Source organism: Cynocephalus volans, chromosome 5, assembly GCF_027409185.1.
Source record: "Cynocephalus volans isolate mCynVol1 chromosome 5, mCynVol1.pri, whole genome shotgun sequence".
Taxonomy (NCBI): domain Eukaryota; kingdom Metazoa; phylum Chordata; class Mammalia; order Dermoptera; family Cynocephalidae; genus Cynocephalus; species Cynocephalus volans.
The window spans coordinates 133052933-133125021 of NC_084464.1; the positions used below are offsets into that span (position 1 = coordinate 133052933).

The 72089-nt window shown below is 39.6% G+C and overlaps 5 protein-coding genes and 1 pseudogene across 5 annotated transcripts; all 6 read left to right on the plus strand.

Moving 5' to 3' along the window:
* Positions 1–8264: 8264 nt before the first annotated feature.
* TAAR9 (trace amine associated receptor 9) lies at positions 8265–9311 on the plus strand. Its single transcript, XM_063097718.1, has one exon. The coding sequence runs from the start codon at positions 8265–8267 to the stop codon at positions 9309–9311; it is 1047 nt and encodes a 348-aa protein (XP_062953788.1).
* Positions 9312–17806: 8495 nt separating this feature from the next.
* On the plus strand, positions 17807–18835 carry LOC134378608 (trace amine-associated receptor 8-like). Its single transcript, XM_063097903.1, has one exon. The coding sequence runs from the start codon at positions 17807–17809 to the stop codon at positions 18833–18835; it is 1029 nt and encodes a 342-aa protein (XP_062953973.1).
* An 11573-nt stretch (positions 18836–30408) lies between these two features.
* LOC134378525 (trace amine-associated receptor 8-like) lies at positions 30409–31437 on the plus strand. The gene has a single exon (XM_063097719.1). It carries the CDS (start codon positions 30409–30411, stop codon positions 31435–31437), a length of 1029 nt encoding a protein of 342 aa, XP_062953789.1.
* Positions 31438–43010: 11573 nt separating this feature from the next.
* On the plus strand, positions 43011–44039 carry LOC134378526 (trace amine-associated receptor 8). The gene has a single exon (XM_063097720.1). The coding sequence runs from the start codon at positions 43011–43013 to the stop codon at positions 44037–44039; it is 1029 nt and encodes a 342-aa protein (XP_062953790.1).
* An 11597-nt stretch (positions 44040–55636) lies between these two features.
* Positions 55637–56665, plus strand: LOC134378514 (trace amine-associated receptor 8-like). The gene has a single exon (XM_063097701.1). The coding sequence runs from the start codon at positions 55637–55639 to the stop codon at positions 56663–56665; it is 1029 nt and encodes a 342-aa protein (XP_062953771.1).
* Positions 56666–61687: 5022 nt separating this feature from the next.
* Positions 61688–66130, plus strand: LOC134379159 (trace amine-associated receptor 7a-like; annotated as a pseudogene).
* The last annotated feature ends 5959 nt before the right edge of the window (positions 66131–72089 follow it).

Below are 72089 nucleotides of genomic sequence, written 5' to 3' on the forward strand. Positions count from 1 at the left end.
ACTGCAAGGAGACAATTTTGTGCTATCAAACCAGAGAAGGCTTAAGTAAGTATAAACCAGGAAATAAAAGTAAAAGTACATCTATGTAAAACTCACAGACTAGTGAAACCCTAAAATACAACAATGTGTGTGTATGGGGTATATGCAACAATGTGTGTGTTGCATATGCACACATCATTTATTTATTTATTTATTTAAATTTTTATTTATTATTATTTTTTTTAAATTTTATTTTGTCGATATACATTGTAGCTGATTATTGCTCCCCATCACCAAAACCTCCCTCCCTTCTCCCTCCCCCCTCCCCCCCAACAATGACCTTTCTGTTTGCTTGTTGTATCAACTTCAAATAATTGTGGTTGTTATATCTTCTTCCCCCCCCCCCTGGTTTGTGTGTGTGTGTGTGTGTGTATGTGTGTGTGTGAATTTATATATTAATTTTTAGCTCCCTCCAATAAGTGAGAACATGTGGTATTTCTCTTTCTGTGCCTGACTTGTTTCACTTAATATAATTCTCTCAAGGTCCATCCATGTTGTTGCAAATGGCAGTATTTCATTCGTTTTTATAGCTGAGTAGTATTCCATTGTGTAGATGTACCACATTTTCCGTATCCACTCATCTGATGATGGGCATTTGGGCTGGTTCCAACTCTTGGCTATTGTAAAGAGTGCTGCGATGAACATTGGGGAACAGGTATACCTTCGACTTGATGATTTCCATTCCTCTGGGTATATTCCCAACAGTGGGATGGCTGGGTCGTATGGTAGATCTATTTGCAATTGTTTAAGGAACCTCCATACCATTTTCCATAGAGGCTGCACCATTTTGCAGTCCCACCAACAATGTATGAGAGTTCCTTTTTCTCCGCAGCCTCGCCAGCATTTATCATTCATAGTCTTTTGGATTTTAGCCATCCTAAGTGGGGTTAGATGGTATCTCAATGTGGTTTTGATTTGCATTTCCCGGATGCTGAGTGATGTTGAGCATTTTTTCATATGTCTGTTGGCCATTTGTATATCTTCCTTAGAGAAATGCCTACTTAGCTCTTTTGCCCATTTTTTAATTGGGTTGCTTGTTTTCTTCTTGTAAAGTTGTTTGAGTTCCTTATATATTCTGGATATTAATCCTTTGTCAGATGTATATTTTGCAAATATTTTCTCCCACTCTGTTGGTTGTCTTTTAACTCTTTTAATTGTTTCTTTTGCTGTGCAGAAGCTTTTTAGTTTGATATAATCCCATTTGCTTAATTTTCCTTTGGTTGCCCGTGCTTTTGGGGTCATATTCATGAAGTCTGTGCCCAGTCCTATTTCCTGAAGTGTTTCTCCTATGTTTTCTTTAAGAAGTTTTATTGTCTCAGGGTGTATATTTAAATCCTTAATCCATTTTGAGTTGATTTTAGTATACGGTGAGAGGTATGGATCTAGTTTCTTTCTCCTGCATATCGATATCCAGTTATCCCAGCACCACTTGCTGAAGAGGTAGTCCCTTCCCCAGTGAATAGGCTTGGTGCCTTTGTCAAAGATCAGATGGCAGTAAGTGTGTGGGTTGATTTCTGGATTCTCTATTCTATTCCATTGGTCAGTGTGTCTGTTTTTATGCCAGTACCATACTGTTTTGGTTATTATAGCTTTGTAGTATAGCTTAAAGTCAGGTAGTGTTATGCCTCCAGCTTTATTTTTTTTGCTGAGCATTGCTTTGGCTATTCGTGGTCTTTTATTGTTCCATATAAATGTCTGAATAGTTTTTTCCATTTCTGAGAAAAATGTCTTTGGAATTTTGATGGGGATTGCATTGAATTTGTATATCACTTTGGGTAGTATGGACATTTTCACTATGTTGATTCTTCCAATCCAAGAGCATGGAATATCTTTCCATCTTCTTGTATCCTCTCTAATTTCTCTCAGCAGTGGTTTGTAGTTCTCATTATAGAGATTTTTCACCTCCTTGGTTAACTCTATTCCTAAGTATTTTATTTTTTTGGTGGCTATTGTAATTGGGCAGGCTTTCTTGATTTCTCCTTCTGCATGTTCACTATTGGAGAAAAGAAATGCTACTGATTTTTGTGTGTTGATTTTGTATCCTGCTACTGTGCTGAAATCGTTTATCAATTCCAACAGTTTTTTTGTAGAGGTTTTAGGCTGTTCGATATATAGGATCAAGTCATCTGCAAACAGGGACAGTTTGACTTCATCTTTTCCAATCTGGATGCCCTTTATTTCCTTCTCTTCTCTGATTGCTCTGGCTAGTACTTCCAACACTATGTTGAATAGGAGTGGTGAGAGTGGGCATCCTTGTCTAGTGCCTGTTCTTAAAGGAAAAGCTTTCAGCTTTTCCCCATTCAGGATGATATTGGCTGTGGGTTTGGCATGTATGGCTTTAATTATGTTGAGATACTTTCCCTCTATACCTAACTTATAGAGGGTCTTTGTCATGAATGAGTGCTGAACTTTATCAAATGCTTTTTCAGCATCTATAGAGATGATCATATGGTCCTTGTGTTTGAGTTTATTAATATGGTGTATCACATTTATTGATTTGTGTATGTTGAACCAACCTTGCATCCCTGGGATGAATCCCACTTGATCGTGATGAATAATTTTTCCTATGTGTTGCTCTATTCTGTTTGCTAGTATTTTAGTGAGGATTTTTGCATCTATATTCATCAAGGATATCGGCCTGTAGTTTTCTTTTTTGGTTATATCTTTACCTGGTTTTGGTATCAGGATGATGTTTGCTTCATAGAATGAGTTTGGGAGATTTGCGTCCGTTTCAATCTTTTGGAATAGTTTGTAAAGAATCGGTGTCAATTCCTCTTTGAATGTTTGGTAAAATTCTGCTGTGAATCCATCTGGTCCTGGGCTTTTCTTTGTTGGGAGCCTTCTGATAACAGCTTCAATCTCCTTTATTGTTATTGGTCTGTTCAAATTTTCTACGTCTTCACGGTTCAGTTTTGGGAGCTTGTGTGTGTCCAGAAATTTATCCATTTCCTCCAGATTTTCAAATTTGTTGGCGTATAGTTGTTTATAGTAGTCTCGAATGATTCCTTGTATTTCAGATGAATCAGTTGTAATATCGCCTTTTTCATTTCTAATTTTTGTTATTTGAGTCTTCTCTCTTCTTTTTTTTGTTAGCCATGCTAATGGTTTGTCAATTTTATTTATCTTTTCGAAAAACCAACTTTTTGATTCGTTGATCTTTTGAATTGTTTTTTGGTTTTCAATTTCATTCAGTTCTGCTCTGATCTTAATGATTTCTTTCCGTCTGCTAACTTTAGGATTGGATTGTTCTTGTTTTTCTAGTTCTTTAAGGTGAAGTGTTAGGTTGTTCACTTGCCATCTTTCCATTCTTCTGAAGTGAGCATTTAATGCAATAAATTTTCCCCTCAATACTGCTTTTGCAGTATCCCACAGGTTTTGGTATGATGTATCATTGTTTTCATTAGTTTCAATAAACTTTTTGATTTCCTGCTTGATTTCTTCTTGGACCCATATGTCATTAAGTAGAATGCTGTTTAATTTCCATGTGTTTGTATAGTTTCCAGAGTTTTGTTTGTTATTAATTTCTAGTTTTAATCCATTGTGGTCTGAGAAGATACATGGGATAATTCCAATTTTTTTGAATTTATTGAGACTTGATTTGTGACCTAATATGTGATCTATCCTGGAGAATGAGCCATGTGCTGCTGAGAAGAATGAATATTCTGAGGTTGTTGGGTGGAATGTTCTGTAGATATCTGCCAATTCCAATTGGTCTAGAGTCTTGTTTAGATCTTGTGTTTCTCTACTGATTCTTTGCCTAGATGATCTGTCTAATATTGACAGTGGAGTGTTCAGGTCCCCTGCTATTATGGTATTAGTGTCTATTTCCTTCTTTAGGTCTAATAGAGTTTGTTTTATAAATCTGGCTGCTCCAACATTGGGTGCGTACATATTTATGATTGTTATGTCTTCTTGATGGATCAGTCCTTTTATCATTAAGTAGTGTCCCTCATTGTCTCTTTTTATGGTTTTTAGTTTAAAGTCTATTTTGTCAGATATAAGAATAGCCACTCCAGCTCGTTTTTCTTTTCTGTTTGCATGGTAAATCTTTTTCCATCCTTTCACTCTTAGTCTGTGTGAATCTTTATGGGTGAGGTGTGTCTCTTGTAGGCAGCATATAGTTGGGTCCTGCTTTTTGATCCAGTCAGCCAGTCTGTGTCTTTTAATTGGGGAATTTAAGCCTTTAACATTAAGAGTTGTTATTGAAAGGTGTTGATTTATTCCTAGCATTTTATTGGTTGTTTGGTTGTCTTAGGTGTCTTTTGTTCCTTGCTTTCTGATTTACTGTTTGGTTTCTTTGTTTGTTGGTTCCTTAGGTTGTAGATAGTGTTTTTGTTAGCTTGTTTTCTCTTCATGAATGCCATTTTTATTGTACTAGCGGGTTTAGATTTTTCTTAGGTTTTTATGGCAGTGGTAGTTATTTTTCAGGAACCAAACCCAGTACTCCCTTGAGGATTTCTTGTAAGGGTGGTGGTGTGGTAGTGAACTCCCGCAATTTTTGTTTGTCTGAGAAATATACTATTTGCCCCTCATTTCGGAAGGATAGCCTTGCAGGGTAGAGTATTCTTGGCTGGCAATCTTTGTCTTTTAGTATTTTGAAAATATCATCTCATTCCTTTCTAGCTTTTAGGGTTTGTGATGAAAAGTCTGATGTTAGCCTGATAGGGGCTCCCTTATAGGTGATTTGACGCTTCTCTCTTGCAGCTTTTAAGATTCTCTCTTTGTCTCTGAGTTTTGCCAATTTGACTATGACATGTCTTGGAGAAGGCCTTTTTGGGTTGAATACGTTTGGAGATCGTTGAGCTTCCTGGATCTGAAGATCTGTGATTTTTCCTATACCTGGGAAGTTTTCTGCCACTATTTTGTTGAATATGTTTTCAATGGAATCTCCATTTTCCTCCCCTTCTGGAATACCCATGACTCGGATATTTGAGCGCTTGAGGTTGTCTGATATCTCTCTCAGATTTTCTTCCATGTCCTTGATTCTTTTTTCTTTCTTTTTGTCTGCTTGTGTTATTTCAAACAGCCCATCTTCAAGTTCAGAGGTTCTCTCTTCAACTTCGACAAGCCTGCTGGTTAAACTCTCCGTTGTGTTTTTTATTTCGCTGAATAACTTCTTCAGTTCAGCAAGTTCTGCTACATTTTTTTTCAGGACATTGATTTCCTTGTATATTTCCTCTTTCAGATCCTGTATACTTTTCCTCATTTCATCATGATGTCTAGCTGAGTTTTCTTGTATCTCATTCAGTTTCCTTAGAATTATCACTCGAAATTCCTTGTCAGTTATTTCAAGGGCTTCTTGTTCTATAGGATCTAGAGTATGAGATTTATTAACTTTTGGTGGTGTACTTTCTTGGTTTTTTGTATTTCTGGTGTCTTTTTTTTGGTGTTTATTCATTGTGGCAGGGGGTTTCACAGTCCACTGGTTTGAGACTAATGACTAACTAGGATGTTGTTGTGGTTGCCAATTTGGTATGGCTCCCATCGTGACTGCTCAGTTGGCCTCTAGTGTCTTGTGTGTGTGGTTGCCTCGGGTCTTGGGCTTCTCCGGGGATCCACCTTTCTGGTCAGCTTGGACTCTGCTGGGCTGGTGGATCACGTACCACAGGGTGTGTGATCTCTGTTGAGCTTTCACTTTCTGTACAGGACTTCTCCCCGTTCCGTGTGCTCTGGCCCAGGCTGTTAGATCGTGCAGTGGCGACCCCACCGGGTGTGTGGTTTCTGTCGAGTCTCCGCCTCCCTGGCCGCACGTCTCCCCCCTCTGTGCACACTGTGCTGGGCTGGGGTGTGTCTTCTGCCCCCTTCGTCTATCAGCTGGGCCTTCAAGACCCTGCTCAGCACCGCCTCGCCCAGGAAGTCTACCAGGTTTCTGCTAGGCACAGACGACCGGTCTCTCTGGGTGCCTTTGTAGCACTGTGTAGATCTTTCTCGGGTCTTGTTCACCTTTGTATCCCCCCGGTATAAACCGAGTCTAGTGCCCGCCTGCAGCCTGCTCTCCGGCAGGATCAAGCGGACCTGGGAACTCTCCTAACACACTATTCCCAACCAGAAATTCGTTAGGCTTTTTTCCAAACTGGTGGTCGCAGAGATGGTATCTGCCTCCCAGTAACAGGAAGTTTACCGGGGCCGGAGTCCAGGGTGTGGTGGAGTGACAGTCGGCCCGCCTGTACTTCCTAGCCCTCCCAACACTGGTCGGGACGCCCCACACCCCCAGCCCCGCCAGAGAACCGCGGAGGGAGTGGGAGAGGAGGCCGGCCCGCAGGGTCCGGAAAGCCCTGCGCCAGGCCAAGCAAATGGGCTCAGTGATGGCCGAGCAGGGCGGAGTTGCCCGCACCTGGGAAAATGGAGGCAGCACCGGGGCAGTGAGTGGTCTGGTGGTGCAGGCGGGAGCCGCGTGGGCATCCACCCCCCGAACAGAGCTGTGCCAGGGATCACTCATAGTGCTGTGCCAGGTCGGGCGCTCGCTCTGTCTCTGGTTTGTTGCCTTCCGTGTTCTCGGCGCTGCCGCCTCGGGGCTGTTCAGTCGCGGCGTCGCTCGGGCGCTCCCAGGAATCTTCTTTAATGCCGGCCTGAAACCTCGAATCCTGAATAGGGCAGCTGGCCGCCTTCAGCGCGGCCCCGGCCTCCGGGATCCTGGCTGCATCCACCGCAGCCCTGGCGCCGTGTTCCCTGTTTCAAGACTCGCTTTTGCAGCTAAGAATCAGTTCTTTTCCTGCTCCACACTTCAAAGCTGTTGCCTATAAATGAGGCAGCCTCTCCTGCCGGGGGCAAAGTGGCGTTGAGCCCCCACGACCGGCCAGCAGCAGCAGTCCTCCCTTAAGAGATGGCCAGAGGAAGGTCCACAAGCTTCCCGGCTGCCTGAGGCCCAGTGGCCACCTTTTCCACCTCAGCTACTCCGCGCCAGCCGCCGCAGCCGCCGCCATCTTGAAACTCCTCTCCACACATCATTTAAATTCACAAACACACACATATTCACAAACTAGCGAAGCCTATTACCTAGACAGTATAGACCTATAGATAAAAGATATACACATATATGTGTATGCATATAACTTTTTCTAGGATCTTGTACTTTCCACAGAGCCCAGACCTATGGCATGGGGTATATGGCAATAAAAATAGTCCAATCTCCAGCTCAAAGATTAAGATTCAGATGCAAGGTGGCACTTATTTGTGGTTAAATGAAATGAAAATTAATCACTGTTGTTAGGTGAACTCTGTAAACCTTGTTAAGACCATATGCCTTAGTATAAGAACAAGATCAAACACCTATAGAAACCATCTTGGTCTATATTTGAACCTTGGATAACACCATGAATCATCCTTCCAGGGGAGTGGCTAATTTAAAAGGACCACTTCAGTTCACCCCAGTTGTTACCAAATCCTCTATGAAAGGTTTAAAGCTATACTGCTTTTTTTAAGGATGTGAAGGTGATGTGCTAGGTGAGTTATTGCTTATTTTAATAGATTCTTACTGATTTTAGATATCTAAAGTGTCTGTTAGCCTGAAAAACACTTTCACACTGATTATGTCAGTATCAATTTGATAAGAATAGCTCTCCAAATCATCTCAAGCTGTCCAAACCATGAATAAATATTAAAAGAATAAAAAAAACCCACAAATTTGAAAATATAAATAATTGAGGAAATGTATTCCCAAAGTAAGTTTGAAACTATTATGAGTAAACTTTTCCTCAGTCTTCACACTCTATACTACAGGGATTTTGAGGTTATAATTGGAAGGAGATGTAATTTATTTCTTCCTTAAAAAAATGAACTATAGTTTGTTATTACTGCTGAAGCAGCTACTCAGGGGAGATTCAAGTAAGTAAATAAAACTCAGCCTTTGGTAGCCTATTTCTCAACTCAGGTGGTTACAGATGGGATTTTCAAAAGGTAAAGTAACACACAAAAAAGCATTTTTCTAAAGATTGGTAAATTACATTCTATAATATGTATCATCAGACTAAATGTATTGCCAGTTAATTATTTAGTAATATATTTTACTATATTATTAATGGCTTTCTGCAACATGTTCTCACTCTGAAGATATTAAAAACATGGAAATACTTTTTGGAAAGATTGAGGTTATAGTTCATATGAAAAAAAAATTAAAAGGTAGAAAAATCACCAAATCTTATTTTAACTGGAGATTTTTTTCCCTCCCAGAAGACTTTGAAATTGACATCTCCTTCTTGTTTTAAAATAATTCACACAAGAAGGCAATGGTGAACCATTCCTCTCAAACTGCAGCTGTGGAGCTCTGTTATGAGAACGTGAACGGATCTTGCATTAAAACCCCTTACTCGCCAGGTCCTCGAGCAATCCTGTATGCTGTCCTTGGTTTGGGGGCCGTCCTGGCAGTGTTTGGAAACTTACTGGTCATCATTGCTATCCTTCACTTCAAACAACTGCACACACCTACAAACTTTCTAATCGCATCCCTCGCCTGTGCAGACTTCTTGGTGGGAGTCACTGTGATGCCCTTCAGCACAGTGAGGTCTGTGGAGAGCTGCTGGTACTTCGGGGAGAGTTATTGTAAATTTCATACGTGTTTCGATACTTCCTTCTGTTTTGCTTCTTTATTTCATTTATGCTGCATTTCTGTTGATAGATATATTGCTGTTACTGATCCTCTGACCTATCCAACCAAGTTTACTAGATCGGTTTCAGGAATATGCATTGTTCTCTCTTGGTTGTTTTCTGTCACATACAGCTTTTCCATCTTTTACACTGGGGCCAATGAGGAAGGAATTGAGGAATTAGTGGTTGCTCTCACCTGTGTAGGAGGCTGTCAGGCTCCATTGAATCAAAAGTGGGTTCTACTTTGTTTTCTTCTGTTCTTTGTACCCACTGTTGCCATGGTGTTTATATATGGTAAGATATTTTTGGTGGCTAAGCATCAAGCTAGGAAGATAGAAAGCATAGCCAGCCAAGCTCAGGCCTCCTCAGAAAGTTACAAGGAAAGAGTAGCAAAAAGAGAAAGAAAGGCAGCAAAAACATTGGGCATTGCTATGGCAGCATTTCTTGTGTCTTGGCTACCATACATTATTGATGCAGTGATTGATGCTTATATGAATTTTATAACTCCTCCTTATGTTTATGAGATTTTAGTGTGGTGTGTTTATTATAATTCTGCAATGAACCCCTTGATATATGCTTTCTTTTACCCATGGTTTCGGAAGGCAATAAAACTTATTGTAAGTGGCAAAGTCTTACGGAGTGATTCGTCGACAACAAATTTATTTTCTGAAGAAGCAGATACAGATTAAAAAGATTACTGCAAGGACTTCAAAACTAACTTGGAATTAAAGTCAAGTGCAAAAATACACATTTGGATCTAGAGAGGCAAGTGAAATCACTTGCCAAGTAGGAGGACATTCCATTCAATAGTTGTTATAAAGCATTTGTCATCTTCACGTATTTTGGCATTTTTTTTTTTTGGAACTTAGTGGTAGATGAATACGATTTACTGATTCCTTCCCATTTAGTGTTCTTTCATGTTTTTCTGATTTTCTACCTTCTACTGTGAAATTCCTACTTGTTTCTTCAAATAATTGAAGCATTGTAGTTTCTCCCACACTCACAGTATTCAGTTGTATAAAATATACATGGGGGGTAGGGGTGGGGAGCGCCAGCTAAATCCTTTGGGGAGAAAAAAATCTTCTTTATATCTTGTTTGAGAAGTAAACACAAGATTATAAACTCTTGAAACTTTTTTGAATCTGAAAGAAATTTACAGAGTTGTGATTAGAACTTCCTAGTGATTGAAGATCATCTGGAAAACACTTGAGCTCTTGTATTTTCAGAACCCTGTCAGTTCATCCTCTGCATTTTAGAGACTGTGTTCACAAAGAACATGTTTAGTGATTATGTGGTTACACACTACATCTTACTTTGGGAGACAATTTATTATTGTGGGCATAGATTGAAGAATTTATTATTGTGAACAAAAAGATGGTTTCTGTACTTTTTTAGTAATTTGAAATAAAATAAAAATTTTATTTTAAAGGCCAATTCAAATGAACATTTTTTCACGTTTGAGACCTTACTTTGTAAGATCTCATTTGGCATCGGAAATATAAAACTGAGTGATCCAAATATAACCAAGGATTGTTTCAAAATAGCAAATATCCAAACTAGTATTATACACTCTAGGAATAGCTGTAGTTTTCTCATCTGATATACATTTCTCAGTCAACATGAATTTTAATTCACTTTAATTAAAAATATATGTTGAGGTTTTCAAAATATACTAAAAATTTGAAAAAGCTAATAATGGGGTGGTTCACCTTCTTAAGTCTTTGAATCACTGCCTTAAATCTTTGTTTAGGTAACTGATTTTCACAGACTGTTCTGTAACAGGCTTGTTTTATGAAATGAAAAGAAAAGGTAACTAAGTAAAGTACAACTTTATGTAACTGCAAATACAGAGACACATAAACATTACATGTTATATATTTTATAGATAAACCAGTTTGGAAATACTTTATACAAGATTAAGCTGTTTCATATTTGTGTGTTAATACCTTTCAAATAGAGCTGAGAGTATGTGGAATAAAAAAGGTTAAAGGTTAAAGAGGACAAAAGGAATATGCAGGTTTTTATAGCATTATACCTGTTAGTGGTTCAGACCATAATGTCAAGAACAGGTTTATTAACCACCTTTCAAATAATCGTAATTAAGGTCCCTTATTCTCATTCCTTAAGAAGCAGCTCAAAGCTTGTAAGTTGGTAATATCATCATAGAAATGTGTTCCTTCACTCAATTGCAAGAGCAAAATTTTACTGACACTCATGAAACATAAGGAAAACAATTTGTGGGACTTTAAAAATAAATACTACTCTTTTTACTTGTGTATAATCTTATCGGTAAGTGGAGACTACACTTCCAATCTACTCTTTCTTTATATTTCTGCTCTTTCTATAGACCTTCATAAAGGAAGTCTTTTGATCAAAAAGAACTTGTTTATTTTCCCCAAAACTAACTAGACTATTAATGCAGCACCACTCCTCTCTTTTACACCTCATTTATTTATACAAATAAACTATAAACTTCTCTGCCAGCTGCCTACCAAGTGGCTGCAGAGCCACGAATATATTTGGAACAAGGCATGCTGAGAAGGGAAGCAGGCTTCATTCTGCAAGACTGTCTGCAGAGTAAAATCTGCCCTTGGAACATATTGCTGAACTTGGTCTCTTAATGCTCATGAGCTTGGGTTTCCAAATTGTCTCCTTCAACCAAGTGGAAAGCTGAAGAACTACTGCAAAGAAGGAATTAATTCACTTATGCTCAGGTGATAGCTATGTAAACACTATGTCTCTCACATAGATGTACCATCATTAAAAATACATGTTTATTTTTATGAATAAAATACATATTTATTTAAAAGCATTGCTGAATTCATAATAGATTTTGTCCACATGTAGTTTTCTCAATTAGTTGATACGAAAAGGGCAACTACTATGTTATATGAAGCCCTGTGTATTTTTTCCTTTTTTAAAAAGAACATTGAAATGGAGTAATCAGACATAGAAAATTACAGAAAAATTGCTATAGTTTGCCTTAGTGTTGGTTGGGATTAGAGCAACTTTACAATTATTTAGTGGCAGGACTGTGAATAGTTCATCAATAATGAATTATAAAGACTAGAATAGACCATCATTAGCACCTAGGTCCTCTCAGGGAGCTATTAGAGTAACTGGGTATTACTATGACAGAGTTTCTTCACTTATTACTGATGTTGTAATTGACACTTAAATAGATTTCATGAACTCCTTATGGGGTTGCAACCTTTTAAGATGCTATGTTTATTTTTCTTCACCTGTGATGCCCTTGATTTATGTTTTCACTTTTCATTTATGACACATTGCAACCTACTTAAAAGTCAGTCTTTAAGAATGGCATTTCAGCATTGCATTTGTATTTGAAAAAAAGTAGAAACATACTAGTAATATTAATTTAAAAATCAAATTATATTGAACTGAGCATTAAAGGCAACATATATGTCCTTCAACACACAGGAAATTTATTCTGTTTACTATATTTTAAAACCAAGTCTGTTACAGCACATTAGCAATAAACTTTGGATATTTTCCACCTTTAGATAGATATATTCCTATACTTTATAAATCAAGTAATTTGATGTTCACTGACAATACTAAATTGCTATGTTGTTTCATTTGCTGGTAAATCTTTTTCCACATTACTTTAACACCTAGCATAGTGCCTTGCTCTTATTAAGTCCCTAAAGATATTTTTAAGCAAATGAATGATCAATTCTTCTTTATTTCTACCCATCAAATAATGGTTTATTAGTCTTTTATATTTGAAAAAAACTGCCACCTTCTTTATTTGGTTTTCTAAAATAGAAAATGTTTAATGATAATCAGTGTTTAGGAGAAGCTCAACTTTAGCCTGTTGACAGGGTTTATCTAACCCAATCACTAAAAGGTAATTTTATATCTAGTGAGAAAAAGTATTAGAACATGTAAACTTGCTTAATATTGAGTTTCCTTACCTGAAATGGGAATAAATGAGACCTCAGAAATTTACTGTAAGGATTGTTAGTGTGAAGTTTATTTTTGAAAACATGCCCCTTCTTTTATTTCCAAATGCTGTATACAATATAAATGTCCAGAATGGTGTTCTAGCATCAGGCTGCCTGGGGAATCCCATCTCCATCATCTGCAACCTTGGTTAAGTCACTTACACTTTGTATATTTTAGTTACTTACCTATAAAATAGAGATGACAATGAAACATTCACATTGAGATTTTAAGTGATAATGACCTTGATGTAAAACAAATCTGTATATTTTGGAGACCAAAGAGTCAATAAATAAACCACTACTACAGAAATATTGTTTCTTTCATATTTTATAAAAGTTTTCAGCAGGAAGAATTTTATAAGACTGTTCTATCTGAGACATTTTAAAACATTCCTTTATAAGACTGATTCTCTGAAATCACATAATTAAGCCTGTTAACCCAAAGGGCCACTTGCTTGTTGTACATAGTGCGGGAAAAGATGTTATTTATAATTAGAAATTAGACCTCAGGAAGAGCTGCAGGGTTCTGTTGAAAGAGCCACATTAATTGACATAATAATATGCTGCAAATGGGTTACATGCATGCCTGGAGATACTGATCTACTCAGTACTCAGGACCAACAGAAGGGACCAGGGATGGCCAGTGCTCTTGGGCCGGTAGACTTAGACCACAAGCAGCCTCACTGAGTCCCTTCTGAGGTTGCCCAAACTGAGCAGAATCTGACAGTGTGACACCTTTTCTGGAGGTGGCAAGCAGAATGAGCAACATTCATCACTTGCTTCCACACAGTGCTAAGAAAAAAATACTCCTTAGAACTCTAGGTAATCAATTTAAGTTTTGAATTACTCTCCTCTCCCTGTAATTATGCCCTTTGTTATGTAACTTTCCAGTTCTGCCCACGTGAGCAGAGTGAGATCAGAAGGGACAGCGTGCTGGTTCTGAGTCAAGGTCTTAAGAAGACCTCTTGTTTTTGTTTTTGTTTTCTTTTCCTGCTCACTCTTGAAGCTCTGCCAGCACATGCAGAACATGCCCTGGTAGCCTGCAGATCTGAGAAGGATGGAGATACATGAAGCATCACTTCAGCATTAACCAGTTTCCTCCTCCCCTTTCCCAGCTGCGACAGCCTAGAGTCATCCCAGCTCAACCTCAGGTGTTTGAGAAATAAGTGCTTAATGTCATGTGCGATTGAGAATTTGTGGTGTTTATTACAGGCAATAGTCAACTGATGAACACTGTACTATATTTTTATTATGTCATGGCAAAAAATTACACCAAAGTTAAAGACAAGGAAGACTTTATTCAAGACCATTACAGTAGGGGAGAGAGGCCAGAACTCAGTTTGAACTCAACCACAGTGAATCAAAGGGCTGAATTTTAAGAGCTAAACAGGAGGAGGTTGGGTAGTCTTCCAGTTTAGAGTAAGGCACCCTCCTAAGTTAGGCTCGTACTCTCCTACAGAAACTGGGAGATGGGCCACTATCATCCTTGATGAGTTCATTTCAAAAGATTGGCTCTAAAAAAGGGAGGTCAGAGACCTAGAGTCAGGAATAAGCCTGTCTTAAGTTTAGTCAAGCTGAGAGGAATATTAAAACTTTCCTGGTCAATGACAATGATTATATAATATAAAGCAAGTGTATCATTTTCACAGAGGTCTTATATTGACATCCCAAGTCCCCTCCAGTTCATCCTCTTGTAAGGGGCATAGGTTATCATGTACAATGAAGTGTAAGAGACTGGGGAGCATCAAGCCCAGGTACAAACAAATTATTTCTCAGAAGGAGACAGGCTCTGGTTACGGAGGTGTCCACACATTCCATGGTGATTCAAAAGCTGACCCTCTCCATTATCTGGTGAGGCTGTAAGTGGAGGTTGTTTGTGCTTCAGCGATCTACACTCACTGATCTCACTGAGCTTCTCATTAGAGCAAACCTCTTCTTCACGTATGTACTGACTCATTTCTGCCTACTTTTTCCTTTGCAGGCATAAATTTGAAGTTTGTATTCCTCCAGTTCCTTCTATTTTCACTGTGCAAGCTCTAATCCAGTCAACAAATACTTACTGAGTACTGGTACATCATAGGCACTCTGGCAGGTGCACACAGGGCAATCACATTTACTCCTATGGTTTCAAAAACACCAGAAAGTGAGGAATCCCAAATGACTATCTCTGGCACAAATTGTTTCCTGAACTGAAGACTTATCAGCCAAACCACCTACTGAAGAATTCCAGTTTCATGTTTCTCCAACTAGTCCAAATCTCAGCCATCATCTTTTCCTCCCAAATCTACTCTTTATCATATATGCTGAACCTGTCTTGTTAGCAATTAAAAACCTGGGAATCACCCTTGACTTCCACCTATGTCATGCCCTAAACCCCTACATCCTGGCAGTATTTAAATTGTTTATTCATATTTTCATAAAATAGGGAGGCAAGGTTACTGAATAAGAGCAGGGTGAGATCAAGTTAGGTTTGAAAATGTAATGAGAAAGAAAGACAGCATTGCCAAGAGTTTGGTAAATGATCTATTGAATGGCTGTTTCATGTCACACCTTTAATATATGTTCTTCCACTTTTATGTATTTCTACTTCAAGTTCGGAATATACTACTAGAGAGGGAAGAAATCCTTATCACCACCTACATGGTAGGTGCTTCATAGGACAAAGGCATCTATTATTCCCATACCTGAAATCCTTTTCTGGAGCTTCAGTCCTTAATCTCCCTCCCTAATTCCTGTTATTATTGGAAGGGCAAAACCCTGTGTCAGGAAATGCTGGTGTTGTCAGAACTGCCTGGCCCTCAGCTCCCACACCCTCTATCTGGCAGTTTGCAGTTACCTCCACATGGGGTATTCTTTGTTTCATTGCTGAGCTGCTATTGCAAAGAGATAATTTAATTATCTGAAGTGAAATAGGCAAGATTGTTTCATAGGCTCAGGACTGGTGCAGTGACACAGAGCCCTGCTACTGGGATTTAATGTTTGTACTTGCTACCTTGAATTTCATAATAATTTTTTTTTGGTAGTTGGCCAGAAACAAGGATCAAACCCTGGACCTTGAAGTTATCAACATCATACTCTAACCAACTGAGCTAACTGGCCAACCCAAATTTCTTAATAATTTTATTTTTGAATCTGTGTCTTGTTAAGTAAAGCCCACAGGGACAATGGAGCATGCACCTGTGGCTTGGAACCTCGAATCGCCTGTGGTCCTGCATTATGCCACTTCCCCTGCTCTCTGGGAAGGGGTCTCAGCCACCTGCTCCTCTACCGTCAGGCACCTTGGGCCATATCCAACCTCCTGGTCACCCCAACCAGTGACCACTGCCAACCTCTTCCCATCTTGGAAGAGGACTGTATCCAGTATGGGGAATGTTATGGTCAGGTGCACCCTCTGTAGTCTCAGGACTTTGATGTCCCCAGCCTCGGCTGGTAGGGCCATAGAAAGTTCAGTGGACTACTTGGCCGGACCAAGCCTCTTTTTGCCACCAATTCAAGTATCAAGTGCTTCTCAGTGTGGAGGTTGCAATTCCTTGAGGGTCACTTGTCTGCTTTTGGGTGAGGTGGCGGAACGTGAGAAGGAAAGATGCCCGACGCAGCTTCCTCACCCCCATACTGGCCAAGGCATATACATTCATGGGCTAGCAGGAGGGGGAACCTGGCAGTGGTTGGGCCACATGTGCTGAGTCACAGGGCAGGGTAGACAGACACCTGTGAGGATCATCACTTGCCCTGTGAGTATCTCTGTACCCAAGGGTGTAGGACATTACATAGCAAATATCAAACACCATGACAGGTCAAGAGAGACCATAAAAGAAAGGAAAAAGCAGTTGCTATGGTTGAAGTGTATTGCTCACATGTTCATATACTGGAAACTTCACCCCCGTTGTAACAGTGTTAGGACGGAGGGAAATCCTATGATGGTATTTGAAAGGTGGGGTCTTTGAGAGGGGAGTGGATCACGGGGACTGTGCCTTCATGAACGGATCAATTCGAACATGAAGTAATGAGTTATCACGGGCGAGGTTCTTTTTTTAAAATTTTTTTTTATTAGATGACCGGTAAGGGGATCTTAACCCTTGGCTTGGTGTGGTCAGCACCACGCTCTCCCCATTGAGGTAACCGGCCATCCTTACATAGGGATCCAAACACGTAGCCTTGGTGTTATCAGCACCACATTCTCCCAAGTGAGCCATGAGCTGCTCCTGGGCATGGTTCTTCTGGTGGCTTTAGAAGGAGAGCAAGGGAGAAGGTTAAATCTCTTGCTCTGGCTATTTTCTCACCATGTGATGCCCGGGTTGCACTGGACCTTGTCAGAATCACCACCAAGAAGAAGGCCTTCATCAAATGTGTTCCCTGGACCTTTACCTTCCCAACCTCCAATTTCAGGTATTCTGTTATAAACAACAGAAAACAAACTAACACAATTATATACTTCAGTACCTTAAAGATTATTTTTTTTCATATTTTTGAACATGTGTCACTGCATTTGTAGTTTGTGATGGGCCCTGCAAATTATGTAGGCAGTCTTGTAAATAGGGAATAGGTTACATTATTACCAAATACTGGGCTATGCCAAACCAGGCCAGTTGAACTTGACATCTTTTGGTTATGAAAATCCTAAGTGTTTCTACAAAGTATCATAGCACCAAAAAGAGTCTTGGAGAAGAACTCATTAATTATAATTATCAGAAGTAGGTTTCCTTTCATGATTCACACCTTACACTGTAGGGATTCCTTACGAGGAATATATTATGTGTGAAATGGATTGGCTGGCTTCCTAAAATATTCTAGGAGGTAGAAGCCTATTAAAAGGTGACTTCTCAAATATGTAATTATATTATATATAATCTCCCTTTGCAAGGAAGAGCTTCGCAGGTGTAAAGAACCAGGTATTTAAATTAAACTTTTTCAGTTACTCAGGTAATGTGATTTCTGGGCCATGAAAATTCATGTTAGTTTTGCTGGGGGGAAACTATGAGGTTCAGACATAGTTACAAAAATAACTATGTGATTAAAGACAGAATGAGTTTCTCAATTTTAAAATTTCTTTTAATTTTTAATAACTGAAATATAACAGGATATAATATGATGCAATATTTAAAAGCAGTTGCTTTGATATGCACTTTGAATTTTTCTTTTTAATTTCCAGAATTCAAAATTATTACTCCCTCACACAAGGAAGGGCAGAAATCCAGCAAGCACCTAACTGCAGAACCATGAACAGCAATTTTTCCCACCCCGTTGTGCAGCTGTGCTATGAGAATGTGAATGGATCTTGTATTAAAACCCCCTACTCGCCTGGGTTTCGGGTGATTCTGTACACAGCCTTTGGCTTGGGGTCTTTACTGGCGGTATTGGGAAACCTCTTGGTGATGACTTCAGTTCTTCATTTCAGGCAGCTGCACTCTCCAGCCAATCTTCTCATCGCCTCTCTGGCCTGTGCTGACTTTTTGGTGGGTGTGACCGTGATGCCCTTCAGCATGGTCAGGTCCGTGGAGAGCTGCTGGTACTTTGGAGACAAATTTTGTACCTTTCACACCTGCTTTGATGCGGCATTTTGTTATTCTTCTCTCTTCCACCTGTGCTTCATCTCCGTCGACAGGTACATCGCTGTTACAGACCCTCTGGTCTATCCTACCAAGTTCACGGTGCGTGTGTCAGGAATTTGCATCAGCGTCTCCTGGATCCTGCCCCTGGTGTACAGCAGTGCCGTGTTCTACACAGGTGCCTATGATGATGGGCTGGAGGAATTATCTAGTGCCCTCAACTGTGTAGGAGGATGTCAGATTGTTGTGAATCAAGACTGGGTTTTGATTAATTTTCTGTTGTTCCTCATTCCTACCCTTGTTATGATAATTCTTTACAGTAAGATTTTTCTTGTAGCTAAACAACAAGCTATAAAAATGGAAAGTACTAGCAGCAAAGCAGAATCATCCTCCCAGAGTTACAAAGCCAGAGTGGCCAAGAGAGAGAGAAAAGCTGCTAAAACCCTGGGGGTCACAGTGATAGCATTTATGATTTCGTGGTTACCGTATACTATTGATGCATTAATTGATGCTTTTATGGGCTTCATAACCCCTACCTATATCTATGAAATTTGCTGCTGGAGTACTTACTATAACTCAGCCATGAATCCTTTGATTTATGCCTTATTTTATCCTTGGTTTAGAAAATCCATAAAACTTATTTTAAGTGGGGAAGTTTTAAAGGATAGTTCATCAACCATTAGTTTATTTTCAGAATAAGTATTAGCACTCAGTTGAGAAAATTGAGAACATTTTCAAAATAGAAGAAATGAAAAGAATTTTCAAAATTGGGGAAATATATTATTTTTCAAGTCATCCAGGAAAGAAATTATAGGAAGTTTAAACCATTAAACCATTGTAAAGATATTTATTGCAATAAGTAATAAATGATATAAAGGTTTACATATATCACCCATCTCAATTTTTGTACATGTCCTTTTCACATGCTCTTGTTTCTTCCAGTTCACTGAATTCTGAATCTCATTCTTCATGTGAAATCCCTAATCATCCTCTTTTATGCTCAATTCTCATTTATCTTCAAATATTCATTCTTTCTTTGTCTTTTTCAGCACTGTAGTAGTTTGCTAGGGCTGTCATAACAACGTACCACAGACAATGTGGCTTAAAAAAACAGAAACTTATTTTTTCATGGCTCTAGAGGCTAAAAGTCCAAGATCAAAGCTTGGGTTCTTTTGGGACCTCTCTGCTTGGCTTGCAGGTGTCTGTCTTCTTTCCATGTCCTCACATTCTCTTTCTCTGAGTGTGTTGTGTCCTAATCTTCTCATAAGGGCATGAGTCATATTGGATTAGGGCCCACCCTGAATACTTCATTTTAATTTACATCTTTTCAGATTGGAGTCCTGGGGGTTAGGGCTTCAACATATGAAATTTGGTGACACAACTCAGCCCATAACAGACGGAGTCCAGGTGTGATGAGACTACCCGAGGGTCTGTTGATTTGCCTTTCTTCTGCGACTATTCCTCCCCGTTCCTTTAACCTTTGCACCTCCCAGGAGTTTTGTGGGCAGCAGTTGAGCCTGTCCTGCTTAATGGCTGGGCAGAATCCCAGAATGTTCATTTGCAATATTGTGGGTCCAGTAATCCAGTCTTGGGATCAAGTAGAAACCACAGGTACTGCCCAGAAATTTTGCAAGTGAAAAAATCTATCACAGAAACACTGGCAAAATGATCATTAGCAAATGGAAACTCTGCAAAAGAATTGTCAATTATCACTAGCAGTTGACATTTGTACACCAGCTTTATAACCTGAAAATAATGTGTACTTCAGTTTCACTTTTTTTCTCAGCAGTTTTTCTCACCTAAAAATAGGGTGTATTTCAATTCTCCAGAATGTCTAGGGATCAAAAATTCTGTGCTAATACTGAAAAAAAAATGTATTAAAAAGAGTATTGTAGAAAGAAAGATAGAATAGTAATAATAACATGTTGAACTTTCAAAAGGAGAGAACAGAACTGAGGTTACCCACAAGTGGGAAAGTGGAAAGGGGAGGTAGGGGTTAGGGAAGAATTCATAAAGGGTCACGAAAAATGATTGCATTTTATAAAGTTCCATATACTAATTATCCTGATTTGAGCATCACATACTGTTCCACTCTGTACCCCACAGATAAGTACAATCAAGTATGTTTTGACAATAATAATAATAATAATAACATATTAAAGCAAAACAAAAACAAAAAACAAAATAAAGAATATTTTGCTGGTCAGTTACTCAGTTGGTTAAAGTGTAGTGTTGATAACACCAAGGTCCAGGTTTCAATCCCTGTTAGTGTCCAGCTGCCAACAACAACAACAATGGAAAAAAGAATATACACAATACATGCTGTAATTTCACATTTTGATCTTCAGATAATTTTATATTGCTGATACAAGAAAAATCATTTTGGAGTGCATATCTGGAGTATTTTGTATAATAAAAGAAGATTGTATTGGAGTAGTGAGGTTTAAATTTTTTTTTCTTTATTCTCATATTTATCTGTGGAGTCACTGACTAAAATGATTAAAATAATTTTTTCTCATTGGTTTCCAATGAGGTATTTAATTTTTTTCAAACAAATTTAGTGCATTAATTATGCATAAGTACCTGTGTCAGGAATGGCTAAAAATAATAAAATGTATTACGAGTATTTTCCTCAAGTACATAATTTTGAGAGTAATATGGACAACACATTTTAAGTTATATTAATGAGGGACAGAAAATTGTCAGAGATGGTAAGTCCTGTGAGCAGAGCATCAAGTACCATTACACGGCAGGTACTTGGTGCTAGTCTTTCCTATAACATTGTCTTCTCAGCCACATGTGGTCCCATGGGCAGAGGGATTAAAAAAGGACGTAGAGGAAACTATTTTTTCAGTAGAAAGGACTTTTGATGAGTCTTCATGTATGTTTGGACTCGCATAAGTAGGTAGGAGTGTGGAAACCATTTTTTGACAGTAGAATTAATATCCATAAATGGAGGATTGACCATGGCAAATTGGAAGGCAATGAATAGATTAGTAGCATGGTAACAATCAATCAAGAAAGTTTCTAGTAATTAATAATTAACTAGAATAACTGATGAACACTGTGCTATATTTGTATTATGTCATCCAAAAAATTTCACCAAGTTAAAGACGTGTATTCAAGACCATTACAATAAGGGAGAAAGGCCAGAATTCAGTGTGAACTCAGCTACACTGAATCAAAGGGCTGGAGAGTTTTTAAGAACAGGAGGAGGTTGGGTAGTCTTCCAATTTGGAGTAAGGCACTCTTCAAAGTTAGGCTCCTACCCTCCTACAGAAACTGGGAGATGGGCCACTATCTTCCTTGATGATTACATTTCAAAAGGTTGGCTCCCAGGTCCTTGAGGAAGACATTCCTGGGTTGTAAAACTGGCAAGAAGTTTTAAAAGGATTTGCAGTTAAAAGGAACCTTTAGAATTTTTCTAAAGTAAATGCTCTAAAAAGAGAGAGGTCTGGGACCTAGAGCCAGGAGGAAGCTTGTCTTAAGTTCAGCCAACCTAAGAGAAACATTAAAGAAACAATTGCAATAATTAAATAATATAAAGAAATAATTGCAATAATTATATACTATAAAGCAAATGTATCATTTTGGACTGAGTTAGATGTTCTGACAGGAAACACAAAAGAAGTAAAGAAATACTTCCTATAATGTCATCTGCTGTTTTTAGCACCTGAAAATACCTGTAGGGGCTCATTAGAAACACAGATTTCCTTCTTCCATCTGAGACCTCCCAATCACTGTAGGCCAAGGAATCTGTATTTGAACAAAAGATTTGAATAGAAACATCACCAAAGAAGTTATAGTTGTCTTTATAAAACTATTCCATACAACTAAATTTCTTTTGGAATGTTTCATGTTTTGTCTGTTGATTTTATTGCCTGTACTTTAGCATTGTATTTCTTCCTGTGCTTGGTATTTTTGCTCTGCTTTCTTATTTTGAATGGATGGGTTTATTTAGTTTTTGTTTTCATTTTTCTTTTATTCTCCCTGACCCAAAATACACATTTAGTTGTCTCTTTCCAGCCTTGAAGGTCCCCCAAGCATAATCATGCTCTTCAATGATGCTTTGGGGTCCTGTTCCACTGTAATATGGGAAAGTCACTGATCCAGAAAATCAGCCATTGGGCATGAAAAAAGAAAAAATGCAGACAAATTAAATTTAGCAAAGTTTAATTGAGCAAGAAAATAAAGAAAAAAGAAACAGTTTGAAAATCTGGCAGCCCCTACAGTCAGGACAGATGCTGAGGGATTCTACTGCTGCTTGGCATGGTTGGTCAAGATTTACAAACAGAAAAAGGGAAGTGATGTGTGGAAAACGGAAGTGATGTTCAGCACCACACCCTACCTTTTTTTTTTTTTTTTTAATAAAGATGACCGGTAAGGGGGTCTTAACCCCTGACAGTGTTGTCAGCACCACGCTCTCCCAAGTGAGCTAACCAGCCATCCCTATATAGGGATCCGAACCTGTGGCCTTGGTGTTGTCAGCACCATACTCTCCCAAGTAAGCCACGGGCAAGCTCTAGAAGTGAGGTTCAGAACAGTGACTGCTTCAATTGGCTGAGACGAGCTATGGGTACAGAACTGCACCACTAAGTTTGGCTCTCAATTTGTTTACGCATGAATTGAGGTTGCAGTTTGTCACTTAGAGCTCAAGTATGAAAGGATGGAGGCTTTCTCAAGCCAAGTTTTTGATTTAACAGGCAGTTCAGCCCAGTGCCTGGTTTTGAGTGTATGTCTATGTTTTTAAATCTCCCTAGGCTAACAGCTTTCTAAAACACAGGTCCTAGGTGGAACTGGGGCAGTCACGTTGCTTCAGCACCCTTTCATGTGTGCTGTGCAGTGAGGAGCCACACTCTGCCCCTGCCTGGAAGCAGTGAGCCTCTGCCTGGGGCACTTTTAGATCCCTTTAAAGGAGTCAAATCCCTGGGTTCCACTTCTGCTTCTGGACCTGGAAACCCATCGGTCCTCATTTTCAGCTCTGCTCACGTTGTGTTTATTTCTTTTCTTGCACACTGAGAAGATGATCTTATTTATGAATTGTACTCTATCTTGTTTTCTTTTTTATCTCTGTCCTTTCCATATATTTAGACCATAAGGATTGATAAATGAACTGATTGAGTCATCTTGACTGAAAATCCTAACTAAATGTTTATCTTGCCTGAGAAGGAGAGGTAGACGAAGTAACACTTGTTTTATCTGATTGTGTGTATTTTCTTTTTAAAAAATTTTTAATTAAAAATTTTTTATATTGGAATATAATTTTTAATGTATCTGTGGGGTACAGAGTTGAATATCAATACCTGTGTAGAATACATGATGATCAAATTGGGGTAGTTACTATAGTCATCATTAAAAAACATAATCATTCGTGACCCTTTACCAGTTTCTCTCTAACCCACTCCCCTGCCCCTTTCTCACCTCTGGTAACCTCAGTTCTGTTGTCTCCTTTTGAAAGCTCAACATATATTATTGTCTGTTGTATCTTTCTTTCTTTTTTATTTATTTTTTAGCTCTAACTTACGAGTGAGGACATGTGGTATGTCTTTTTCTGTGTCTGGCTTATTTCACTTAACATAATTTTCCTCCAAGCTCATTCATGTTGCTGGGAATGGCAGAATTTCGTTCTTTTTTATGGCTGAGTGGTATTCCATTGTATAAATATACCACATTTTCCTTATCCAGTCATCCATCAATGGAAATTTAGGATAGTTTCATAGCTTGGCTATTGTAAATAGATCTGTGATGAACATGGGAGTGCAGGTATCCCTTCAACATGATGATTTCCATTCATTGGGATATGCATATATTTTCTAATCTTTACTTTTTTACTTGAACTAGGTCTTTGGTCTTAAAGGGTAAGAACTTGGAGGTTTTGTTTTCCAGCTTCTCTCCTGACAAGGAGGGGTCTTCTTTCTAACTTTTCTGACTTCTGACTCTGTGTCTGACAGACACCACAGTCTGGACACAGGCATATCACAGAAGCAGCAGGAGCTGCAGGCCACCATCATCCACAGACCGCAGGTTATGTTGGAAGTTGAAGCAAGTGGATGCTTGTGATAGGAAGAAAAATGCCACAGAATATGTCCACATCCTAATCCAGGAAGCTGTGAATATGTTACCTGATGTGGCAAAAGGGACTTTGCAGATGTGATTAAATTAATAGTCTTAATGTGTTTCCTTTATTTATTTTTAAAATTTTATTTTAATTAATTATTTTTTTTAACATTCTATGATGTTGTTATCAGAGCAGTTGGAGGGGGAGAGCGGAATGGGAAGGGGGAAGGGATGGGGGAAGATAAAGGAGGGAGGGAGGGGTGTGGTCGAGACCCATGGCACCACCCTCATTCCAACAGGGGAGCCCAGGGGCCTTCTGGGGATGGCTTGGTCATGGCTGGCTGGATGCAGACTTAGGGGGAGTGTGGCTGAGGCCCTCGGCCACCCACTGCCTCAGCTAGAGAAACTTGGGCATTCCTGGTGGTGGCTCAGTGGTTGCTGCTGGGCTGGATGTGGTCGTGGGGGGTCATGGCTGAGGCCCTTCGTGTCACATCGCTTCCACTTGGGAGCCTGGGGTGCTTCTGGTGGCAGCCTGGTGGTCACTGTTTGCTAGACACAGGACATCAGGGGACGTGGCTCAGGCCCTTGGCTACCCCCATCCAGGCTTGGGAGCCATGGGGGCTTCTGATTCTTCTAGGTTTTATAGGTGTTTTTTAGTGGTGTCCGACCTTTACTGGTTAATATCAGAACTTTGGCTCTGATCTGTGGGGTTTTTGTTTTTTCTTTCAGTTCTGTGTTGGATTATTTGCTATTCTCACCACTTAAACTCTGCACTGGAACTGATTTGTTGTAGTGGACTGAATTATGTTCCCCCAAAACTCATTGAAGCTTGAATTGTGTCCCCCAAGTTTTATGTATTAGAAACTTAGCCCCCTCTGTGACTATTAAGAGGGTGGGAAATTCTATTATTAATTGTAAGGTGGAGCTTGAAGAGGTGATTAGATTGTAGGTCTGTGAAGCAGTGAACAGATTAAAAATGGTGGTCAGGGGTGTGGTTCTGAGTGCTTTAAAAGGAGACTCTGTCTCTCTCTCTGCTTCCACCATCTTGCAATGTGAGACCCCTGGGTCACTGTCACCACCAGCAGATGGACTTTGGACATCCCAGCCTCAGAAACTGTAAACAATAAATTTCATTTTCTTTATAAATTGCCCAGTTCCCAGTATTTTATTATAAGCAAGGGAAACGGACTAAAACATTTGGTTACTTCTAAATGGGGAAATTTCCTGTGGGAACTGTCACTTGAGCTCTGTGGTTGAGCTAAATTGCTACTTTGCTGCTGATTCTCTGGGGAAGGCTTTTTGTGCATGTCAGGTTAAAAACATTGTCTTTGTAAGCACTTCTAAGTCTTGTGAGGTCTGGTACACCTCGGTTGTGTGGAAACTCTGGTCTGGGCCTGAGTCTTCTCAACAAACTACATTCCGTGCAGTTCTGTATCCCTGACAAGTCTCCACTGAGTGGTCCTGTGCTGATGGGAGGGCAGACCAGCTGTCCATTCTGTGCCCCAATGTTCCCCTGGTGGTCCCATCTCCCCCATACCCCAGACTCCAAACTCCTTTCATGGGATGGGCCATGCGATGGCCCTTGTGATGACTCAGTGGCCTCTGAGTGGCTTCTTTTTTCTGTTGTCTATGACCCTCGCTCCTACATGGGTCCATGGGAACACTGTCGTTGGTCTTGCTGGCCTGTGGTTCACCAAGGCCCTCTTCTCCCCTGCCGCCTCCAAGCAATTTCATATAAAGTGCACAGTTGTGGCTTCTGCCAGCTCTTGCTTCGTGTGTTCACCAGTTTCAACCTTGAAGTAGCCAGGGCTCGAAATGGTCAGAGCGGTCCTTTCTTTCTCTCATCGTGGCTTCTCCCGCCTTCATGAACTCCGTAGGTCTCTCTTCCTCTTCCCCTGAGCTCTAGTGGCCCCAGCTTGGCAGTCCTTGCTTTTTAGTAGTTGTAAATTGATTGATTGTGGGAAACGGTGACACTGGGGACCGTCGATTCTGCCATCTTTCTGAGAAGTCTCAAATTAATGATCTTGAGATGAGAGAATAGCCTGGATTATTCAAGTTGGCTCAGTGTAATCACATGAGTCATTAAAAATGTAAGAGGGAGAGAGTATAATCAATGTCATAGTCAGAGAGAGATTTGAAGACACTATGCTGCTGGTTTTGTGGATGGAGGAAGGGACAACAATCAAAGGAATGACAAGGAGTAGAAGGCAGGAAACAGACTCTCTCTGAGAGCCTCCACAGGTATGCAGAATTGCTGGAACCTTGATTTTAGTCCAGTGAAACCCATTTCGAATTTCTAACTTTCAGAGCTCCAGTCATGTAAGACTGTGAGATAATAACTTTGTATTGCATGAAGACACTAAATTCACAGTAATTCATTACAGCAGCAATAAGAAACTAGCACAATGCCATAACTCCCAGACAGGTGTCCCACATATGACTACAGATGCCTCAGGCAGATCCAGTGCTTACCTAACTGATGAGCCCAGATACCACTAGCCAATCAGCAACAACCAGAGACTTTACTTTCCTTACATAGGACAGAGGTAGCTCATGGCTCTTTGGTTTTAAGAAACTGCCATTTCTATTCGATTGAACCCAATCTCCCGAAGCCTGGATCTGTGCTTAATTGGATTCTGCTTGGCAGTGAAACTTCTCCAGTTAGAGCTCAATCTTTGATCTCACATCCATCGCTTTTTCTTTGACAACCCAGAATACAAGAACAAATAAATAAAATAAAATAGAAGAAAATGGCAACATACATGTTCTCTGAATCGACATCTCTTGCTGTCTGCTTTGTTTCTCTCTTCCTCTTTAGAGTTGAGAAGCATCAGTCATTCATGATCTCACTGGCCTTCTCTAATCCCCACTCATTCTCAAGCCACTGCAATCCAGGTCTGTCTACAGCGTTTCAGTAGAAGAAGTCCAGTCATGCTCGTCAGCATTCTAGCTGTTAATGCCAACAAGCAATTCCCAGTTTCTATTTAACTTGCCACATCTGCAACATTTGATGCTCTTGGCTGTACCCTCCTTTGTGAACCTTTTTCATCCCTTGGGCCTATGGGACTACTTTTTCCTGTTCTTCCATCTCTATTTCTGCCTACTCTTTCTTTTGCAGGCGTAAGTTTGAAGTTGGTATTCTTCCAGTTCCTTCTATTTTCACTGCGCAAACTCTAATCCAGTCAACAAACACTTACTGAGTACTGGCACAACCTAGGCACTCTGACAGGTGTGCACAGGGCAATCACATTTACTCCTATGGTTTCAAAAACACCAGAAAGTGAGGAATCCCAAATGACTGTCTCTGGCACAATTTCTTTCCTGAACTGAAGACTTATCAGCCAAACCACCTTCTGAAGAACTCCAGTAACATGTTCCTCTGACTAGTATAAACCTCAGCCATCATCTTTTGCTCTCAAATCTACTCTTTCTCTTATTGCTGAACCTGTCCTGTTAGAAAGTTAAAAACCTGGGAATCACCCTTGACTCCCGCATCTGTCATGCCTAAACCCCTATATCCTATCAGTGTCTAAATTGCTCACTTATATTTTCATAAAATATGGACGCAAGGTTACTGAATAAGAGGAGGGTGAGATCAAGTTCTTTTTGAAAATGTAAAGAGAAGGAAAGACAGCATTGCCAAGAAGAGTTTGGTAGATGATCTACTGAATGGCTGTTTCATGTCACACCTGTAATATATGCTCCTCCACTTTTATGTATTTCTATTTTCAAGTCCTGAGTATACTATTGTGGAGGGAAAAAGTCTTTATCACCTCCTACGTGGTAGGTGCTTCCTAGGATAAAGGTGTCTATTTTTCCTGGACCTGAAATCCTTTTATGGAGCTTCAGTCCTTAATCTCCCTCTCTAATTCCCTCTGTTAATGTTGGGGGGACAAAGCCCTGTGTCAGGAAATGCTGGTGTTGTCAGAACTGCCTGGCCCTCAGCTCCCACACTCTCCCGCCTGGCCCTCAGCTCCCACACTGCCTAGGTTGTGCCAGTACTCTTCCACATGGGGTATTGTTTCATTGCTAGGCTGCTATTTCAACGAGATAATTGATTCTCTGAAATGAAATAGGTAGGATTGTTTCATGGGTTTGTGATTGGTGCAGCGACACAGAGCCCTCCTACTGGGATTTAATGTCTGTACTTGTTGTATTGATTTTCATAATAATCTTTTTTTGGCAGCTGGCCAGTCACAGGGATCGAACCCTGGACCTTGAAGTTATCAACACCACATTCTAACCAACTGAGCAAACCGGCCAGCCCAAATTTCTTAATAATTTTATCTTTGAATCTGTGTCTTGTTAAGTAAAGCCCATAGGGACAATGGAGCATGCACCTATGGCTTGGAACCTCGAATCGCCTGTGGTCCTGCATTATGCCACTTCCTCTCCTCTCTGAGAAGGTCTCAGCCACCTGCTACCCTACCCTCAAGCACCTTGGGCCCCATCCAACCTCCTGGTCACCCTAACCGGTGATCACTGCCAACCCCTTCTCATCCTGGCAGAGGACCATATGCAGAGTGTGGAGAGTTGTGGTCAGATGCACCCTCTGCAGTCTCAGGGCTAAGCATAGACTGTTGTACCCAGCCCTGGCTGGTAGGGCCACAGAACATCCGATGTGCTATTGTCCAGGCCAAGCCTCTTGTTGCCCCCTATCCAGCTATTGAGTGCTTCTCGGTGTGGAGGTTGTAATCCCTTGGGGGTTGCCTTTCTGCCTTTGGGTGAGGTGGCAGACCCTGAGAAGGGCAGATGACTGGCTCAGCTTCCTCACCCCTGCGCTGGCCAAGGCATATAGGTTCAGGGGCTGGCAGGAGTGGGATCCTGGCAGTGGTTGGGTCACATGTGCTGAGTCAGAGGGCAGGGTATACAGACACCTGTGAGACTTTTCACTTACCCTGTGAATATCTCAATTCCCAAGGGGGTGGGACATTACACAGCAAATATCAAACACCATGACAAGTCAAGAGAGACCATAAAAGGAAGGAAAAGCTATTGCTATGGGTTGATTATGTTCCCAAAAAGTTCATATATTGGAAACTTGTTACCCCATTGTAACAGTGTTAAGATGGTGAGAAAATTTATTATGGTATTGAAAGGTGATCTTTGAGAGAGAATTTGATCATGAGGACTGTGTCCTCTTGAATGGATCAATCCATTCTTGGTGTAATGCGTTGTCACAGGCTGTTTGTTGGATTTAGAAGGAGAGCAAGAGAGAAGCTCAGGCCATTCTCTCTCCATGTGATACCCTGTTGCCACCGGACCCTGTACAGTCACCACCGAGAAAAACGCCCTCACCTGAAGTGTACCCTGGACCTTTACGTTCCCAGCCTCCAAACTTTAAGGAAAAAGTTTCATTTTCTTTGTACATTATCCAGTTTCAGGTATTATGCTTTAAGCAACAGAAAACAGACTAACACAATTGTATATTTCAGTACCTTAATGATATATTTTTTTTCATATTTTTGAACATGGATCCCTACATTTGTAGATTGTGTTGGACCCTGCAAATTATGTAGGCCGTCTTATATATAGGGAATAGGTCACATTATTTCCAAATACTGGGCTATGCCAAACCAGGCCAGTTGAACTTGACATCTTTTAAACGTGAAAATCACAAGTGTTTCTACAAAGTATCATAAAACCAAAAAAAAGTTTTGTAGAAGAACTCATTGATTATAATTATCAGAAGTAGGTTTCCTTTCATGATTCACACCTTACACTGTAGGGATTCCTTATGAGGAATATATAATGTGTGAAATGGATTGGCTGGCTTCCTAAAACGTTCTAGGAGGTGGAAGCCTATTAAAAGGTGACTTCTCAAATATGTAATTATATTATACGTAATCACCCTTTGCAAGGAAGAGCTTCGCAGGTGTAAAGAAACAGGTATTTAAATTAAACTTCTTTAATTTTCAGGCAATGTGATTTCTAGGCTGATGGAAATTCATCTTAGATTTGCCTGTAGTTAACTATGAGGTTTAGACACAGTTACAGAAATAATTAGTGCTTAAAGACACAATGATTTTCTGAGTTTCTAATTTCTATTATTGCTTTGTAAATAAAATGGAAAAGGGATATAATAAAAGGCACTAGTTAAAAGCAGTTGCTTTGATATGCACTTTGAATTTTTCTTTTTAATTTTCAGAATTCAAAATTATTACTCCCTCACACAAGGAAGGGCAGAAACCCAGCAAGCACCTAACTGCAGAACCATGAACAGCAATTTTTCCCACCCCGTTGTGCAGCTGTGCTATGAGAATGTGAATGGATCTTGTATTAAAACCCCCTACTCGCCTGGGTTTCGGGTGATTCTGTACACAGCCTTTGGCTTGGGGTCTTTACTGGCCGTATTGGGAAACCTCTTGGTGATGACTTCAGTTCTTCATTTCAGGCAGCTGCACTCTCCAGCCAATCTTCTCATCGCCTCTCTGGCCTGTGCTGACTTTTTGGTGGGTGTGACCGTGATGCCCTTCAGCATGGTCAGGTCCGTGGAGAGCTGCTGGTACTTTGGAGACAAATTTTGTACCTTTCACACCTGCTTTGATGCGGCATTTTGTTATTCTTCTCTCTTCCACCTGTGCTTCATCTCCGTCGACAGGTACATCGCTGTTACAGACCCTCTGGTCTATCCTACCAAGTTCACGGTGCGTGTGTCAGGAATTTGCATCAGCGTCTCCTGGATCCTGCCCCTGGTGTACAGCAGTGCCGTGTTCTACACAGGTGCCTATGATGATGGGCTGGAGGAATTATCTAGTGCCCTCAACTGTGTAGGAGGATGTCAGATTGTTGTGAATCAAGACTGGGTTTTGATTAATTTTCTGTTGTTCCTCATTCCTACCCTTGTTATGATAATTCTTTACAGTAAGATTTTTCTTGTAGCTAAACAACAAGCTATAAAAATGGAAAGTACTAGCAGCAAAGCAGAATCATCCTCCCAGAGTTACAAAGCCAGAGTGGCCAAGAGAGAGAGAAAAGCTGCTAAAACCCTGGGGGTCACAGTGATAGCATTTATGATTTCGTGGTTACCGTATACTATTGATGCATTAATTGATGCTTTTATGGGCTTCATAACCCCTACCTATATCTATGAAATTTGCTGCTGGAGTACTTACTATAACTCAGCCATGAATCCTTTGATTTATGCCTTATTTTATCCTTGGTTTAGAAAAGCCATAAAACTTATTTTAAGTGGGGAAGTTTTAAAGGATAGTTCATCAACCATTAGTTTATTTTCAGAATAAGTATTAGCACTCAGTTGAGAAAATTGAGAACATTTTCAAAATAGAAGAAATGAAAAGAATTTTCAAAATTGGGGAAATATATTATTTTTCAAGTCATCCAGGAAAGAAATTATAGGAAGTTTAAACCATTAAACCATTGTAAAGATATTTATTGCAATAAGTAATAAATGATATAAAGGTTTACATATATCACCCATCTCAATTTTTGTACATGTCCTTTTCACATGCTCTTGTTTCTTCCAGTTCACTGAATTCTGAATCTCATTCTTCATGTGAAATCCCTAATCATCCTCTTTTATGCTCAATTCTCATTTATCTTCAAATATTCATTCTTTCTTTGTCTTTTTCAGCACTGTAGTAGTTTGCTAGGGCTGTCATAACAACGTACCACAGACAATGTGGCTTAAAAAAGCAGAAACTTATTTTTTCATGGCTCTAGAGGCTAAAAGTCCAAGATCAAAGCTTGGGTTCTTTTGGGACCTCTCTGCTTGGCTTGCAGGTGTCTGTCTTCTTTCCATGTCCTCACATTCTCTTTCTCTGAGTGTGTTGTGTCCTAATCTTCTCATAAGGGCATGAGTCATATTGGATTAGGGCCCACCCTGAACACTTCATTTTAGCTTACATCTTTTCAGATTGGAGTCCTGGGGGTTAGGGCTTCAACATATGAAATTTGGTGACACAACTCAGCCCATAACAGACGGAGTCCAGGTGTGATGAGACTACCCGAGGGTCTGTTGATTTGCCTTTCTTCTGCGACTATTCCTCCCCGTTCCTTTAACCTTTGCACCTCCCAGGAGTTTTGTGGGCAGCAGTTGAGCCTGTCCTGCTTAATGGCTGGGCAGAATCCCAGAATGTTCATTTGCAATATTGTGGGTCCAGTAATCCAGTCTTGGGATCAAGTAGAAACCACAGGTACTGCCCAGAAATTTTGCAAGTGAAAAAATCTATCACAGAAACACTGGCAAAATGATCATTAGCAAATGGAAACTCTGCAAAAGAATTGTCAATTATCACTAGCAGTTGACATTTGTACACCAGCTTTATAACCTGAAAATAATGTGTACTTCAGTTTCACTTTTTTTCTCAGCAGTTTTTCTCACCTAAAAATAGGGTGTATTTCAATTCTCCAGAATGTCTAGGGATCAAAAATTCTGTGCTAATACTGAAAAAAAAATGTATTAAAAAGAGTATTGTAGAAAGAAAGATAGAATAGTAATAATAACATGTTGAACTTTCAAAAGGAGAGAACAGAACTGAGGTTACCCACAAGTGGGAAAGTGGAAAGGGGAGGTAGGGGTTAGGGAAGAATTCATAAAGGGTCACGAAAAATGATTGCATTTTATAAAGTTCCATATACTAATTATCCTGATTTGAGCATCACATACTGTTCCACTCTGTACCCCACAGATAAGTACAATCAAGTATGTTTTGACAATAATAATAATAATAATAACATATTAAAGCAAAACAAAAACAAAAAACAAAATAAAGAATATTTTGCTGGTCAGTTACTCAGTTGGTTAAAGTGTAGTGTTGATAACACCAAGGTCCAGGTTTCAATCCCTGTTAGTGTCCAGCTGCCAACAACAACAACAATGGAAAAAAGAATATACACAATACATGCTGTAATTTCACATTTTGATCTTCAGATAATTTTATATTGCTGATACAAGAAAAATCATTTTGGAGTGCATATCTGGAGTATTTTGTATAATAAAAGAAGATTGTATTGGAGTAGTGAGGTTTAAATTTTTTTTTCTTTATTCTCATATTTATCTGTGGAGTCACTGACTAAAATGATTAAAATAATTTTTTCTCATTGGTTTCCAATGAGGTATTTAATTTTTTTCAAACAAATTTAGTGCATTAATTATGCATAAGTACCTGTGTCAGGAATGGCTAAAAATAATAAAATGTATTACGAGTATTTTCCTCAAGTACATAATTTTGAGAGTAATATGGACAACACATTTTAAGTTATATTAATGAGGGACAGAAAATTGTCAGAGATGGTAAGTCCTGTGAGCAGAGCATCAAGTACCATTACACGGCAGGTACTTGGTGCTAGTCTTTCCTATAACATTGTCTTCTCAGCCACATGTGGTCCCATGGGCAGAGGGATTAAAAAAGGACGTAGAGGAAACTATTTTTTCAGTAGAAAGGACTTTTGATGAGTCTTCATGTATGTTTGGACTCGCATAAGTAGGTAGGAGTGTGGAAACCATTTTTTGACAGTAGAATTAATATCCATAAATGGAGGATTGACCATGGCAAATTGGAAGGCAATGAATAGATTAGTAGCATGGTAACAATCAATCAAGAAAGTTTCTAGTAATTAATAATTAACTAGAATAACTGATGAACACTGTGCTATATTTGTATTATGTCATCCAAAAAATTTCACCAAGTTAAAGACGTGTATTCAAGACCATTACAATAAGGGAGAAAGGCCAGAATTCAGTGTGAACTCAGCTACACTGAATCAAAGGGCTGGAGAGTTTTTAAGAACAGGAGGAGGTTGGGTAGTCTTCCAATTTGGAGTAAGGCACTCTTCAAAGTTAGGCTCCTACCCTCCTACAGAAACTGGGAGATGGGCCACTATCTTCCTTGATGATTACATTTCAAAAGGTTGGCTCCCAGGTCCTTGAGGAAGACATTCCTGGGTTGTAAAACTGGCAAGAAGTTTTAAAAGGATTTGCAGTTAAAAGGAACCTTTAGAATTTTTCTAAAGTAAATGCTCTAAAAAGAGAGAGGTCTGGGACCTAGAGCCAGGAGGAAGCTTGTCTTAAGTTCAGCCAACCTAAGAGAAACATTAAAGAAACAATTGCAATAATTAAATAATATAAAGAAATAATTGCAATAATTATATACTATAAAGCAAATGTATCATTTTGGACTGAGTTAGATGTTCTGACAGGAAACACAAAAGAAGTAAAGAAATACTTCCTATAATGTCATCTGCTGTTTTTAGCACCTGAAAATACCTGTAGGGGCTCATTAGAAACACAGATTTCCTTCTTCCATCTGAGACCTCCCAATCACTGTAGGCCAAGGAATCTGTATTTGAACAAAAGATTTGAATAGAAACATCACCAAAGAAGTTATAGTTGTCTTTATAAAACTATTCCATACAACTAAATTTCTTTTGGAATGTTTCATGTTTTGTCTGTTGATTTTATTGCCTGTACTTTAGCATTGTATTTCTTCCTGTGCTTGGTATTTTTGCTCTGCTTTCTTATTTTGAATGGATGGGTTTATTTAGTTTTTGTTTTCATTTTTCTTTTATTCTCCCTGACCCAAAATACACATTTAGTTGTCTCTTTCCAGCCTTGAAGGTCCCCCAAGCATAATCATGCTCTTCAATGATGCTTTGGGGTCCTGTTCCACTGTAATATGGGAAAGTCACTGATCCAGAAAATCAGCCATTGGGCATGAAAAAAGAAAAAATGCAGACAAATTAAATTTAGCAAAGTTTAATTGAGCAAGAAAATAAAGAAAAAAGAAACAGTTTGAAAATCTGGCAGCCCCTACAGTCAGGACAGATGCTGAGGGATTCTACTGCTGCTTGGCATGGTTGGTCAAGATTTACAAACAGAAAAAGGGAAGTGATGTGTGGAAAACGGAAGTGATGTTCAGCACCACACCCTACCTTTTTTTTTTTTTTTTTAATAAAGATGACCGGTAAGGGGGTCTTAACCCCTGACAGTGTTGTCAGCACCACGCTCTCCCAAGTGAGCTAACCAGCCATCCCTATATAGGGATCCGAACCTGTGGCCTTGGTGTTGTCAGCACCATACTCTCCCAAGTAAGCCACGGGCAAGCTCTAGAAGTGAGGTTCAGAACAGTGACTGCTTCAATTGGCTGAGACGAGCTATGGGTACAGAACTGCACCACTAAGTTTGGCTCTCAATTTGTTTACGCATGAATTGAGGTTGCAGTTTGTCACTTAGAGCTCAAGTATGAAAGGATGGAGGCTTTCTCAAGCCAAGTTTTTGATTTAACAGGCAGTTCAGCCCAGTGCCTGGTTTTGAGTGTATGTCTATGTTTTTAAATCTCCCTAGGCTAACAGCTTTCTAAAACACAGGTCCTAGGTGGAACTGGGGCAGTCACGTTGCTTCAGCACCCTTTCATGTGTGCTGTGCAGTGAGGAGCCACACTCTGCCCCTGCCTGGAAGCAGTGAGCCTCTGCCTGGGGCACTTTTAGATCCCTTTAAAGGAGTCAAATCCCTGGGTTCCACTTCTGCTTCTGGACCTGGAAACCCATCGGTCCTCATTTTCAGCTCTGCTCACGTTGTGTTTATTTCTTTTCTTGCACACTGAGAAGATGATCTTATTTATGAATTGTACTCTATCTTGTTTTCTTTTTTATCTCTGTCCTTTCCATATATTTAGACCATAAGGATTGATAAATGAACTGATTGAGTCATCTTGACTGAAAATCCTAACTAAATGTTTATCTTGCCTGAGAAGGAGAGGTAGACGAAGTAACACTTGTTTTATCTGATTGTGTGTATTTTCTTTTTAAAAAATTTTTAATTAAAAATTTTTTATATTGGAATATAATTTTTAATGTATCTGTGGGGTACAGAGTTGAATATCAATACCTGTGTAGAATACATGATGATCAAATTGGGGTAGTTACTATAGTCATCATTAAAAAACATAATCATTCGTGACCCTTTACCAGTTTCTCTCTAACCCACTCCCCTGCCCCTTTCTCACCTCTGGTAACCTCAGTTCTGTTGTCTCCTTTTGAAAGCTCAACATATATTATTGTCTGTTGTATCTTTCTTTCTTTTTTATTTATTTTTTAGCTCTAACTTACGAGTGAGGACATGTGGTATGTCTTTTTCTGTGTCTGGCTTATTTCACTTAACATAATTTTCCTCCAAGCTCATTCATGTTGCTGGGAATGGCAGAATTTCGTTCTTTTTTATGGCTGAGTGGTATTCCATTGTATAAATATACCACATTTTCCTTATCCAGTCATCCATCAATGGAAATTTAGGATAGTTTCATAGCTTGGCTATTGTAAATAGATCTGTGATGAACATGGGAGTGCAGGTATCCCTTCAACATGATGATTTCCATTCATTGGGATATGCATATATTTTCTAATCTTTACTTTTTTACTTGAACTAGGTCTTTGGTCTTAAAGGGTAAGAACTTGGAGGTTTTGTTTTCCAGCTTCTCTCCTGACAAGGAGGGGTCTTCTTTCTAACTTTTCTGACTTCTGACTCTGTGTCTGACAGACACCACAGTCTGGACACAGGCATATCACAGAAGCAGCAGGAGCTGCAGGCCACCATCATCCACAGACCGCAGGTTATGTTGGAAGTTGAAGCAAGTGGATGCTTGTGATAGGAAGAAAAATGCCACAGAATATGTCCACATCCTAATCCAGGAAGCTGTGAATATGTTACCTGATGTGGCAAAAGGGACTTTGCAGATGTGATTAAATTAATAGTCTTAATGTGTTTCCTTTATTTATTTTTAAAATTTTATTTTAATTAATTATTTTTTTTAACATTCTATGATGTTGTTATCAGAGCAGTTGGAGGGGGAGAGCGGAATGGGAAGGGGGAAGGGATGGGGGAAGATAAAGGAGGGAGGGAGGGGTGTGGTCGAGACCCATGGCACCACCCTCATTCCAACAGGGGAGCCCAGGGGCCTTCTGGGGATGGCTTGGTCATGGCTGGCTGGATGCAGACTTAGGGGGAGTGTGGCTGAGGCCCTCGGCCACCCACTGCCTCAGCTAGAGAAACTTGGGCATTCCTGGTGGTGGCTCAGTGGTTGCTGCTGGGCTGGATGTGGTCGTGGGGGGTCATGGCTGAGGCCCTTCGTGTCACATCGCTTCCACTTGGGAGCCTGGGGTGCTTCTGGTGGCAGCCTGGTGGTCACTGTTTGCTAGACACAGGACATCAGGGGACGTGGCTCAGGCCCTTGGCTACCCCCATCCAGGCTTGGGAGCCATGGGGGCTTCTGATTCTTCTAGGTTTTATAGGTGTTTTTTAGTGGTGTCCGACCTTTACTGGTTAATATCAGAACTTTGGCTCTGATCTGTGGGGTTTTTGTTTTTTCTTTCAGTTCTGTGTTGGATTATTTGCTATTCTCACCACTTAAACTCTGCACTGGAACTGATTTGTTGTAGTGGACTGAATTATGTTCCCCCAAAACTCATTGAAGCTTGAATTGTGTCCCCCAAGTTTTATGTATTAGAAACTTAGCCCCCTCTGTGACTATTAAGAGGGTGGGAAATTCTATTATTAATTGTAAGGTGGAGCTTGAAGAGGTGATTAGATTGTAGGTCTGTGAAGCAGTGAACAGATTAAAAATGGTGGTCAGGGGTGTGGTTCTGAGTGCTTTAAAAGGAGACTCTGTCTCTCTCTCTGCTTCCACCATCTTGCAATGTGAGACCCCTGGGTCACTGTCACCACCAGCAGATGGACTTTGGACATCCCAGCCTCAGAAACTGTAAACAATAAATTTCATTTTCTTTATAAATTGCCCAGTTCCCAGTATTTTATTATAAGCAAGGGAAACGGACTAAAACATTTGGTTACTTCTAAATGGGGAAATTTCCTGTGGGAACTGTCACTTGAGCTCTGTGGTTGAGCTAAATTGCTACTTTGCTGCTGATTCTCTGGGGAAGGCTTTTTGTGCATGTCAGGTTAAAAACATTGTCTTTGTAAGCACTTCTAAGTCTTGTGAGGTCTGGTACACCTCGGTTGTGTGGAAACTCTGGTCTGGGCCTGAGTCTTCTCAACAAACTACATTCCGTGCAGTTCTGTATCCCTGACAAGTCTCCACTGAGTGGTCCTGTGCTGATGGGAGGGCAGACCAGCTGTCCATTCTGTGCCCCAATGTTCCCCTGGTGGTCCCATCTCCCCCATACCCCAGACTCCAAACTCCTTTCATGGGATGGGCCATGCGATGGCCCTTGTGATGACTCAGTGGCCTCTGAGTGGCTTCTTTTTTCTGTTGTCTATGACCCTCGCTCCTACATGGGTCCATGGGAACACTGTCGTTGGTCTTGCTGGCCTGTGGTTCACCAAGGCCCTCTTCTCCCCTGCCGCCTCCAAGCAATTTCATATAAAGTGCACAGTTGTGGCTTCTGCCAGCTCTTGCTTCGTGTGTTCACCAGTTTCAACCTTGAAGTAGCCAGGGCTCGAAATGGTCAGAGCGGTCCTTTCTTTCTCTCATCGTGGCTTCTCCCGCCTTCATGAACTCCGTAGGTCTCTCTTCCTCTTCCCCTGAGCTCTAGTGGCCCCAGCTTGGCAGTCCTTGCTTTTTAGTAGTTGTAAATTGATTGATTGTGGGAAACGGTGACACTGGGGACCGTCGATTCTGCCATCTTTCTGAGAAGTCTCAAATTAATGATCTTGAGATGAGAGAATAGCCTGGATTATTCAAGTTGGCTCAGTGTAATCACATGAGTCATTAAAAATGTAAGAGGGAGAGAGTATAATCAATGTCACAGTCAGAGAGAGATTTGAAGACACTATGCTGCTGGTTTTGTGGATGGAGGAAGGGACAACAATCAAAGGAATGCCAAGGAGTAGAAGGCAGGAAACAGACTCTCTCTGAGAGCCTCCACAGGTATGCAGAATTGCTCGATCCTTGATTTTAGTCCAGTGAAACCCATTTCAAATTTCGAATTTCCAGAACACCAGTCATGTAAGACTGTGAGATAATAACTTTGTATTGCATGAAGACACTAAATTCACAGTAATTCATTACAGCAGCAATAAGAAACTAGCACAATGCCATAACTCCCAGACAGGTGTCCCACATATGACTGCAGATGCCTCAGGCAGATCCAGTGCTTACCTAACTGATGAGCCCAGCTACCACTAGCCAATCAGCAACAACCAGAGACTTTACTTTCCTTACATAGGACAGAGGTAGCTCATGGCTCTTTGGTTTTAAGAAACTGCTATTTCTACTCGATTGAACCCAATCTCCCGAAGCCTGGATCTGTGCTTAATTGGATTCTGCTTGGCAGTGAAACTTCTCCAGTTAGAGCTCAATCTTTGATCTCACATCCATCGCTTTTTCTTTGACAGCCCAGAATACAAGAACAAATAAATAAAATAAAATAGAAGAAAATGGCAACATACATGTTCTCTGAATCGACATCTCTTGCTGTCTGCTTTGTTTCTCTCTTCCTCTTTAGAGTTGAGAAGCATCAGTCATTCATGATCTCACTGGCCTTCTCTAATCCCCACTCATTCTCAAGCCACTGCAATCCAGGTCTGTCTACAGCGTTTCAGTAGAAGAAGTCCAGTCATGCTCGTCAGCATTCTAGCTGTTAATGCCAACAAGCAATTCCCAGTTTCTATTTAACTTGCCACATCTGCAACATTTGATGCTCTTGGCTGTACCCTCCTTTGTGAACCTTTTTCATCCCTTGGGCCTATGGGACTACTTTTTCCTGTTCTTCCATCTCTATTTCTGCCTACTCTTTCTTTTGCAGGCGTAAGTTTGAAGTTGGTATTCTTCCAGTTCCTTCTATTTTCACTGCGCAAACTCTAATCCAGTCAACAAACACTTACTGAGTACTGGCACAACCTAGGCACTCTGACAGGTGTGCACAGGGCAATCACATTTACTCCTATGGTTTCAAAAACACCAGAAAGTGAGGAATCCCAAATGACTGTCTCTGGCACAATTTCTTTCCTGAACTGAAGACTTATCAGCCAAACCACCTTCTGAAGAACTCCAGTAACATGTTCCTCTGACTAGTATAAACCTCAGCCATCATCTTTTGCTCTCAAATCTACTCTTTCTCTTATTGCTGAACCTGTCCTGTTAGAAAGTTAAAAACCTGGGAATCACCCTTGACTCCCGCATCTGTCATGCCTAAACCCCTATATCCTATCAGTGTCTAAATTGCTCACTTATATTTTCATAAAATATGGACGCAAGGTTACTGAATAAGAGGAGGGTGAGATCAAGTTCTTTTTGAAAATGTAAAGAGAAGGAAAGACAGCATTGCCAAGAAGAGTTTGGTAGATGATCTACTGAATGGCTGTTTCATGTCACACCTGTAATATATGCTCCTCCACTTTTATGTATTTCTATTTTCAAGTCCTGAGTATACTATTGTGGAGGGAAAAAGTCTTTATCACCTCCTACGTGGTAGGTGCTTCCTAGGATAAAGGTGTCTATTTTTCCTGGACCTGAAATCCTTTTATGGAGCTTCAGTCCTTAATCTCCCTCTCTAATTCCCTCTGTTAATGTTGGGGGGACAAAGCCCTGTGTCAGGAAACGCTGGTGTTGTCAGAACTGCCTGGCCCTCAGCTCCCACACTCTCCCGCCTGGCCCTCAGCTCCCACACTGCCTAGGTTGTGCCAGTACTCTTCCACATGGGGTATTGTTTCATTGCTAGGCTGCTATTTCAACGAGATAATTGATTCTCTGAAATGAAATAGGTAGGATTGTTTCATGGGTTTGTGATTGGTGCAGCGACACAGAGCCCTCCTACTGGGATTTAATGTCTGTACTTGTTGTATTGATTTTCATAATAATCTTTTTTTGGCAGCTGGCCAGTCACAGGGATCGAACCCTGGACCTTGAAGTTATCAACACCACATTCTAACCAACTGAGCAAACCGGCCAGCCCAAATTTCTTAATAATTTTATCTTTGAATCTGTGTCTTGTTAAGTAAAGCCCATAGGGACAATGGAGCATGCACCTATGGCTTGGAACCTCGAATCGCCTGTGGTCCTGCATTATGCCACTTCCTCTCCTCTCTGAGAAGGTCTCAGCCACCTGCTACCCTACCCTCAAGCACCTTGGGCCCCATCCAACCTCCTGGTCACCCTAACCGGTGATCACTGCCAACCCCTTCTCATCCTGGCAGAGGACCATATGCAGAGTGTGGAGAGTTGTGGTCAGATGCACCCTCTGCAGTCTCAGGGCTAAGCATAGACTGTTGTACCCAGCCCTGGCTGGTAGGGCCACAGAACATCCGATGTGCTATTGTCCAGGCCAAGCCTCTTGTTGCCCCCTATCCAGCTATTGAGTGCTTCTCGGTGTGGAGGTTGTAATCCCTTGGGGGTTGCCTTTCTGCCTTTGGGTGAGGTGGCAGACCCTGAGAAGGGCAGATGACTGGCTCAGCTTCCTCACCCCTGCGCTGGCCAAGGCATATAGGTTCAGGGGCTGGCAGGAGTGGGATCCTGGCAGTGGTTGGGTCACATGTGCTGAGTCAGAGGGCAGGGTATACAGACACCTGTGAGACTTTTCACTTACCCTGTGAATATCTCAATTCCCAAGGGGGTGGGACATTACATAGCAAATATCAAACACCATGACAAGTCAAGAGAGACCATAAAAGGAAGGAAAAGCTATTGCTATGGGTTGATTATGTTCCCAAAAAGTTCATATATTGGAAACTTGTTACCCCATTGTAACAGTGTTAAGATGGTGAGAAAATTTATTATGGTATTGAAAGGTGATCTTTGAGAGAGAATTTGATCATGAGGACTGTGTCCTCTTGAATGGATCAATCCATTCTTGGTGTAATGCGTTGTCACAGGCTGTTTGTTGGATTTAGAAGGAGAGCAAGAGAGAAGCTCAGGCCATTCTCTCTCCATGTGATACCCTGTTGCCACCGGACCCTGTACAGTCACCACCGAGAAAAACGCCCTCACCTGAAGTGTACCCTGGACCTTTACGTTCCCAGCCTCCAAACTTTAAGGAAAAAGTTTCATTTTCTTTGTACATTATCCAGTTTCAGGTATTATGCTTTAAGCAACAGAAAACAGACTAACACAATTGTATATTTCAGTACCTTAATGATATATTTTTTTTCATATTTTTGAACATGGATCCCTACATTTGTAGATTGTGTTGGACCCTGCAAATTATGTAGGCCGTCTTATATATAGGGAATAGGTCACATTATTTCCAAATACTGGGCTATGCCAAACCAGGCCAGTTGAACTTGACATCTTTTAAACGTGAAAATCACAAGTGTTTCTACAAAGTATCATAAAACCAAAAAAAAGTTTTGTAGAAGAACTCATTGATTATAATTATCAGAAGTAGGTTTCCTTTCATGATTCACACCTTACACTGTAGGGATTCCTTATGAGGAATATATAATGTGTGAAATGGATTGGCTGGCTTCCTAAAACGTTCTAGGAGGTGGAAGCCTATTAAAAGGTGACTTCTCAAATATGTAATTATATTATACGTAATCACCCTTTGCAAGGAAGAGCTTCGCAGGTGTAAAGAAACAGGTATTTAAATTAAACTTCTTTAATTTTCAGGCAATGTGATTTCTAGGCTGATGGAAATTCATCTTAGATTTGCCTGTAGTTAACTATGAGGTTTAGACACAGTTACAGAAATAATTAGTGCTTAAAGACACAATGATTTTCTGAGTTTCTAATTTCTATTATTGCTTTGTAAATAAAATGGAAAAGGGATATAATAAAAGGCACTAGTTAAAAGCAGTTGCTTTGATATGCACTTTGAATTTTTCTTTTTAATTTTCAGAATTCAAAATTATTACTCCCTCACACAAGGAAGGGCAGAAACCCAGCAAGCACCTAACTGCAGAACCATGAACAGCAATTTTTCCCACCCCGTTGTGCAGCTGTGCTATGAGAATGTGAATGGATCTTGTATTAAAACCCCCTACTCGCCTGGGTTTCGGGTGATTCTGTACACAGCCTTTGGCTTGGGGTCTTTACTGGCCGTATTGGGAAACCTCTTGGTGATGACTTCAGTTCTTCATTTCAGGCAGCTGCACTCTCCAGCCAATCTTCTCATCGCCTCTCTGGCCTGTGCTGACTTTTTGGTGGGTGTGACCGTGATGCCCTTCAGCATGGTCAGGTCCGTGGAGAGCTGCTGGTACTTTGGAGACAAATTTTGTACCTTTCACACCTGCTTTGATGCGGCATTTTGTTATTCTTCTCTCTTCCACCTGTGCTTCATCTCCGTCGACAGGTACATCGCTGTTACAGACCCTCTGGTCTATCCTACCAAGTTCACGGTGCGTGTGTCAGGAATTTGCATCAGCGTCTCCTGGATCCTGCCCCTGGTGTACAGCGGTGCTGTGTTCTGCACGGGTGCCAGTGACGACGGGATGGAAGAATTAGTAAGTGCCCTCAACTGTGTAGGAGGATGTCAGATTGTTGTGAATCAAGACTGGGTTTTGATAGATTTTCTGTTGTTCTTCATTCCTACCCTTGTTATGATAATTCTTTACAGTAAGATTTTTCTTGTAGCTAAAAAACAAGCTATAAAAATGGAAAGTACTAGTAGCAAAGCAGAATCATCCTCCCAGAGTTACAAAGCCAGAGTGGCCAAGAGAGAGAGAAAAGCTGCTAAAACCCTGGGGGTCACAGTGATAGCATTTATGATTTCGTGGTTACCGTATACAATTGATACATTAATTGATGCTTTTATGGGCTTCATAACTCCTACCTATATCTATGAAATTTGCTGCTGGAGTGCTTATTATAACTCAGCCATGAATCCTTTGATTTATGCCTTATTTTATCCTTGGTTTAGAAAAGCCATAAAACTTATTTTAAGTGGGGAAGTTTTAAAGGATAGTTCATCAACCATTAGTTTATTTTCAGAATAAGTATTAGCACTCAGTTGAGAAATTTAAGAACAACTTGAAAACTTGAATTTATGAAACAATGAAATAGAAGAAATGAAAAGAACTTTCAAAATTGGGGAAATATATTATTTTTCAAGTCATCCAGGAAAGAAATTATAGGAAGTTTAAACCATTAAACCATTGTAAAGATATTTATTGCAATAAGTAATAAATGATATAAAGGTTTACATATGTCACCCATCTCAATTTTTGTACATGTCCTTTTCACATGCTCTTGTTTCTTCCAGTTCACTGAATTCTGAATCTCATTCTTCATGTGAAATCCCTAATCATCCTCTTTTATACCCAATTCTCATTTATCTTCAAATATTCATTCTTTCTTTGTCTTTTTCAGCATTGTAGTAGTTTGCTAGGGCTGTCATAACAACGTACCACAGACAGTGTGGCTTAAACAACAGAAACTTATTTTTTCATGGCTTTAGAGGCTAGAGGTCCAAGATCAAAGCTTGGGTTCTTTTGGGACCTCTCTGCTTGGCTTGCAGGTGTCTGTCTTCTTTCCATGTCCTCACATTCTCTTTCTCTGAGTGTGCTGTGTCCTAATCTTCTCATAAGGGCATGAGTCATATTGGATTAGGGCCCACCCTGAACACTTCATTTTAGCTTACATCTTTTCAGATTGGAGTCCTGGGGGTTAGGACTTCAACATATGAAATTTGGTGACACAACTCAGCCCATAACAGACAGAGTCCAGGTGTGATGAGACTACCCGATGGTCTGTTGATTTGCCTTTCTTCTGCTACTATTCCTCCCCGTTCTTTAACCTTTGCACCTCCCAGGAGTTTTGTGGGCAGCAGGTGAGCCTCTCCTACTTAATGGCTGGGCAGAATCTCAGAATATTCACTGGCAATATTGGGCGTCCAGTAATCCCACCTTGGGATCAGATAGTAGCCACAGACACTGCCCATAAATTTTGTAGTGAAAAAATTTACCACAAAAACAATGGCTTAATGATCATTAGCAAATGGAAACTCTGCAAAAGAATTGTCAATTACCACTAGCAGTTGACATCGGTACACCAGCTTTATCACCTGAAAACAATGTATAGTTCACTTCCACAACTTTTCTCAGCAGTTTTTTTCACCTAAAAAATAGTGTGGTGTTTCAATTCCCGAGAATGTTACGTGATTGAAAATCCTATGCAAATACTGTAAGAAAATAACCCCATGTTTTAAAAAGAGTATTCTGCAAAGAAGGATAGAACTGTCAAAATAATACATTGCATTTTCAAAAGGAGAGAACAGAACCGATGTCACCCACAGGTGGGAAAGGTGGAGGGGGCATTAGGGAAGCATTGGTAAAGGGTCACGAAAAACAATTACATTGTATAATGTTGAATACACTCATTATCCTGATTTGAGCATCCCATATTGCACACAGATATTATGTTCAGCTCTGTACCCCACAGACACGTACAATCAACTATGTTTTAACAGTAATAAAAATAAAAAAGAATAAAGCAAAAAACAAACAAAACAAAACAAAATAAAAAGAGTATTGTGCTGCTGGTTACTCAGCTGGTTCGAGTGTAGTGTTGATAACACCAAGGTCCAGGGTTTGATCCCTGTTACCATCCAGCTGCCAACAACGACAAAAAAGGATAAAGATGCATACTGTAATTTCACATTTTGATCTCTGCAATATTTTACGCTGCTGATTCAATAAAAATCATTTTGGAGTGCATATCTGGAGTATTTTGCATAATAAAAAAAGATTGTATTGGAGTAGTGATGTATAAATTTTTAAATTTTCTTTATTCTTATATCTATCTGTGGAGTCACTAATTAAAATGATTAAAATAATTTTTTCTCATAGGTTTCCAATGAGATATTTAATTTTTTTCAAACAAATTTTGTGAATTAATTATGTGTAAGTACCTGTGTCAGGAATGGCTAAAAATAATAAAATGTATTACAAGTATTTTCCTCAAGTACATAATTTTGAGAGTAATATGGACAACACATTTTAAAGTATATTAACGAAGGACAGAAAACTGTCAGAGATGGTAAGTCCTGTGAGCAGAGCACCAAGTACCATTACATGGCTGGTAGTTGGTGCTAGTACTTCCTATAACATTGTCTTCTCAGCCACATGTGGACCCATGGCCTGAGGATTCAGAAAGGAGTTAGAGGAAACTTTATTTTTTCAGCAGAAAGAACTTTTGATGCATCTGCAAGTATCTTTGGACTTGCATACGTAGACAGGAGTGTGGAAACTTTCTTTTTGATAGTATAATTAGTTTGCATAAAAGGAGGATTGACCTTGGCAAATTGGAAGGCCAAGTAGATTAGTAGCATGGTAACAATCAATCAAGAAAGTTTCTAGTAATTAGTAATTAACTAGAATAACTGGTGAACACTGTGCTATATTTGTGTTATGTTGTGGCAAAAAATTTCACTAAGTTAAGGACAAGAAAGACTTTATTCAAGTCCGTTACAATAAGGGAGAAAGGCCCAATTCAGTGTGAACTCAGCTACACTGAATCAAAGGGCTGGAGAGTTTTTAAGAGTTAAACAGGAGGAGGTTGGGTAGTCTTCCAATTTGGAGTAAGGCACTCTTCAAAGTTAGGCTCTACCCTCCTACAGAAACTGGGAGATGGGCCACTATCTTCCTTGATGATTACATTTCAAAAGATTGGCTCCCAGTTCCTTGAGGAAGACATTCCTGGGTTGTAAAACTGGCAAGAAGTTTTAAAAGGATCTGCAGCTGAAAGGAACCTTTAGAATTTTTCTAAAGTAAATGCTCTAAAAAAAGAGAGGTCTGGGACCTAGAGCCAGGAGGAAGCTTTTCTTAAATTTAGCCAAGCTAAGAGAAACAGTAAAGCTGTCCTGGTCAATTGCAATAATTACATAATATGAAGCAAATTTACCATTTACACAGAGGTCTTAAATTGACACCCCAAGTCCCCTCCAGTTCATCCTCTTGTAAGGCGCATATGCTATCATCTAGAATGAAGTGAAAGAGATTGGGGAGCATCAAACCCAGGTGTGAATAAATTATTTCTCAGAAGGAGACAGGCTCTGGTTACGGAGGTGTGCACATATTCCACGGTGATGTGAGTTATCTGGTGAGGCTGTGAGTAGAGGTTGTGTGTGCAACACACTACTCAGCCACTGCTATTTCTCTCTGAGCTTCTCATTAGAGCAAACCTCTTCTTCCCTTATGTACTGACTCATTTCTGCCCCTAATTGATAATAAAAAATCGAGAAAAAAATGAGAGTGTTGGGAGGTAATTTAGAAGGAAAATACACAATATAAAAGGGCAAATAAAGTGAAAGATTGTCTGCAGCATCACAACTCAACAGACGTGTGTTTAGGGTCTACTCTGCATTTTGCACTGAATTGGATACTCTAATAGGAAACATAAAAGAAGGAATGAAATACTTCCCATAGTGTCATCCGCTGTGATTAGCACCTGAAATACCTGCAGGGGCTCATTAGAAACACAGTTTTCAATCTTCCACCCTAGACCACCCAATCACTGTAGGCCAAGGAATCTATGTTTGAACAAAAGATTTGAATAGAAACATCATCAATTAAGTTATAGTTGTCTTTGTGAAACTATTCCATGCAACTAATTTCCTCTGGACTGTTTCATGCTCTGGCTGTTGATTTCACTGCCTGTACTTTTTAGCATTATATTTCTTCATGTGCTTGGGATTTTTGTTGTGCTTTCTTATTTTGAATGGGTGGGTTTATTTAGTTTTTGTTTTCATTTTTCTTTTGCTCTCCCTGATCCAAAATACACATTTAATTGTCTCTATCCAGCCTTGAAGTTTCCCCAAGCATACGGGAAAATCACTGACCTAGAAAATCAGCCATTGTGCATGATAAAGAATAAATATGGACAAATGAAATTTACCAAAGTGTAATTGTGACTGCTTCAATTGGCTGAGAGGAGCTATGGGTACAGAAGTGCACAACTAAGTTTGCTTCTCAATTTTTTACACACGAAATGAGGTTGCAGTTTGTCATTGAGAGCTCAAGTATGAAAGGATGGAGGCTTTCTCAGGCCAAGTTTTTGATTTAACAGGCAGTTCAGCCCACTGCCTGGTTTTGAGTGTATTTCTATGTTTTTAAATCTCCCTAGACTAACAGCTTTCTAAAACGCAGGTCCTAGGTGGAACTGGGGCAGTCACGCTGCTTCAGCACCCTTTCACGTATGCTTTGCGGTCAGGAGCCACACTCTGCCCCTGCCTGGAAGCAGTGAGCCTCTGCCTGGGGCACCTTTAGATCCCTTTAAAGGAGTCAAATCCCTGGGTTCCATTACTGCTTCTGGACCTGGAAATCCATCGGTCCTCATTTTCAGCTCTGCTCACGTTGTGTTTATTTCTTTTCTTGCACACTGAGAAGATGATCTTATTTATGAATTGTACTCTATCTTGTTTTCTTTTTTATCTCTGTCCTTTCCATATATTTAGACCATAAGGATTGATAAATGAACTGATTGAGTCATCTTGACTGAAAATCCTAACTAAATGTTTATCTTGCCTGAGAAGGAGAGGTAGAAGAAGTAACACTTGTTTTATCTGATTGTGTATATTTTCTTTTTAAAAAATTTTTAATTAAAAATTTTTTATATTGGAATATAATTTTTAATGTATCTGTGGGGTACAGAGTTGAATATCAATACCTGTGTAGAATACATGATGATCAAATTGGGGTAGTTACTATAGTCATCATTAAAAAACATAATCATTCGTGACCCTTTACCAGTTTCTCTCTAACCCACTCCCCTGCCCCTTTCTCACCTCTGGTAACCTCAGTTCTGTTGTCTCCTTTTGAAAGCTCAACATATATTATTGTCTGTTGTATCTTTCTTTCTTTTTTATTTATTTTTTAGCTCTAACTTACGAGTGAGGACATGTGGTATGTCTTTTTCTGTGTCTGGCTTATTTCACTTAACATAATTTTCTCCAAGCTCATTCATGTTGCTGGGAATGGCAGAATTTCGTTCTTTTTTATGGCTGAGTGGTATTCCATTGTATAAATATACCACATTTTCCTTATCCAGTCATCCATCAATGGAAATTTAGGATAGTTTCATAGCTTGGCTATTGTAAATAGATCTGCGATGAACATGGGAGTGCAGGTATCCCTTCAACATGATGATTTCCATTCATTGGGATATGCATATATTTTCTGATCTTTACTTTTTTACTTGAACTAGGTCTTTGGTCTTAAAGGGTAAGAACTTGGAGGTTTTGTTTTCCAGCTTCTCTCCTGACAAGGAGGGGTCTTCTTTCTAACTTTTCTGACTTCTGACTCTGTGTCTGACAGACACCACAGTCTGGACACAGGCATATCACAGAAGCAGCAGGAGCTGCAGGCCACCATCATCCACAGACCGCAGGTTATGTTGGAAGTTGAAGCAAGTGGATGCCTGTGATAGGAAGAAAAATGCCACAGAATATGTCCACATCCTAATCCAGGAAGCTGTGAATATGTTACCTGATGTGGCAAAAGGGACTTTGCAGATGTGATTAAATTAATAGTCTTAATGTGTTTCCTTTATTTATTTTTAAAATTTTATTTTAATTAATTATTTTTTTTAACATTCTATGATGTTGTTATCAGAGCAGTTGGAGGGGGAGAACAGAATGGGAAGGGGGAAGGGATGGGGGAAGATAAAGGAGGGAGGGAGGGGTGTGGTCGAGACCCATGGCACCACCCTCATTCCAACAGGGGAGCCCAGGGGCCTTCTGGAGATGGCTTGGTCATGGCTGGCTGGATGCAGACTTAGGGGGAGTGTGGCTGAGGCCCTCGGCCACCCACTGCCTCAGCTAGAGAAACTTGGGCATTCCTGGTGGTGGCTCAGTGGTTGCTGCTGGGCTGGATGTGGTCGTGGGGGGTCATGGCTGAGGCCCTTCGTGTCACATCGCTTCCACTTGGGAGCCTGGGGTGCTTCTGGTGGCAGCCTGGTGGTCACTGTTTGCTAGACACAGGACATCAGGGGACGTGGCTCAGGCCCTTGGCTACCCCCGTCCAGGCTTGGGAGCCATGGGGGCTTCTGATTCTTCTAGGTTTTATAGGTGTTTTTTAGTGATGTCCGACCTTTACTGGTTAATATCAGAAATTTGGCTCTGAACTGTGGGATTTTTGTTTTTTCTTTCAGTTCTGTGTTGGATTATTTGCTATTCTCACCACTTAAACTCTGCACTGGAACTGATTTGTTGTAGTGGACTGAATTATGTTCCCCCAAAACTCATTGAAGCTTGAATTGTGTCCCCCAAGTTTTATGTATTAGAAACTTAGCCCCCTCTGTGACTATTAAGAGGGTGGGAAATTCTATTATTAATTGTAAGGTGGAGCTTGGAGAGGTGATTAGATTGTAGGTCTGTGAAGCAGTGAATGGATTAAAAATGGTGGTCAGGGGTGTGGTTCTGAGTGCTTTAAAAGGAGACTCTGTCTCTCTCTCTGCTTCCACCATCTTGCAATGTGAGACCCCTGGGTCACTGTCACCACCAGCAGATGGACTTTGGACATCCCAGCCTCAGAAACTGTAAACAATAAATTTCATTTTCTTTATAAATTGCCCAGTTCCCAGTATTTTATTATAAGCAAGGGAAACGGACTAATACATTTGGTTACTTCTAAATGGGGAAATTTCCTGTGGGAACTGTCACTTGAGCTCTGTGGTTGAGCTAAATTGCTACTTTGCTGCTGATTCTCTGGGGAAGGCTTTTTGTGCACATCAGGTTAAAAACATTGTCTTTGTAAGCACTTCTAAGTCTTGTGAGGTCTGGTACACCTGGGTTGTGTGGAAACTCTGGTCTGGGCCCAAGTCTTCTCAACAAACTACACTCCGTGCAGTTCTTTATCCCTGACAAGTCTCCACTGAGTGGTCCTGTGCTGATGGGAGGGCAGACCAGCTGTCCATTCTGTGCCCCAATGTTCCCCTGGTGGTCCCATCTCCCCCATACCCCAGACTCCAAACTCCTTTCATGGGATGGGCCACGCGCTGGTCCCTTGTGATGACTCACTGGCCTCTGAGTGGCTTCTTTTTTCTGTTGTCTATGACCCCTCGCTCCCTCATGGGTCCATGGGAACACTGTCGTTGGTCTTGCTGGCCTGTGGTTCACCAAGGCCCTCTTCTCCCCTGCCGCCTCCAAGCAATTTCATATAAAGTGCACAGTTGTGGCTTCTGCCAGCTCTTGCTTCGTGTGCTCACCAGTTTCAACCTTGAAGTAGCCAGGGCTCGAAATGGTCAGAGCGGTCCTTTCTTTCTCTCATCGTGGCTTCTCCCGCCTTCATGAACTCCGTAGGTCTCTCTTCCTCTTCCCCTGAGCTCTAGTGGCCCCAGCTTGGCAGTCTTTGCTTTTTAGTAGTTGTAAATTGATTGATTGTGGGAAACGGTGACACTGGGGACCGTCGATTCTGCCATCTTTCTGAGAAGTCTCAAATTAATGATCTTGAGATGAGAGAATAGCCTGGATTATTCAAGTTGGCTCAGTGTAATCACATGAGTCATTAAAAATGTAAGAGGGAGAGAGTATAATCAATGTCACAGTCAGAGAGAGATTTGAAGACACTATGCTGCTGGTTTTGTGGATGGAGGAAGGGACAACAATCAAAGGAATGCCAAGGAGTAGAAGGCAGGAAACAGACTCTCTCTGAGAGCCTCCACAGGTATGCAGAATTGCTCGATCCTTGATTTTAGTCCAGTGAAACCCATTTCAAATTTCGAATTTCCAGAACACCAGTCATGTAAGACTGTGAGATAATAACTTTGTATTGCATGAAGACACTAAATTCACAGTAATCCATTACAGCAGCAATAAGAAACTAGCACAATGCCATAACTCCCAGACAGGTGTCCCACATATGACTGCGGATGCCTCAGGCAGATCCGGTGCTTACCTAACTGATGAGCCCAGCTACCACTAGCCAATCAGCAACAACCAGAGACTTTACTTTCCTTACATAGGACAGAGGTAGCTCATGGCTCTTTGGTTTTAAGAAACTGCTATTTCTACTCGATTGAACCCAATCTCCCGAAGCCTGGATCTGTGCTGAATTGGATTCTGCTTGGCAGTGAAACTTCTCCAGTTAGAGCTCAATCTTTGATCTCACATCCATCGCTTTTCCTTTGACAACCCAGAATATAAGAACAAATAAATAAAATAAAATAGAAGAAAATGGCAACATACATGTTCTCTGAATCGACATCTCTTGCTGTCTGCTTTGTTTCTCTCTTCCTCTTTAGAGTTGAGCAGCATCAGTCATTCATGATCTCACTGGCCTTCTCTAATCCCCACTCATTCTCAAGCCACTGCAATCCAGGTCTGTCTACAGCGTTTCAGTAGAAGAAGTCCAGTCATGCTCGTCAGCATTCTAGCTGTTAATGCCAACAAGCAATTCTCAGTTTCTATTTAACTTGCCACATCTGCAACATTTGATGCTCTTGGCTGTACCCTCCTTTGTGAACCTTGTTCATCCCTTGGGCCTATGGGACTACTTTTTCCTGTTCTTCCATCTCTATTTCTGCCTACTCTTTCTTTTGCAGGCGTAAGTTTGAAGTTGGTATTCTTCCAGTTCCTTCTATTTTCACTGCGCAAACTCTAATCCAGTCAACAAACACTTACTGAGTACTGGCACAACCTAGGCACTCTGGCAGGTGTGCACAGGGCCATCACATTTACTCCTATGGTTTCAAAAACACCAGAAAGTGAGGAATCCCAAATGACTGTCTGTGGCACAATTTCTTTCCTGAACTGAAGACTTATCAGCCAAACCACCTTCTGAAGAACTCCAGTTACATGTTCCTCTGACTAGTATAAACCTCAGCCATCATCTTCTCCTCTCAAATCTACTTTCTCTTATTGCTGAACCTGTCCTGTTAGAAAGTTAAAAACCTGGGAATCACCCTTGACTCCCGCATCTGTCATGCCTAAACCCCTACATCCTATCAGTGTCTAAATTGCTCACTTATATTTTCATAAAATACGGAGGCAAGGTTACTGAATAAGTGCAGGGTGAGATCAAGTTCTTTTTGAAAATGTAAAGAAAAGGAAAGACAGCATTGCCAAGAAGAGTTTGGTAGATGATCTACTGAATGGCTGTTTCATGTCACACCTGTAATATATGTTCCTCCACTTTTATGTATTTCTATTTTCAAGTCCTGAGTATACTATTGTGGAGGGAAAAAGTCTTTATCACCTCCTACGTGGTAGGTGCTTCCTAGGATAAAGGTGTCTATTTTTCCTGGACCTGAAATCCTTTTATGGAGCTTCAGTCCTTGATCCCCCTCCCTAATTCTCTCTGTTAATGTTGGGGGGACAAAGCCCTGTGTCAGGAGAGGCTGGTGTTATCAAACTGCCTGGCTTTCAGCTCCCACACCCTCCCATCTGGCAGTTTGCTGTTACCTCCAGACGGTGTATTCTTTGCTTCATAATTGAGCTGCTGTTACAAAGAGATAATTTAACTATGTGAAATGAAATAGGCAGGATTGTTTCATGGGCTTGGGACTGGTGCAGACCACAGAGCCTTGCTATTGGGATTTAATGTCTATACTTGTCTTCAATTTCTTAATAATTTTTTTTTGGCAGCTGGCCGGTAACAGGGATCAAACCCTGCACCTTGGTGTTATCAACACCACACTCTGACCAGCTGAGCTAACTGGCCATCCCAAATTTCCTAATAATTTTATCTTTGTATCTGTGTCTTGTTAACGGAAGTCCAAAGGGACAATGGAGCATGCACCTGTGGCTTGGAACCTCGAATCGCCTGTGGTCCTGCATTACACCCTTTCCCCTCTTCCCTGGGAAGGGGCCTCTGACACCTACTCCTCCACCCTCAGGCACCTTGGGCCCCATCCAACCTCCTGGCCACCCTAACTAATGACACTGCCATCCTCTTCCCCCCCCCGGCAGAGGAGCTGATGCTGTGTGGGGAGCGTTGTGGTCAGGTGCACCATCTGCAGTCTCAGGGCCAGGCATAGGCTGTTCTCCCCATCCACAGCTGGTAGGGCCATCAAAAGTTAGATGGACTACTTGGCAAGGGCAAGACTCTGGTCACACACAATCCAGATAACGAATGCTTCTCGGTGTGGAGGTTGCAATCCCGTGGGGGTCACCTGCTGCCTTTGGATGAGGCGGCAGACCATGAGAAGGGCAGATGCCTGGCTCAGCTTCCTCACCGCCATCCTGGGCAAGGCATGTAGATTCAGGGGTTTGCAGGAGGGGATCCTGGCAGTGGTTGGGCCACCTGTGCTGAGTCACAGGGCAGGATGTGCATATACCTGTGAGTATCATCACTTGCCCTGTGAATATCTCAATGCCCAAAGGTGTGGGACATTACATAGCAAATACCAAACACCATGACAGTTCAAGAGAGATTGTAAGGGAAGGAAAAGCTGTTGATATGGGTTAAGTGTGTTCCTCGGAGGTTCATATATTGGAAATTGACACCCATTGTAACAGTGTTAAGATGGTGAGAAAATTTACTATGGTATTTGGAGGGCAGTCTTTGAGAGGGGATTGGATCATCAGGACTGTGCCCATTTGAATGGATTAATCCATACTTGGAATAACGAGTTATCACAGGCTTTAGAAGGAGAGCAAGAGATAGGCTCAGTCTATTCTCTTGCCATGTGATACTGTGGTTGCCACTGGACTTTGTACAGAGTCACCACCCAGAAGGCCCTCACTTGATGCGTTCTCTGGACTTTTATCTTCCCATTCTCCCAACTGTAAGAAATAAGTTTCATTTCTTCATACATTATCCAGGTTTAGGTATTCTGTTTTAAGCAACAGAAAACAGACTAATACAGTGTTTACTTTAGTTCGTAAATGATGTCTTTTTTTCATATTTTTGAACATGGGTCACTGCATTTGTAGTTTGTGATGGGCCCTGCAAATTATGTAGGCAGTCTTGTAAATAGGGAATAGGTTACATTATTACCAAATACTGGGCTATGCCAATCCAGGCCAGTTGAACTTGACATCTTTTGGTTATGAAAATCCTAAGTGTTTCTACAAAGTATCATAGCACCAAAAAGAGTTTTGTAGAAGAACTCATTAATTATAATTATCAGAAGTAGGTTTCCTTTCATGATTCACACCTTACACTGTAGGGATTCCTTATGAGGAATATATAATGTGTGAAATGGATTGGCTGGCTTCCTAAAATATTCTAGGAGGTGAAAGCCTATTAAAAGGTGACTTCTCAAATATGTAATTATATTATATGGAATCCCCCTTTGCAAGGAAGAGCTTCGCAGGTGTAAAGAACCAGGTATTTAAATTAAACTTTTTCAGTTACTCAGGTAATGTGATTTCTGGGCCATGAAAATTCATGTTAGTTTTGCTGGGGGGAAACTATGAGGTTCAGACATAGTTACAAAAATAACTATGTGATTAAAGACAGAATGAGTTTCTCAACTTTAAAATTGCTTTTAATTTTTAATACTGAAATATAACAGGATATAATATGAGGCAATATTTAAAAGCAGTTGCTTTGATATGCACTTTGAATTTTTCTTTTTAATTTCCAGAATTCAAAATTATTACTCCCTCACACAAGGAAGGGCAGAAACCCAGCAAGCACCTAACTGCAGAACCATGAACAGCAATTTTTCCCACCCCGTTGTGCAGCTGTGCTATGAGAATGTGAATGGATCTTGTATTAAAACCCCCTACTCGCCTGGGTTTCGGGTGATTCTGTACACAGCCTTTGGCTTGGGGTCCTTACTGGCCATATTGGGAAACCTCTTGGTGATGACTTCAGTTCTTCATTTCAGGCAGCTGCACTCTCCAGCCAATCTTCTCATCGCCTCTCTGGCCTGTGCTGACTTTTTGGTGGGTGTGACCGTGATGCCCTTCAGCATGGTCAGGTCCGTGGAGAGCTGCTGGTACTTTGGAGACAAATTTTGTACCTTTCACAGCTGCTGTGATGTGGCATTTTGTTATTCTTCTCTCTTCCACCTGTGCTTCATCTCCGTCGACAGGTACATCGCTGTTACAGACCCTCTGGTCTATCCTACCAAGTTCACGGTGCGTGTGTCAGGAATTTGCATCAGCATCTCCTGGATCCTGCCCCTGGTGTACAGTGGTGCTGTGTTCTGCACGGGTGCCAGTGACGACGGGATGGAAGAATTAGTAAGTGCCCTCAACTGTGTAGGAGGATGTCAGATTGTTGTGAATCAAGACTGGGTTTTGATTAATTTTCTGTTGTTCTTCATTCCTACTTTTGTTATGATAATTCTTTACAGTAAGATTTTTCTTGTAGTTAAACAACAAGCTATAAAAATGGAAAGTACTAGTAGCAAAGCAGAATCATCCTTCCAGAGTTACAAAGCCAGAGTGGCCAAGAGAGAGAGAAAAGCTGCTAAAACCCTGGGGGTCACAGTGATAGCATTTATGATTTCGTGGTTACCGTATACTATTGATACATTAATTGATGCTTTTATGGGCTTCATAACTCCTGCCTATATTTATGAAATTTGCTGCTGGGGTGCTTATTATAACTCAGCTATAAATCCTTTGATTTATGCCTTATTTTATCCTTGGTTTAGAAAAGCCATAAAACTTATTTTAAGTGGGGAAGTTTTAAAGGATAGCTCATCAACCATTAGTTTATTTTCAGAATAAGTGTTGGTACTCAGTTGAGAAAATTAAGAATGATTTCAAGTTTTAATTTATGCTACAATTAAGTAAAATAAATAAAACCTTTCCTAATTGGGGAAATGTATTATTTTTCAAATTAGCCAGGAAGAAATTATGGGAAGTTTAAACCATTAAACTACTGTGAAGATATTTACTACAATAAATAATAAATGATAAAGTAGTTTACATATGTCACCCATCTCAATTTTTGTACATGTCCTTTTCACATGCCCTTGTTTCTTCCAATTCAGTGAATTCTGAGTCTCATTCTTGAATGTGAACCCCTAATCATCCTCTTCTATGCTCAATTCTCATTTATCTTCAAATGGTCGTTCTTTCCTTGTCTTTTGCAACACTGTTTGTTTGCTGGGGCTGTCATAACAACGTACCACCGACTGGGTGGCTTAAACAAAGAAACTTATTTTCTCATGGCTCTAGAGGCTAGAAGTTCAAGATCAAGATATCAGCAGGCTTGGGGTTTTTTGGGACCTTTCTCCTTGGCTTGCAGGTAGCTGTCTTCTTTGTGTGTCCTCACATTCTCATTCTCTATGTGTGTTTGTGTCCTAATCTTTTCTTATAAGGGCATGAATCATATCAGATTAGTGCCCAACCTAAATACCTCATTTTAACTTAAGTGTTTTCAGACTGGAGGCCTGGGCGTTAGGACTTCAACATGTGAATTAGGGTGACACAACTCAGACCATAACAGACACAGTCCAGGTGTGATGGCACTACCAGAGGGTCTGTTGATTTGCTGCTCTTCTTTGACTATTCCTTTCTGTTCCTTTAATCTTTGTACTCTAAGAGTTTTCGGGGTAGCCGGTGGGCCTTTTCTGCTTAATGGCTGGGTACTCAGAATGTTCATTCGCAATATTGTGGGACCAGTAATTCAGCTTTGGGATCAGGTAGTAACCACAGACATTGTCAAGAAATTTTGCAAGTGAAAAAAATCTACCACAAAAAGACTGGCATAATGATCATTAGCAATTGGAAACTCTGCAAAAGAATTATCAATAATCACTTGCAGTTATCATTTTTATACAAGCTTTTATCACCTGAAAATAATGTGTAGTTCAAGTCCCTAGAATTTTGTGGGATCAAAAATTCTATGAAAATACTGCAAAAAAAAAACAAAAAAAACCCAGGTATTAAAAAGAGTACTGTGGAAAGATACAACAATCACTATAATACATTGAACTTTGAAAAGGAGAGAACAAAAGTGAGGTTACCCACAGGTGGGATAGGGGGAGAGAGAGGGGGTGACAGGGAGGAATTGGTAAAGGGTCATGAAAGACGATTACATAGTATAATATTGAATATACTAATTATCCTGATTTCAGCATCCCATATTGCTCACAGGTATTGATATTCAACTCTGTACCCCACAGATATGTACAATCAACTGTTTCAATAATAGTAATTTAAAAAAATAAAGCAAAAGTCAAACAATAAGAAAACAAAATAAAAAGAATATTGTGCTGGCTGGTTACTCAGCTGGTTAGAGGGTGGTGTTGATAATACCAAGGTCCAGGGTTCGAGCTCTGTTACCGTCCAGTTGGCAACAACAACAACAGAGAAGAGTATAAACAATGCACACTGTAATTTCATGTTCTGATCTCTGGAATATTTTACACTTTTGATTCAATAAAAATCATTTTGGAATGCATACCTGAAGTATTTTATATAATGAAACTAAATTTAGTGGAATAGTGGTGTATAAACTTTACTTTTCTTTTTTCTTGTATTTATCTGTGGAGTCACTAATTAAAATGATTAATTTTTTTTCTCATTGGTTTCCAATGAGGCGTTCAATTTTTTAAAAACAAATTTTGAGCATTAATTATGTGTAAGTACCTGTGTCAGGAATGGCTAAGAATAAAATATATATTACGAGTATTTTCCACAAGTAAATAATTTTGAGGGTTTTATGGTCAACATTTTAAATTATATTAGTGAGGGACAGAAAAGTGTCAGAGATGGTTAAGTCCTGTGAGTAGAGGACCAAGTACCACTACAAGGTTGGTACTTGGTGCTAGTCCTTCCTATAACATTGTCTTCCCAGCCACATGTGGTCCCATGGCCTGAGGATTCAGAAAGGAGTTAGAGGAGATTTTATTTTTTCAGCAGAAAGAACTTTTGATGCATCTACAAGTATGTTTTATGTTTGGACTTGCATAAGTAGACAGGAGTGTGGAAACCTTTTTTTTTGTCAGTATAATTAGTTTGCATGAAAGGAGGATTGACCTTGGCAAATTGGAAGGCAGTGAGTAGATTAGTAGCATGGTAACAATCAGTAAGTAAAGTTTCATGCTGTCACTTAACTATACTCAGTAGATCAGGCCAGCTGCAGCAGATTAAAAAGAGGATATCATGCTCCTTATTTTTAGAGTATAGAGGACAAACAAAAAAAATTAAGTGAAAGAGTGGGATAATAGTTCTATTCAATAAATTTTCTGTATAATTGCACTGTGGCTTAATTAAATTATAGATAATGAATGTGACAGAGTTCAAAGGTAAATTAAAATATTTTGAAAATCCCATGGGAAAGCAAAATATTTTGTTTGGAATAATACCAAAACCTCCAATATATGGTTACATGTCACTTAACAATGGGGATACTGTCTGAGAAATGTGTCATTGTGTGAACATCATAGAGTGTATACCTAGATGGTATATCATACTACACACCTAGATTGTATGGTACAGTCTATTGCTCCTAGGCTACAAACCTATGCAGCATGTTACTGTACTGAATACTGTAAACAATTATAACACAATGTTAAGTGCTAGTATTTGTGTATATAAACATCTGAACATATGAAAGTACAGTGAAAATATGGTGTAAAAGATAAAAAATGGTCATATATGTGGTCTGTAATTGACTGAAACATTGTTTTGTGGCACATGATTGTAATTTTAAATATGGGGTTTCTTTTGAACATGTAGTGGGTGTGTGGAATTTCACAAAGGAGAGAGAAGATAGGAGATTACAGTTTTCCATATTCTTCACGACAGTCTTTCCTAAATATGACTGCCCCAGATGTGCTGATGATGACTTTCTGATTATACAAGCATGTAATGCCTTTGTTGGTACTACAGAGTAGACTCCCTGGCCATAGATGACTGATTAGAGTTGGACACATAATCCCAGGAAAACTCATAAATATGCTTGATTGAGTCCATTTCATTTTCACTCAAGAGAATATAAACTAAGATACCAGAGAATGTTAATATTGAGTATTAGAGCGAAGTTTCCTGCATCTTGAGGCTCATGTCCAGGTAAAGACAAGATGGTCCAATATTATCACATTGTATAAACATCATTTTACAAGTATTAGTTAATACAATCATATGAGAGAAAGAATAAGTATAGGAATTCAAAAATAGGAAGTTAAAATATCATTATTTACAGATAATATGACTGAAAATAAATTTGTCTAAATTTGCCTTGTTACCGTTGTGAACTAATCCCAGACATCAACAACTCTTTTCCTGACCTGGAAACAAAGATTGTGAACATATATTTCCCGCAATTATTTAGTTTCCTTAAGGTGTAAATGTACTCAGTGGCTTTGGGAGCTAGAGTTTTTAGGCTTATAGGGATTGAGCAAGACATTAATAGGCTAGCCACCTGCTTCAGCTCTAGGGATTCCATGATCAACTAGTCAGTGTTACAGATTTCTGCAAGTCATACAATTCTGATATTCTGACTACTGCTTTAAGTCTGCTGTCCATTTTGATAACTATATCTACTTGGTCTTTGGAGGTTCATTGCCACCACTTGGTCTCCATGGGCTTGGGATTCCATCACCATCATTGCATTCAGAGATCCCCATTTAATTGTAGCAGCTTCCACGGTAATTTCTGATGCGTAGATGGGCCTACAGCAGAACACTTCAAGGATGTCAGGGTCCTTTCACAGATTTATTTCTTGTAGCTATGGTGAAGGGCATATCCTCTGAACTCTCCTGCACTGAGTGAGCCTGTCTTAAATAAATCCACTCAAGCATTTCAATTCACCTAAGTATTTGTATACCTTTCTTGACAGTAGACCAAGGAAATTCTGACATATTGTCTTCAGTTGGTATAGGCAGTATTTGGGTCCATATTTGTCAACCAACCAAAAAATCTGTTAGAGCTATTCCAAGCCCCTTGAACTAAAACTCTGAATCCAGAATGTCTGCTTAGTCAGCTCATATCAATACATTCACCCCAATTTGACTCTACATTCCTTCCACATTGGTATCACATAATTGGGATCCAATTCCACAGATATTCTTCAGGTTTCTGTTAATATGGACTGGCAAAGTCATCCAACTCTTCTGGCTTGTGTTGGGCCTCCCCATGGGTCACACTATGTATATCAACCTTCTGGGCCTGCTCGGACCTGAGTCTGATCATACATCTAGCAGCAAGGAGAAGTGTTAGGATAGGTCCTGAGGAGGATCAGCACTACACTGTGAGGCAAATAAGGCAGGAGAGGCCATCAGAGGGTCTTCAGGCAAAGCAGAAACAGCTGCCTCTAACAGCAGAAAAGGCTTGAGCCAATTTAGGACTTTGAGGTACCCAGTTTCATCAAAATAAGCCTATATGTCACTGTCCTAATTTTAAAGATCCCATCTAAATTGATGATAGGATTTAACAAAAGAGACCCTGGGAAACTGGGAATTGAATTTGCTTTGGAATCCAGCTATGTACAGGTATCTACAGTTTTCAGAAACTAAGTACTGTGGCTATAGACAGTAAGAGGTTCTTTCAATGTATTCATAGATGCTTTCAGGTCCCTCATATGGACCTTGAGCTAGGAATTTAAAGCCTCTTGAATTCATTCCCCCCCAAGTTCTCCAGAGCAGTTAAAAGTAACTAACCAATCCATTATACTCCTCATTTTTGTTAAAATGTTGTAAGGCAGGAAATCCTTGGTCACCCAGAGCCTTGTCTTCTGTAGGCACTTGATTCCAGTTATCTACAGATGAGAATTTGAGTAGACGTTTGCACCTGTACGCCATGGACTACCAGTTTCCTCTCTACCACTGGAAACAGGGTCATTGATGCTTTTAAATATAATTATATCGGAGAACCAAGTATAGGAAACCCAGAACCAGCTTAGAAATATCCTCTTAAGATTCAGTTTCTCCGGAACATAGTTCTTTGATCATTATGTGATGTCTTTCTCCATTTCTTAAAGTAGTATTTGTCATGAATTCTACATTGTCTGCTATGTATATAACAGCAGCTGCTTTTTTATGCTTACTATTTGTATAGCATATCTTTTTAAATACTTTTTTTCCAAACGTTTTGACTGTTTAAATATAAAGTGTCTCCTGTAGGCAGCGTACAGATGGGATTGCTTTTTTAATGCAGTCTGACAATCTTGCCCGTTAGTTGTAGTGTTTAACACATTACATCTAACGTAATTTTTTATATATATTTGGGTTTAATTCTATTATCTTGCTCTTTATTTTTCATTTGTTCCTTTTGTATTTTGTTTGTTTCTCTTTTCCTGACTTATTTGGGCTAATTAAACACTTTTAGTTTCTATTAATTGTTTTCTATTGACTTCTTAACTATGGAGAAATATATTTATGGATTAGCAGACTCAATACTTAAGATGTCCAATCCTTCAATGACATTAAGAAAATATATAAACCCTAAATATGTATGCCCCTAATTACAGAGCATCTATATTCACAAACCATAAATGACAAAATTAAAAAGAGAAATAAACAAATTTACCATCCTGATAAGTATTTCAGTATATCTCTCTCCATAACTGATTTATAAACTCAATTTTCTACCAAGAAAAATTCCACGGGTTTTTTTTCTTTTTTGGCAGAAATTGGCATGGTGATTCTAAAAGTTGTATGAAACATCAGAAGACATAGACTGGCCTGAAAAATTTTCAATAGGACAACAAAGTGGAAAACTTATATAATCTGATGTCAAGTCTTACTGTAAAGCTTCAGTTAAGACAGTGAGGCATTTGGACTAAACATAGATATATAAACTAACGTAATAGAATAGAGAGCCCAGAAATAGGCCCACACGTAAATAGTTGATTGGTTTTTGGTAAAGGAACAAACATCATTTACTGGAGAAAGAATAGTCAAGAAACACTGCTAGAGTTGCTGAATATCCATATACTACCACTACTGCTACTACTACTAAACTTCAAACCCTTCCTAACAACATATGTAAAATTAATATGAAATGAATCATAGACCTAACCATAAGAACTAAAATTACAAAAATTCTAGAAGGAACATGGAAGAAAACAGTTCTGACATTAGGTTTGGCAAAGGCTTCTTACATAAAAAACAAAGGCACTAATTATAAAAGAAAAGTTGGATTTTATGAAAATTAAAATCTTTTACTTATCAAAAACACTGTTAAGAAATTAAATGTAAATATTCATAGCATATATCTGGAAAGACTTATACCCAGACAACTCAATAATAAAAAAACTTAAAACCCAATAAAAAATGGGCAAAAATGTCTATGGATGTTTCACCAAAATGGATTCATTAGTGGCCAATAACAACATTAAAAGATGCTCAGCAACATTATTCATCAATTTAAAAACATGAGATACTATTACAAACCCCATAGAATGGATAAAATAAAAAGAAATGGTAATACCAAGTGTTGAAGAGGACCTGCTGCAATTGGAATACTCATAGATTGCTGATGGGAATATAAAATGGTGCAATTACTTTAAAAGACAGTTTGTAGTTTCTTATATAGCTAAAAATTTGCTTCCCATATGATCCACCCATTCTGCTTCAGGTATTTACCCAAAAGAAATGAAAACATGTGTCTATGCAAATAATTATATATGATTTTTCATAGCAACACTATTAAATAACTATCCCAAACTGAACACTGTCCAAATGTCTAGCAACAGGTATATGAGTAAAATAAGTGTGGCATATTCATACAATTGAATACTACTTAACAATAACAAGAAATGGACTACTAATATACCCAGTAACGGGTATCTCACAGACATTGAGCTGAGTGAAAGAAGCTGGTTGCAGAAGAGTACATACTGTATGACTCTATTCACATGTGATTTTTAGAGCAGGCAAAACTAATCTGAAGTGATAGAACTGAGATCACTGGTTGCCTAAAGCAGGAGAGGGGAAGTGGGGGTGAAATTGACTGCAAAGGGCAAGAGAAAATTTCTGGAGTGTTGGAAATATTCTATGTCTTGATTACGGTGGTGGTTACATGGGTGGATACATTTGTCAAAAGTCATTTATCTGTACACTTTAAAAGTGAGAAATTTTCAAATAAATTATACCTCAATGCAAAAAAGCTGATTTTAAAAAATGGCTTGAAGTCATTCATTAGAAAAATCTTTTGAAAGCCTAAAATGATTTCTGCTCTAGAGTTCTAAGAGGAAAAGGAAATTTGTCAAAGATAGAATAGAAACATATATTGGAATCGCCACATTCCAAAGATTCTTTCTACATTTTATTTCTTTAGTATCTTCCCAACAGTTCCCATTAAAAACAACCGTGAAAACCTTAGAAAGAACTACTTTTTATTTGTATTTACACCTCACGTATTTCCACGAGGAAAACATCTTGTACACTACTCCTACAATTTTCAAATCAGAATTATTAAAACCAAAACTGCAATATTCTAGGTTTTAACATATGACTGCATTTTATTTCTTCAACACAAATCAACATTGGAAGGGATAGAGAGTTTATCTGAAAGAGTTTTAATGACAGTCAACAGCAGAATCATTAATAAGTAGTTCTCACAATAATGAAAAGACAATCTGCAATATGACTTTTCAATTCTGTACAAAGGTTTATAAGGACGAGTATTATTTTCATTTCTATTTTATGGAAGTTCAAATGCCAGCAGCAAATTAGAAGGGTACAGACTTGTTTTTGGCATAAACATAATAGTTATTTAAAAATTTCTAACTTTCTACACCTTGCATTGTGGGGATTCAATCTTAGGGTATTTGGGTATTTTGAATTATTCAGGTATTTTCTTCAGGGGAAAGAGTGTTTGGGTCATTAACATATCTTTGTTAAATTAGGAAAAGAACACTAATAAAAGGTGAAATTCAAATATACATTGCATAGCAGACCATAACTCCTTGAAGACAAACACTACTCAAATATGAGGAACTAGGCAATACAGAGTAATATTTTTTAAATTAAAATAAACAGCATTTTATGTAATTATGAAAATTGATTTTTTTTATGTATTAGGAAGAAAGGAATTTTAAGAGATGAGGATATGAATCACTTTCTAAACGTGCAAATAAAAATTTGTAGGTACAAACCAAAAGGGACAAAATGTACTGACAATTATTGTCATATTTTATTCATTTTTTTGAAAACTTGAAAATTGGAATCACAGAGTTGGCCATAGCAGATGATGGTTTTTCCAGGTATCAAAATGTTGACCCAGGAGTGGTTTTGACCCTTCCTGGAGCTGTCCAACTGTGCTCCCAGAACCTGAATGGATCCTGTGTCAAGGCTCCCTACTCACCAGGCCCCTGACTGATTCTGTGCGCAGTGATTGGCTTTGGGGCTGTACTGACTGTATTTGGAAACCTCTTGGTGACGATTTCAGTTCTTCATTTCAACCAGCCACAATCTGCAGCCAACTTTTTGACAGCCTCTTTGGAGGGTGCTGACTTCTTGGTGGGAACGATGACCATGGTCTTCAGCACAGTGATGTCTGTGGAGAGCGGCTGCTACTTTGACGAGAGCTACTGTAAATCGCACTCTTGTTTCCATGTGTCATTCTGTTATGTTTCTTTGCGTTTTAATCTCCATCAATAAATACATCGCTGTCACTGACCCTCTGATCTATCCAACCAGGTTCACTGCTTCTGTTCTGGCACATGTACTGCCTTCTTCTGGCTTCTTTCCATGATTTAAACATGTACTCTTCTTTGCACAGGTGCAAATGAAGCCAAGCTGGAGGAAGTAGTAAGTTCCGTCACCTGTGTGGGAGCCGTCAAATTGCAGGGAATCGAAGTTGGGTATTGGTAAATGTTCTATTTCTTTTCATACCCATGTTTGTGATGATAATGTTTACTCCAAATTTTCCCTCATCATTAAACAACAGGCTACAAAAATTGAAATTATGACAATAAGACCGGGAAATCATCAGACAGCTGCAAAGACAGCGGCCAAGAGAGACAGAAAAGTAGCAAAAATGCTAGGAATTGCAGTGATAGCATTTCTGATTTCATGGTTGCCATACTTCATTGATACAGCCACTGATGCCTTTGTGGGTTTCATCACACTCACGTATACTCATGAAATATTAGTTTGGTTTGCTTACTATAACTCAGCAATGAATCCCTTGATTTATGTTTTTTCTTATCCTTGGTTTTAAAAAGCCATCAAACTAATTGTCACTGGCAAAGTCTTGAGAGAGAATTCCTCAACAATAAACTTATATTCTGAGTAGCTTCTTGCTTTAGATTGGGGGAATTAAAAATAGATTCACAATGGAAACCTTGTGGGGAGATAAAATTGAACATAAATGTTCTGTATTAGTCTATGTTCTGTCGCTGATAACAGAATATCTGAAACCAAGTAATTTATAAGGAAACAAAATTCATTTCTTACAGTTTTGGAGGCTGTGAAGTCCATGGTCCAGCGGATGCATCTAGTGAGAGCCTTCTTCTGGGTGAGAACTCTCTACAGAGTCCTGAAGCGGTGCTGGGTATCACATTGCGAGGATGACAAGAGCTAGAGAGCTAACCTTGTCACTCACTCTCCTTATAAAGCCATCAGAATCATGCCCATGACAACCCATTCAACTATCAACCCTTCACTGCATGAATGGATCGATCTATCCAAGAAGGCACAGTCCTCATGATCCAATCACTTCTTTTTTTTTTTTTTTTTTAAATTTTATTTTGTCGATATACATTGTAGCTGATTATTGCTCCCCATCACAAAAACCTCCCTCCCTTCTCCCTCCCCCCATCCCCCCCAACAATGTCCTTTCTGTTTGCTTGTTGTATCAACTTCAAATAATTGTGGTTGTTATATCTTCTTCCCCCCCCCCCGGTTTGTGTGTGTGTGTGTGTGTATGTGTGTGTGTGAATTTATATATTAATTTTTAGCTCCCTCCAATAAGTGAGAACATGTGGTATTTCTCTTTCTGTGCCTGACTTGTTTCACTTAATATAATTCTCTCAAGGTCCATCCATGTTGTTGCAAATGGCAGTATTTCATTCGTTTTTATAGCTGAGTAGTATTCCATTGTGTAGATGTACCACATTTTCCGTATCCACTCATCTGATGATGGGCATTTGGGCTGGTTCCAACTCTTGGCTATTGTAAAGAGTGCTGCGATGAACATTGGGGAACAGGTATACCTTCGACTTGATGATTTCCATTCCTCTGGGTATATTCCCAACAGTGGGATGGCTGGGTCGTATGGTAGATCTATTTGCAATTGTTTAAGGAACCTCCATACCATTTTCCATAGAGGCTGCACCATTTTGCAGTCCCACCAACAATGTATGAGAGTTCCTTTTTCTCCGCAGCCTCGCCAATCACTTCTTAAAGGCCCCACCTTCTACCACCATATTGGGGGTTAAGTTCCAACATAAGCTGGGGTGGGGGGGCATTCAAACCACAGAAATAAATGTGCAAGATCATGTAATGAAAATAATTTAATTGTGCTTCAACTTTGACCCAAACACTTAAATTCAGGTGCAAAGATCTTTGATAAATATAATATTAAAACCAAATTGTAATGGAACAGCCTTGGAGCCAGAAATGCCTGGATTTCAATACCGACTCTGCCATTTAATACCATGATCTTGGGCTGCTTAGTTCTCTCTCATCTTCACTGTATTTCTCTGGTTAATAACCCTTTCCTTGTAAGTATTTCTGAGAAAATTTAAAAGAATCTATATAAAGGACCTAGTATATTTTTGTTATTATCAATCTTGGCTTTATTACTTCATATTAGTTTTTTCCCTGGATTTATCTTCTCTCTGTTCATTTGTAATATTTTTCTAATAAAATGTAAATGGAAATAAGAAACTTAGAGGGCTGCCTCTTTGCTCAGAGAGAGCCAGCGAGTGAGTCTGCACTGTCTGGTGTTCAGATTTGTGGGTCCAAAAATGTGACTTTAGAGTCAGAAAAAATAAATCAAGAGATAGATCTCTTAACTATAATATCAATTCAATTACTTACAAAAGAAAACTTGTAATAAATGTCATAAATAACATTCATTCATATTGTGGGTTTCTTCCTGATAAGTAAGAAACTTCCTGAGTAAGCGTGCCCATAAAAATCACATTAAAGTTCAGAAATTTTATAAGTTCTCATATGTTTAAAGCAAGGGTTTAAGATTGCCATTCATTATCTTACTTAATTTCGACATTAACTTATTATTCACTTAATTTATGCATTGTTCCAAAAACTATTTACATTTGTCCTCTTTGCACTTGGCAGACACTTTGGACTTTAAGCCTTTGATTTTTCTTTATCCCAGAAGAAACTTTCTCTAGTAAAAGCAATATCTTGCTTGCATCATTTTCTTTCCTTTACTCTCTTGTTTGGTCTTTCTGGGACTTAGAATTTCTCTCTGGCTCTACTGGGAAAAACAGCTCTTACCTCTTTGGCAATCTTCCATTGTGTGTGTTTTGGGTTCTGTTTTTGTCTACTCTGGTTTTGCAATCAATTTGATCTTATCTACTTTTTATCTTTCATATATATGAGGGTATGTTAAAAAGTTACTGGAAAGAATAAAAATAAAAGATAATACGAATCTTTCCATGAACTTTTTGAAATACCCTTGGACTTTGGGGGCATTTTAACGGGATTTCAGGAATAAGAAAAGTAAAACTCTGTGCTCAGTTAGCTTCACGGAGCTGATCTTCAGATGGTCTGTATCAATTCAACAATTCCAAATGTTAAAATGTTGAAATGCTTAAATACTTATTACTAAATATCTGTTGCCCTAATTCTCTGTACAACCTTCCCTGGCTTCTCTTCTCAGACCTCCCAAGATTTCTCATGATCCCAAACCTGAAAGACCAATGCAAGGATAAGGAGGGCATGTCAAGTGTTTGCTCTACCTCTCAGAGTAGCATTCTGTCTGGTTAGTCATTGCCCACATCTCGCTTGGACAGCATTATAGTGTTTGAATATGAAATTCAAAAATTGACCCAAAAATCAATTGGTCACAATTTGAAGAAAACTTCATCAAGAATAAGTACTTTTTTTTGATCATGTAAGTTCAAATAGGGGCAATTTAAGAATATACTCAAATATACTAAAAGATTGTTTATTATTTACTGTTTAATAAATGAATGAGATATCTCAAAATGGATGGTAGAATGGTGTGAAGTATTCTTCAAATTATTCAGGGAAAGCGTAAGGAATGGAGCTCTAGCCATCAGATTCATTCTTCCCTCTAGTTGTATGGTGCACCCTGACTCATCAAATATGTCACTAGTTATGGGACAGTCTAAACTCAGTACATCACAAACACAAAATGGCCTTTCCATTTCACCTCCTCACAACATGCAACCTGCTCTTTCACTCTCCCTTCCCATTTTTAAATAGCATGCTGGGCAGATTACATAGCTTTCCTCTCAGGTTCTAGGATTTAAAAGTTCATTCAAAAGTCCATTCTAATTCAGATTGAAACTCATACACAGTAGAGCACTCGTATCTTTCCTGCTGGTGCCATCCAGGCCTAGGTCTTGGGACTTAGAGGGGGAGGAGTATAGTCTGCTTCTTCATTCTTCCTCTGCTCTTATTTTCCTCCTGTAACCCCATTCATCCTCCAGGGTAGAGCAGGAATGGCAAAAGGAGAATATTGGAAATGAAACAAAAGTTTTTCTCATGCTTAATACTGTTACAGTCTTGGAGGACAAAGTTTCCAATATGATAGGAGTCTAAATACAGGCCCTGTGATAAGGTACATGCATAACTTTTTTGAAGGGAAGCCTGTCCCCCATATAGTTCCCTGATATGGGTGAGCCACTCCAGGGGATATCCTTCTACTCCTGTTTAGAATCTGTCCGTGACAGAAAACCTTCAAGGCTTTTCCTTCTGGGATCACTTGGTCCAGGGGACCACTCCTTTGGAGATGGTATTGGTAAGATGATTCAAGATTTTGTCCCTGTTCAGTTTTGCTTAGTCAATAGTCTTATTGGCTTGTCCCGTATTCATGTTGGACAGAGGGAAAGTAGAATTGGAGAGAGATGGATGGGAGGAGAAGTAGACTGACAGAGGAGAAGCCTAAAGTGTCACCACTTCAGGTGGCAAAGATGCATGAAATTCACATGGCCTAGAGAAACATGAGAGGTAGTCAGGATTAGCCCGTCTGGTAGGTACCCACTCACAGTGCACCTAGAATCTGTGACACATCACACAAGAGGTAAAGTGAATGTTAAAAGAGGTCAAATGAGCACTGATCACAAGAGCCAAGGCCCTGGAGAATGGGTTTGCCTCCTGCAGAGTTCACTGAAGAATTCAGGCATGCACTACGTAAGACAGACATTATTTGGAGGATCAATACACAGAAGTCATGATCACCAAGTGAAAGCTACCAGCAATCTAAATTTGATATAAAATTATTTTGTTCTTTTTCTTCTGCTGTCTCCTTCTCCCCATAAAATAGAAACAGAAAAGGAGGGTGAGATGAAAAGAGAAAAAGCAGGTACAGCCTTTCCCTAAAAACTAGCCTTGTAAGCTTACACCTGGTTAGCACTGGGGCAGGGAGGAGGGGACACTCAAGTTGATATAGATTGAAGTTTTCAACTGGAGTAGACCAAAATTGAAGTTTTGTACACTCCAAGTGACTGGACAAGTATGAGTTCTGCCTGAGATATAACTTAGAGATGAAATGGGGAGATGTACTGGAGAACGTTTGGAGGCTGTGATTGAAAAACATAAATAATATTGTTTTTCACCCTATTTGAAGTATTCCATAAGCAGTTAGCATATATTTCTATGAACTACTGGGCAAATGCAAAGGAATTATATTATGAATCAAGTTGAGTACTGACTCAGTTGTACACTAACTTGAAGAATTGATTAGACTGTTACTTAGATAAATTGATTGCATGTAACCAAAGCCCAGTGCTCTTTATTTACAGTTTAGCACTTTGACCATCCTTTGAGTTTATTAATCCAAAGAGGCAAGAGTACTAAACATTTCTCTCTCCTTCTCATTAACAAACTTTGGAGTTTGGACACTGCACAGACCACAGCGCATCATTATCACATCTTTCTCTCACCTTGGAAATAATGAAGAATTTTTCACACTCTCAGTCATTGGGGATAAGGTTTACTTAGAGGACTTTTGTTTTATGAATGTCTTTAAGGAGTTCACAACCTGCAGACTAAAGGCAAAGGGTAGAAATGAGACTGAAACTTTAGCTGATGCAAGATGATCAACTGTTTGCCTCCAAGTCCTGCCCTGGGTGTTAGAATAACAAACTCCTGGGAAATAGAACTTCTGATTAATCTTGACTTCACCTTTTGCAAAACCATTTGCTGAAGATGGCCTATAAGGCACACTGGAAGAGACACATATGTGTATGAATTTCAGAGGCCTTAGGAAAAGCCTCCCATTAAAATCTCAATCTACCACTGGGCTAGGTGCCCATTTGTAACTAACCTCAAACATGAAAGTATAAATTAACCTAAATCTCTTTAATAAGTTTAGATAGTATAATAAAAACAAGAATATTTTAAATTCTAGGAATATTGAAGTAACATTTTGTTCTTTGTTCTGCCCTGTTTTTAAGGTACCCCTTTGCCTCACCTTTGTGTTATTGTGCTGACTGTACTACCAGAAATGATTGTCTTTCACTTTTGTAACACTCATCACAACTTGAAATCATATATCCATTTCTCTATTTACTTGTTTGTTTTCCTCTCAAGACCACAAGTGTCATGAGGATAGAGTTCACATCTGTTTAGTTCATTACTTTATACCCAGCTATTGACATTCAATAAATATATTTGAATAGATAAATCATTTAATGAATAAATCTCAGAATGATGGGGGTAGACATAAAGTTATATCTCCACTCAAAATAGCAGGTATCACTTGATACTTTTTTATTGCCTAGAACAATGGTTTCAATGGTGGAAGGGGAGTGGTTGATTTTGCCCCCAGAGGATATTTGGCAAAGTGTGGAAACATTTTGATTGTCATAGCTGGAAGGATTTTCCTGGCATCTAGTAGCAGAGATGCTGCTAAATGCCATATGACATACAGGACAGCTTCCCATATTGAAGAATTCTCTGAACTCAAATGTCAGTAGTGCTTTAGTTGAGAAAGCCTGTTGTAGGGTTTTGCCTATAAGCAATTGACATCATTTCATAGAATCAGACACTCAGAAAATATTAGGAGGAATCTGAAAGAATATTTAATTAGGAAT

Coding starts and splice junctions, on each gene's coding strand:
- TAAR9 (XM_063097718.1), top strand. CDS start 8,265: ATGGTGAACCATTCCTCTCAAACTGCAGCTGTGGAGCTCTGTTATGAG.
- LOC134378608 (XM_063097903.1), top strand. CDS start 17,807: ATGAACAGCAATTTTTCCCACCCCGTTGTGCAGCTGTGCTATGAGAAT.
- LOC134378525 (XM_063097719.1), top strand. CDS start 30,409: ATGAACAGCAATTTTTCCCACCCCGTTGTGCAGCTGTGCTATGAGAAT.
- LOC134378526 (XM_063097720.1), top strand. CDS start 43,011: ATGAACAGCAATTTTTCCCACCCCGTTGTGCAGCTGTGCTATGAGAAT.
- LOC134378514 (XM_063097701.1), top strand. CDS start 55,637: ATGAACAGCAATTTTTCCCACCCCGTTGTGCAGCTGTGCTATGAGAAT.